This window comes from Cervus canadensis, chromosome 3, assembly GCF_019320065.1.
Source record: "Cervus canadensis isolate Bull #8, Minnesota chromosome 3, ASM1932006v1, whole genome shotgun sequence".
Lineage (NCBI taxonomy): Eukaryota > Metazoa > Chordata > Mammalia > Artiodactyla > Cervidae > Cervus > Cervus canadensis.
Window position 1 is genome coordinate 57,346,193 of NC_057388.1, and position 72,089 is coordinate 57,418,281.

Genomic DNA, 72,089 nt, shown 5'->3' on the forward strand with positions numbered 1-72,089 from the left:
TTTGACTCCTTTTTAGGATAAATTTTTTCTTAATTTGAGAAACATCACAGTGTAATAATAAAGTATGTGGACTCTGGGTTCAAATCCTGGCTTGCCACTTGCTAACAAGCATGTTGCCTTACCTAAGTTCTAGTTTCCTCACTCAATGCCTATTTCATACAGTCACATGAAGATTATACAAGATAACGTATGTGAAACACCAAGAATATCTCCTGGTACATAGTAAATGTTCAAATGATGATAGCCAATCAAAGAAGCTCTTTATATATTTTGTATATTACTTCTTGGATTATCAAATATGTTGTGAATATTTTCTCCTAGTCTGAAGCTTATGTTCTTACTTTGCTTAGACTTTGTTTAAATCTGTCAGGAAGGAAATTTTTTATGCAATCAAATCTGTCAATCTTTTCCTCTGTGGATTTTGCTGTAACTTGATTTTTCAGCTGAACCATTTTATCAAACTGACCATTCCAAATTTCAGCTGTTTTAACTCATTTTTTGATTTTGTGGTCAAATCATAAGATCCTCCTTTGGTCTCCGCAGACATCACCCTTGTATTTCATGGAAGATAATCATCAGTCACTCATTTTTCACTCTTCCATAAAGATCATGTTCTTTTTGTCCTGGCTTCTCTTTCTACATCATACCCCCATACTGACTCTAATGTCTCAACACCAGCCCCCGCCAACACAGGCAGATGACACTGAAATTTTCAGGGCAGTATTTTCTACTGTTTGACATATTTCTAACATATGTTCCATAATCACCTTAAATTTCTTCTAAAACTGAGCTTTATATACCCCCTTTACATATACTAATATATAATGCCTGCTAAGGAATACTGTTGGGCCTTTTTCTTTAACAGCACAGATGGAATATTTTTTAACGTTTTATCTGGTATTGGGGTATAGCTGATTAACAGTGTTGTGATCGTTTCAGGTGAACAGAGAAGGGACACAGCCATACACATACAAGTATCCACTCCCTCCCAAACTTCCCTTCTATACAGGCTGCCACATAACATTGAATGGAGTTCCCCATGCTATACAGTAGGTTCTTGTTGTTTATCCATTTTAAATATAGCAGTGTGTTCATGTCCATTCCAAACTTCCTGACTATCCCTTCCCCTCAACCTTTTCCCCAGCAACCATAAATTTGTTCTCTAGGTCTGTGAGTCTGTTTCTGTTTTGTAAGTAAGTTCATTTGTATCATTTCTTTGCAGATTCCACATACAAGGGATGTTTTGCCATATTTCTCTTTCTCTGCCTGACTTACTTCATTCAATATGACAATCTCTAGGTTGGGATGGAATGTTTTTAATGAACAAAAGAAGAGAAATATGATGATGAATCAATAATATGCACAGACTCTTTCTAGGAGGACACCGCAAAACTGGCAAAAGTGGTTGTGACAAGAGGAAAAGACATACTTTTCTGTCTTTTGAATTTTTGTATAATGATGTGTATACTTATTCAAAAATAACACAAACCTACAAATAAATAAAAGGGAACTTGTCATCAATCCCACCAAATCTATATCCTGTTTTGGCTGGTGATGTTACTTATCTACCCAGTCTCTGCTAAACACTTGGGAATCATCCTCCTTCTCCTCAGATGTGTGCCCAAGTACCATATTCTATCAAACTGACTCAGAAATGGATCCTTCATCCACCTCCTCACTCAACAGGGACTCTAAGAACACACAATGCGCTAAGCACTGGGCAGAGGTAAAAAGATGGGACTCTATGGGAGAAGGCGAGGGTGGGATGATCTGAGAGAATAGCATTGAAACATGTATATTATCAAATGTGAAAGAGATCACCAGCCCAGGTTGGATGCATGAGACAAGTGCTCAGGGCTGGTGCACTAGGATGACCCAGAGGGATGGGATGGGGAAGGAGGTGACAGGGGGTTCAGGATGGGGAACACATGTAAATCCATGGCTGATTCCTGTCAATGCATGGCAAAAACTACTACAATATTGTAAAGTAATTAGCCTCCAACTAATAAAAATAAATGGAAAAAAAAATTAAAAAAAAAAAAAGATGGTGAAATATCCTCATGAAGTCAGTACTATACTGAGGGAGCCCACAGCCTAGTCTGCAGAGCAGTTGTACAGCGTAACTTAATAGTATTTCTTAAACAGCTAATTTCTTAAGTAATTTGCAAGTATTTATTTAGGTAGGAGATCATAAAATATATTTTTATAATATACACAAGAAAAAACACATTTGAATGAATACAAAATAAAATGACTGGAGGTGACAGAATTTAGTGTTTATAAATGAGGCCATCAATAACTAACAATTTAAAGAAGAAATTGAAAGTGTACTAAAAGTTGAGCCTGTGGTTTACATTTACAATCTTTTATAATTGAATAAAAAAGGCATTAGACTTTTAAAGGTAATATATGACTTAACAGTTTTTCAAGTGATTTTCATAATGGGTGTCTAGACACTGTCATACATGGATGTGAAAAAAAAAAGACAAGAATTTAGGCAAGCAAAGTATTAGTCCATAGCAGCTTGGCGAGGTTTACTTTTCTTACATAAAGAGTCTTCAAATTTATATTTATTCTTATTATAGGAGCAGAAAGAAGTAATTTGCCAGGTATACTTGAGAAGCCTGTAAGCTATATAGCAAAAATAGTTATTTTTAAAAGCCTGTATTCCATGGAAATGTGCATCACACAGCATCTATAGTAACTGAGTAAACATAAACCATGTGATTAAGTCTTCTAAATAAAACATTTAACCCCCAAATCTCACACAATATCCCCCATGTCCACATGTCTTATTTGACGGCAGCCATAAGCTTCAAACTAATATGCATTTGCTATTTTAAAAAGGTTTTTACCTCCATTACTAAAAATGTTTCTGCAAAGTCCCTTATAATTTTTTTCAGTGCTCTAGAAATAAGATATATCATGATCAGTAAATGACCGCAATCTTCAGAAAAAAGTACTGACACTAGAGAAAGAATGGTCAAGTTGGAGGTTTCTGTCTCCAATCGTGGAAGATCTTTCTACTTTGAGACCCACAGCTCTAAGGAGACATTTAAAACAAATGTTTTATCATGAATAATTGAATAATTAGATATCTAGGAAAATGAGGCTTTTAAATTAAAATTTAGCAAAATCGACTATAATAAATTTTTTTCTTCTAATCATATATGAATAACAGAAGTGAAATCCGGTGAAGTTTTACATACAAAAGATATAAATACTGCATAATATGTAGTGAATGAATATTGGCACATACCCTTTTGTATTTAAAGCATAAAATGCAACCAGCAAATCTGATGCTCTTAAGATACATTTATGACAAGGTCAGAAAACCTCTATACACATGGAAATGTCCCACAGTTTAAGGCTTTCCAATAGGTTTATAGCAAGCATCAGGTTGCCAGAGGCGAATATCAACGAGAACTTGATTGAGTTTTTGCATCCAGAGATCCCGTTCTTCCTTGGTATCTGCAGATAGCCAGTTCCTACAGGAACAAACAAAAAGATCAGGATCCTTTCCCCTGTTCCATACCTCCAAGTACTCTTACTGTGGGGTGAAGTGGGGGGAGCCTAAACAGTAAAAGGAGTAACTCTGCCCTCTTTTAATGAATGCCAAATTAGGAATCCATAGTAAAGTGCTTCTCCAATTACAATAAAAGAAAATCATCTAGTGGATTGGTTAGCTGAGCCATAACTCACACCAATCACATTTGGAAAATGATGGAACTTCGCATCAAAGACAGTAACTAATCTTGCACAGGTGATCTGATTGGACAATTTGCTGGTGCCAAGACAGTCACTGAGGGTGGGTGGGTCACCTCTTAGAAGAGCAAGCACACCACAGACCTGAATATGGGGACCAACCCCCTAGATCCCTGACTCAGGCTCCCCAGGAGCTCCACAGACTCATGGACCTTCACCTGGCCTTATAGATAATACTATTTTATACTGTCTCCTTTTTTCTCTTTGCCACACTGTGTTAGTAGAGCACAGTATTTATTATAAGTGATCTAAAGATCCTAAGATTTTGTTTATCCTAATCTCTCTGTTCACACCAGGAATCTCTTCTTTACATCCATATTCAGTTAAAAGTTGAATAGTTGATGACGCAGGTGAAGGTGGGGGAGAGGGAAATTCCCTAACTCACAAGTCAGACCATTCTTCTAGACTACAGCCAGGTGTTAGAAGGATGTTGCATTATACTTCTACATCTTTATAATTTCTCCACATTGGTACTAGTAATGGTAGCAGCATGAATAAGCAGTGAGTTGATCATCTATTAATAAATGGAGGGAACGCATTTACAATATAGACAGAGACAATTTGCTGAGCGCATTCCAAGTGTATGACAACACGCTAAGTAGACCTACTCATTAACCTTTACTGTCACTCTGTGGAGTTTATTCTTCTCTTATGACACAGGAGATTTCAGAGAGCCAGCGAAGTTAAGTACCATGCCATAGTCACATTCAGTAAGTCACTGAGTCGGGATTTAAACCTACATCAGTCAGTCACTGAGTCAGGATGTAAACCTAGGTCTGTTGACCTCTCAGTGTTCAACTATACAATACTGCTTTCCCATGTGATGAAGCATTTCTAGTTCAAATGTTTAATCTATATTTCAAAGTAGGCACTACTGATCAGATGATAAATACTTTGCATTGAAGGAGGGAAATATAGCAAGGTTGGTTTGTAGAAATAAAAGTGTGATACATTAAATTTAGATAAAAGGCACAGGTCAGAAAGGCCCTGGGGAGAAACAGATAAATAAGGCAAAGGAGAACGTATAACTGTAAAATGTATATACTCTGCAAAAGGTATGATCAAAAAGTGAAATAAGTTTTAAGAAGCCACCAAGCAAAGCCAAAGACTCAGTCAAGACTGAATTGAGAAAGGGCCTCTCTCAAATGCTTGGTCCACTCAAATTATGATAATGTTATAATGAGAAAAATTACATGCAAATGAAGTACAGCGTAATTAGAGCAATATGTGATATAACTATTTCCACCACAGGAGAAGGTCAAAGGAGAAATCTGGGAAGGTTTATGTAACAAGTAAAAGAAAATTCTATGAAAAATGTGAGTAATGTTTAAAAGGGCCATGGTGGTCAGGAAGTACTTGGGGGCTGAATTTTGTTTGGTTCCCTCACTGACTGTGGCCACAGACAGGGTGGCTACCAAAGAAAGTGACTATAAATCCAATTTGCCTCTCCGGTCCTGAATGAGGTCACTGCTGCACAGAAGACCCCCAAAGGAAAGGAGTGGATGAGCTGAATGAACTAAATTAATCTAAAAGCAATCTAGACATCAAGAATTCCCATAGAATGGGTCCCCTTTCTCTCTGTTTTAAGACAAAATGGTGGCATTGGGGCAACTTTGTTCTATTTTAATAGAGTATCTCTTGGCTAAGCTATCTGACATTTCCACATCAGAAACTCACAGAGCCAGTTCTACCCATCTCCCTGTCTGCAATAATCAGCTGCAATCTGATTAAGAGATTTTGTCAAATTCTAACTTTTGTCCCTAATCACAATTTTGTATATTGAAATTGGTCTGCAAGCTTCTCTTGGGCATTCAAGGAAAAGAATCTTAGGCTCTTAGCAGTAAGTTTCTGCATCTTATACTTAAGTTTAGGGTTAACAAAAACTGACACTCCCAGTATTTTATTCTGTCCATCACCAACCAGAAATTTTCAGAGTAGAGTGAAGTACTTTGGGAAGGTACTTTGGTACTTTGGGAATGGACAGGAAGGGATGTGTCAAATCTCTTTAAATAATACTTATCAATTACACATGAAATCTTCAAACTTAACACAAAGAATATTAGCTAACTGCCCCAAAAATGGCTGAACTGTGAGTATGGTGGAAAACATGATAAACTAAGATATAACTTGAATGATATGTTTTTCTTAACTATATTAATTTTGTTATTACATTCCTCTCTTACTGATATGTATGTGTTTTGTCTTCTCATTCTTAAATCGTACCCTCTTCAAAGACAAAGACCATCTCTGATATTTCTCACAGTGGTAAGGACATAGTGAGCAATCAATTACTTAGTTGATAGAAACATTTATAGCCCAATACATACTTGGTTACACAGAGTGTGTCCCTGCATTGGCTGACCAGAGTCTCTCGGTCATCTTCTCTTTGTGGTCGAACAGTAATTAATTCTAAAGTGTTGCGTCTTGCACAAAATTCTCTGTTGACTGGTTCTATCTGCCGACTGGTACAATTGGCCAAATTTAATCTTCCTATGGGATTCTTTAAAACAAATTTTTTAAAAATATGATTAGTAGAAAATAAATAAAACCATTTAAATCAGTAAGCATTGAGCAATATTCAACTTGATACCAACTTAAAATAAGAAAGTCATTAATTTAAAAGTTAAAACTTAATTACACTGTATTTAGAGAAACATTTAATATTTATGATTATTTCTTGCTGGATATAAAAATAAAAACCAAAAATGTCAGCTGGAGATCTTAGCCAGCTTAAAAAACAAACCATTTGTTATGGAAAACTTAAAATAGATACAAAATAAAAAGAACAGCGTAATGAGCTTCCATGTACCCATTAATCAGTTCTAACAAATAAAAACACACATTCAACCCCTTTTGTCTCTAACTCTCTTACTTCTCTTTCTATATATAGAAACCTAGACATAGTATTTCATCTATAAATATTTTTTACATATCTCTAAAAAAGCAGGCCAAACTACTGCCTTGGAGTTTTAGCAGCCATGTCATTCCTACAGTATGAGAATTGAAAAAAAAAAAATTTTGTGAGACTAAATGGTGCTGAAAAATGGGAAAAGGGACAAGTATGGGCCCAAACAATGTATTTATTTATTTAAATTTATTTTTGGCTGTACTGGGTTTTGGTTGCTGTGCACCGGCTTTCTCTACTTGCAGCAAGCAGGGACTACTCTCTCATTGTGGTGCATGAACTTCTCATTGCAGTGGTTTCTCTTGCTGCAGAGCACAAGCTCTAGGTGCAGGGGCTTCAGTAGTTGCTACATGTGGGCTCAGTAACTAAGGCACATGGGCTCAGTTCCCCGCAGCATACGCAGTCATCCCGGACCAGGGATTGTGCCCATGTCCCCTACATTGGCAGGAGGATTCTTAACCAGGGAAGTCCTGGGCCCAAACCATTTAGAAACTGCCAATAAAAGTGTCAAATGTATTAGTAATTTTAAAAAGAAATTAGAATGAAATATACCATTTTAAAACATTAGATTAACCAAGTCTGAAAAGAATAGTAATAACCAATGTTGATTGGTTGGGGGTAAAAAATTCTCACACACTGCTAGTGAAAGCATAAAATGGTCTATTACTGGTAGACAATTTAATAACAGCAATCAAAAAACATTCTAAATGAGCATATCCAGACCATACAACTTCACCTAAAAGAAATTTATCCCAGGTAAATATATAGGTACACAAAGATGTTTATATATGTATTGCCGTTGTTTAGTCCGTAAGTCATGTGGGGTCTGACTCTTTTGCGACCCCACGGACTATAGCCTGCCAGGCTCCTCTGTCCCTGGGATTTCCTAGGCAAGAATACTGGAGTTGCCATTTCTTTCTTCAAGGGATCTTCCTGTCTCCTGCACTGGCAGACAAATTCTTTACCACTGAGCCACTGGGGAGTTCTTATATAGGTGTAGTTGCTGTTTTTTCATAATGCCAAAAAGACTGAAACAAATTTAATGACAGTAATAGGGTACTATTTAAACAAACAATAACATTATGTTTTCAGCAAGTATGGGAAACTAAGTAGTCTGAGAGTCCTCCCATAACCCCCCAAATGCTAGATAACTAAACTTGTAAGACAGCAAAAGAAACCTTCATAGGCCAAAATCAATGAGGAAGAGAGTGCAGAATGGTAGGCTAGCCTGAAACCTGGCTTTCTTGGGTTCCTAGCATATTTACCAATGCTAGGAACTGGCAACCTTGATTCACAGATTATATGATATAATATGAAATGTGATATTTGCTTTAAAATACCTTAGCAAACCAACGAGAACAAAAAAGTGCGTGTTGTGGAGAGATAAATGAAACAAGAAAATTAATAAGGAATTTCTCTCTACTAATTTCTCTTTTTTTGGGTACATTTTCAATTATAAAAAGTTAAATATATAGGTACATCTATTTCTATGTGTGTGTGTGTGTGTGTGTGTGTGTGTGTGTGTGTAAAAAGAATGACCAAGAATAAATACACTATTGAATAAAAACACAAGTTAGAGTTAACTTACCAAGCATAAAGATTTATTTTAAAGCTATGGTAATTGAGAATGAGAGATAGACCAAAGAAAACAGAATAGAAAGCCTAAATTAGACCCACATATAAAATGATATCTTGATACATGCCAGAAACTGCATGTGGATGAGTGGGGAAAGAATGGATCATCCCATGATGCTGGCACAATGGGGTTTCCAGACTGGGGGGTGGGTGGGATCAATTCCAGGTAAATTAAATGTGAAACCTAAATCTTTATAACTTTTAGAAGTCATAAGGAAGTATATTCTTTATGACTATAGAGATGGTTTTCTTAACTAAGACTCAAAAAAGCAAACAATAAAATAATAAACTGGCAGATTTATCTTAGCATTAAAAATTCTGTTTATGAAAAGATACTATAAGGATAAATTAAAGCATATGCCAAGCAAAAGACTAGAAAAACAAGCGGCCAAAACACATAAGAAAAGATGCTTGCTCAATGCTCAGTCTAGGAAAATTAAAATAAAAACACAGTAAAATAACATTTCATACCTATCATACTCAGAGTTTAAAAGGCTGAAATAACAAATGCTGCTGGGATGTGGAACACTGAGAACTCCTGATGGGAACAGAACGTTATACAACCAATTTCAAGATTCACCAGAAAAAATCTAGCTAAACTGAAGACTTGCAAAACCCTACCAACCAGAGATTCTGCCACTAGACACAGAGTCGAGAAAGAGCTCTGATCCAGCTTGGTGCTCTGCGATGACCCAGACGGGTGGGGTGGGGGCGTAGGGGTGGAAGGGAGGTCCAGGAGGGAGGGTGAAAAGTATACACGTAGCTGATCCACTTTATTGTACAGCAGGGACTAACACAACACTGCAAAGCAACTGTACTCCAATTTAAATAAAAAAGAAAGAGCTCTGATCCATATAATTAAGTCAGCTGTTTATAACAACGACAGTTTGAAATAACTAAGTGCTCATAAATAACAGAAGTATATAAATTGATTGTGACGCATTCTTCTAATGGAGTATCTCAGTACAGAGAAAGACGGCTAGAGCTCTGCAAACTAGAGCTACATACATGCTACACACACCAGCCTACACTAATCTCACAAATCATGTGATTCAAACATGCAAGTTGCAAAACAGTATATACAGTATGATACCATTTGTAAAATGTTTCAAAATATGCAATTGCAATAATAAACTTTATATGTATCACATATAAAAAATTTAAAGAAATACATGGGAACAAAATAATTTTAGGATGTGGTTATCTCTATGAGGGACAGAAAATTATATAAAGAGCTTCAACTGGACTGATAATACAGAGGCTGGTGAAAATTATGTTTTTTTGAATGTTCCAAATATTTCACAATAAATTTTAAAATAAAATTTTACATGGCTACAATGTAATACATACAGTTATCTAATGCAATATCATAGATGTATTTTTACCTATGTGGAAAGATATCAGGACATTATCAAGTAAAAATCAGTTTAAAAAGACATGATATTTTCTGTTTAAAAGATTCATAAATGGATATATAATTATTATGTATTATACATTTTAAAAATTTAGAAGGATATACAACCAAAATGTGAACAGTAGTTATCTTTTATAGATGAGTTTACTTTATAATTCTGTTTATTTCTTTTTTCCAGTCTTTGTATAACAAATTATCACACTTGGGCAATAACATCAAATTTTAAAAAAATAAGATGCAATGTATTATGTAAAATTCTATTATCAAATTTTAGAAACAAACTAAAACCACAATATTCCTATGGTGGTTTTCTCTTTCTGTTTTATCCCAGATTTAGGTAAATCAACTGTTAATAAAATACAAAAGTAAATTTAACATATTTCTGACTAAAAATCAATTTAAAAAATTACAAAACATTCCAGAAAAAAAAAAGAAAAATATAGGCCTTAAGGTATTTAAACAGTGGTCAAATCACAGGGAATGGATAAGATATAAAATTCTTACACAAATACACACACACACACACACACACACACACACACACACTACATTTTAATGGCTTAGTAAATAAACCTGAGTGCGGAATTTGGGTGGCTTATGGCCACAGGGAACACTTGCATAAAATATTACCTGAAAGTCAGTCAGAGCTTTCACCACTGACCATCAATATTAATATTACCTTTCGTTTTTCATCATCTGGATAAGTCCAATAAGAGATACAGTTTCCAGAAAGAACACACCATCTTCGATGCCAGGCACCAAAACCACTAACATCTTCAAATATGGTCTGAAAAAGTCAATGAAATACTGACTTTAGAAACCTGAGGATCAATTAAATGTTTTCTATACATTAAACTTCAGTATGTTGACATATTTCATACTTCAAAATCAACTTGCATGATTTTCTTTTTCTTTAAAGTACTTAAGTTTATTTTTTTATTCTACTCTGTATCAAGACCAGAAATCTTGTTATTTCAATCTCAAGAGCAAAGTTAGTACAAATGACTCACCGGCTCCCTTTTGTGTTTATGTTCACCTTTCACATTATAAAGGTAATAGAAAAGGAAAAATTTGATAGATAAAAATAATACCAAGTTATCATTACTCCCTACTATAATCAGAGAAAAATAACAAGAGGACGGATTTTTCATTTTTATAGCTAGGGTAACTGAAGGCCAAGGAAATTAAATGACAATATACAATCACAAAGAAGAACTGGAACCTTCCAGCTAATGCAGAATGTACTTTTCTTGCTGCTCATCAGTATTGGTAGAGCTAGACTAGCACCATTTTAGACTCACTTAGCAAGTTTCACTGGTTGGTAGTCTCCTCTGATCCAGCTGCCCCTGACACATCAGGAAAGAAAACTGCACCAAGTCACTTTAATTTCAATTACTACTTCTATTTTTAAATAGAGGTTAGAAGTAATTATAAGGCACTATTTAGACAGGGGACAGAAGTTATTTGTGGGAGTCCTGAGTAATTTTTTTTTTTTTACCACATTTCTATAAGTGTAGATGCAATAAGAATGGGCTCTAGGATTCAAGACAGAGTTAACCTGAAAAGATGTAACTCTAAACTACTTAAGAGCCCAGCTCAAAAGTTAAACAGGTCAGACCTTATAGGCAAATGAACCAGTTGGCATAAGAGTCTATCAGGTGCTAAAGGTATCTACAGCAAGATGTGGAAATGTTATATTTACATTAAAGGAAAAGGTCAGTAAGTGTACACTGTGTTCAAGTCTGATATTTACAGAAGCACTCTTCCAAGAATATCTAGTGCCATCTGCTGGATGTACACATGTAAAACCCATGAAGCCTGATTTACAGTCATCTTGGCCGCTTGGATTTCCTGTACAGTCTAGCTCTTCTTTCCGCACCCTGTCAGCAACTGCCAATTGGTTTGTGATACCCGTCATACAGTTCAAACTCTTGCTTCACAAAGAAAACCAAAGCTATTAGATTTTCTCTACTTCTTGTACCACACCCACAATCTTCTGTATATTCTACACACATACTTTTCTCCTCTGATAATGGAAAAAGTGTAATTCTGTACAAGATCATGAACTGTGGCTTGGATCTTATTTGCTCTCACTCTCATAACTTTGTTCCACGTGTTATTCCTTAACCCTAGTGCAAGTTCCCCATCGCCTCTATCTTCGCCCTCTTTGGCCCTATTAGAAGCTACCCATTTGAATTTAAAGACACTCAAGTCTCTTCAGTCCTAATAAAATGTGAACAAAATCCTTCTTTCACCCTACATACCTCTGCAAGTACCACATTCTTTTTACCCCACTGCAGCCAAACTTTGTTTCAAGGAGTTTCTGCTCTCTCATTCTTCATCTTCCATGCCCTTTATAATACATCTGCAATCTAGCTCCTGCTCTTGGCCAGACTAGGATGACCACCTCATAAATAAGCCCAACAGCCTCCAATAACTCCTTACCTAACTGGATCACTCCTTCTTTCAGACTCTCTTCCCCTGGCAACCATGATACTAAATTATCCCTTGCCCTCCCTGCAGTCTTCTCCTCTTAGGTTTCTGGCTTAAATGTTAGTATTCTCCTGGTTATTCAAGTCTGCCTGCACTTTGAATACTACCTCTCTGCTGCAGATTTCCAAACCTTCATCTCATCTAAATTGTCTATCTTGAGTTTCAAACTCAAACCTCTGAAATATGTCTCTAGGCATCCAAACTTCAAGTCATTTAAAACTTAAACCATTAAAACTTTCTCTCTTGGGTGGGGATTGACTGACAAGGGACATGAGGAAACTTTCTGGGACAGTATTCTGTATCTTAAAAGAAATCTGGGTTACATAGATGTCAGTCAGTCAGTTCAGTCGCTCAGTCGTGTCCAACTCTTTGGGACCCCATGAATCGCAGCATGCCAGGCCTCCCTGTCCATCACCAACTCCCAGAGTTTACTCAAACCCATGTCCATCGAGTTGGTGATGCCATCCAACCATCTCATCCTCTGTCATCCCCTTCTCCTCCTGCCCCCAGTCCCTCCCAGCATCAGGGTCTTTTCCAATGAGTCAACTCTTCACATGAGGTGGCCAAAGTACTAGAGTTTCAGCTTCAGCAGCAGTCCGTCCAATGAACACCCAGGATTGATCTCCTTGAGGATGGACTGGTTGGATCTCCTTGCAGTCCAAGGGTCTTTCAAGAGTTCTACAACACCATAGTTCAAAAGTATCAATTTTTCGGTGCTCAGCTTTCTTCACAGTCCAACTCTCACATCCATACCTGACCACTGGAAAAACCATAGCCTTGACCAGACGGACCTTTGTTGGCAAAGTAATGTCTCTGCTTTTTAATATGCTGTCTAGGTTGGTCATAACTTTCCTTCCAAGGAGTAAGCGTCTTTCAATTTCATGGCTGCAGTCACCATCTGCAGTGATTTTGGAGCCCAAAAAATTAAAGTCTGACACTGTTTCCACGGTCTCCCCATTTATTTCCCATGAAGTGATGGGACCAGATGCCATGATCTTAGTTTTCTGAATGTTAAGCTTTAAGCCAACTTTTTCATCTCCTCTTTCACTTTCATCAAGAGGCTTTTTAGTTCCTCTTCCCTTTCTTCCATAAGGGTGGTGTCATCTGCATATCTGAGATTATTGATATTTCTCCTGGCAATCTTGATTCCAGCTTGTGCTTCTTTCAGCCCAGTGTTTCTCATGATGTACTCTGCATGTAAGTGAAATAAGCAGGGTGACAATATGTAGCCTTGATGTACTCCTTTTCCTATTTGGAACCCGTCTGTTGTTCCATGTCCAGTTCTAACTGTTGCTTCCTGACCTGCATACAGGTTTTTCAAGAGGCAGGTCAGGTGGTCTGTTATTCCCATCTCTTTCAGAATTTTCCACAGTTTATTGTGATCCACACAGTTGAAGCCTTTGGCATAGTCAATAAAGCAGAAATAGATGTTTTTCTGGAACTCTCTTGCTTTTTCGATGATCTAGCGGATGTTGGCAATTTGATCTCTGTAAGCCTGTGTAAAAACTCAGGGGATGGATACTGAGGATTCAGGGGAACATGCTAATGTCCACGATATATTTTGAAATTCTTCCCCCACAAATATATTTTCAGGACTCGTTAGGATAGCTCGGTAGTAGGTACATGATAAAGCAAGGACAGTAAAAAATGTTAATGGCAAAACCTAGATGCTGGGTATACGGGTATTCAAATTTTATCAACATTGCTGTATGTTTGCAATTTTCCACAATTAAATTTGGGGGAAAAACACTTTCCATCCCAAACACAAACACTTGCTCCTCTCCCAGGGTCCCTGATCTCAGTATAGTCACCCAACAAATTGTGCAAGGCAGGGATCTGGGTGACATTATTAATTTTGCTTCTCCACCCCTACAGCCAAACCCTTCCTTCTTCATCCTTCAGCCCTCCACGATGAAGCCAGACTGTCAGCCACCATCCCCTCTCTCAAGGAATAATTCAGTCTCCTCACGAGTCTTCTTCCGGATCCTCACTCCCCGTCCACTTCCATACAGCAGTCAGAACGACCTTCCTAAACTCCCAATTTGATGTTAGTCCTCTGCTTAAAATCCTCTAAGAGCACCCCACTGGTTTCATGATAAAGTCATTAAAAGGCTTTCAAACACTTGGTCTCATGTCTCTAAATACACTTTTCCCCGCCTCAATCACTTGCCTCACTGCCCTTCCTCCGCACACACATTCTGACTCTAAATGTGTCACTATCTAAATACCTGCCGCTATCTAGATGTGTCATGTTTTCCTCTGGTGGGGGTGAGAGAGGGAAGAGGCCTCCAGCCCATGGTACGTGCTTTTCCTTCATCTGGAGCACATCTCCCTCCTCTCTGCCCCTGGCTGACTTGTTCAGCTGCCAGTTTACAAGTTACTTCCAGTAGCTTCCGGTAAGCCCTCCCACACATACCTAAGATGTGGTGCCCCACCAATTTGCACCCACGCTCTCTATTCTTTCTCCCATTGCAGTACTACATTGTATTTCTTCCTATTAAACTATAAGTTTCTGTGTGGAGGGATTACTTTTTGCGGCACATTACATTCCAACACCAACACAGTGATAGGCATATAGTGGTAGGTCATGCAACAAATCTTTACTGAACCAGTTAATTGCTTAGTCACACAGACTTTCATTCCTATGGGAAACCAAGTCTATACTTCAAAAGATGGAAAAAATATATATATAGATCCAGTGATGTTACTTACTAGAAAACCTCTTTCTTCCACACTTGAATTCACCTGACACTTTATTTTTAAATAAATATGACCTTCCAAAGGAGATAAAAAGGGCACCTGTGAGGAAAGAAAGCAAATTATTTGTAAAAGTTTTTCTTGATAAAACATGTTTAAATCATGAATAGCATGAATAGGGAATATTATGCCTTGAAAACACGATATTTTCTAAAGCAGGAATATAAAGTAGGTGGCCAAAAAGCCACTGGTTCCTTAGCAACAAATGCTTCTGAAGAATAAATTCATTCAACATAGAGCCTGATTAAAAACAGAACCCTAAGTCCCAAGTTAATGTGATAAAGAAAACACAGATTTAAGAAGACAATACATGCGTTTATCCATTCTCTATCAACAGAACATACTTGATAGAAGATGGGATAAACCAACTGGCAGATTTAAACAGTATAATATTATTCAGCAATAAAGAACAGTGAACTACAGAATGGAAAAGTTAATCCTCAAATTCACATGGAACTGCAAGAGGCCCCAAATAACCAAAACAATCTTCAAAACTGTACTTCCCAATTTCAAATCCAAAGCTACAGTAACCAGAACAGTGTGATACTGGCATAAGGATAGACATACAGACCATAGGAATAGAACTGAGAGTCCAGAAATAAAGCCACACATTGATAAACCCAGACTGATTTTCAACAAGGGTACCAAAACCATTCAATGAGGAAAGAGCAGTATTTTCAACAAATGGTGCTGGGGAAACTGGGCAGCCACATGCAAAAGAGTGAGGTTGGATCCCTACCTCATGTCACATACAAAAATTAACTCAAAATGGATCAATACCTAAATATAAGGGCAAAAGCCATACAATTCTTAGAAGAAAAATAGATGACTAAATCTTCAGTGATTGTGGATTTGGCAGTGGTTCTCAAATATAATACCAAAAGCCATGACCAACAAAAGAAAAAATAGACAAACTTCATCAAAATGAAAATCTTTTCAGTATGAGGGTTCCTCAAAATATTAAAAACAGAACTAGCATAAAATAAATCAACCCCACTTCTCAGAATTTATCCAGAAGAATCAAAATACACATTGCCAACAAACACATGCAAAAATGTTCAACATCAACAGTCATTAGGTAAGAAGGGAGGCTCAAGAGGAAGGGGATATATGTATACTTACAACCGATTCAGGTTGTTGTACAACAGAAACCAACACAATATCGTAAAGCAATTATCCTCCAATTAAAATTTTTTTAATTTAAAAAAAATAGTCAATAGGTAATAATTGTTAGCTTGTGATGATGCCAACATTACTGGTGATGATGAGGATAAGGATGAATATTTTAATGGAAATCTCATGTTGCCATCGTGTCCAGAACCATTTAGCGAGGAATGAGTAAAAAGGAATCTGATTCTTTCACTGGAAGCACAATTGCTTTGAACCAAAATAAACATAAGCTAAATTACAAAACCAACAAGTTATTGAATACAGAATTTTTTATTGCTTATTTTAAAGTTGAATCATTCTGTACCCATAAAGTTTTTTCTTATTCTTTAGAGACAAATATGTTTCCAACATTTATAATCCTAAAACTCATGCTACAGCTTTAACCATGCTATGGTTGAATTGTGTCCCCTCTCCGTCCATCCCTTATCAAAATCACATGTTGAAGTTCTGACTCCCCATACCACAAAATGTGACTATATTTGGAGATAGGGCCTTTAAAGAGGTCACTAAGGTTAAATTATAGTTCATTAGGAGGGACTCTAATCCAATATGATTGTGTCCTTATAAAAAGAGAAGATTTAGACACACAGAGAAAAGACCATGTGAAAGACACCTAAGACAGCTATCTACAAGCTAAGGAGAGAGGGTTTAGGAAAAACCCACCACCCTCCTCAAAGCTTTGATTTTGGACTTCTAGTCGGCAGAACTGTAAAAAATAAACTGCTGCTTAAGCAAAAAAAAAAAAAAAAAAAGAGTTGACCCCAAGTAACAAAATATCATCTCAGCTCCACTACTGATTACACTAAGAGGAAAAAAAGGGTAATATCATCACCTACTTCAGACTCTACTGCCTTTTAATAACATAACATCTAGCCTACAGTTCAAAAGTTTTACAAGACATGAAAAAGCAGGAAAAGGTGGCCTTTAATCAAAAGAAAACAAATCCTGTCAATAGCAGGTCCACAGATGATCTAGATGTTAGAATTGTAAGACAAGGAAATTTATACTTTGTTATGGAATTTAGAGGAAAAGAAGGACAAAAATGGGTGAGAAAAGGGAGAATTTTGACAGAAATGGAAACTCTAAAGAATATCCAAAAAAAAAAAAAAATCCCAATGGGAATTTTAGAATAAGAAAAAAGTTGAAATTGAATAGGCTTTCATTGGATAGGCTTTACAGGAAACTGGGCACATTAGAAAAAAAGACATGAACTCAAAGACTGGTAAATAGAAATGACCCAAAATGAAACACAAAGGAAAAAAAATTAAATTTTTTTAAAAAAAGTGGGCTATAGATCTGTAGGAACATTATCAAGAGTCCAACATACAATTTAACTGGAGTCCTAGAAAGAATAAAAAACAGGGCAGAAGAAATATTTGATGAGATAATGGCTAAGAATTTGCCAAAACTTATAAGACATGAACTAGATAGAGCTCCATAAAGTTCATCAAGTCATCAAGTTAGTATGAAAAAGAAATGACCCAGTATGACAAAGAAAACCATACCTAGGCAGATAAGGGTCAAACTGTCTCAAATTTTAAAAATTTTAAATATTAACAGTGGAAAAGGGGAATTCCCTAGCAGTTCAGTGGTTAAGACTTGATGCTTTCACTGCTGGGAGCCCAGGTTTGATTCCTGGTCAGGAAACTAAGATTCCACAAGCTACACTGGCACAGACAAAAAAATAAAAACAGGATTTTCTTAGTTGTCCAGTGATTAAGAATTTGCCTGCCAATGGGGGGACAGGGATTCAGTCCCCTTGGGGGAGATTCCACATGCCTCAGGGCAACTAAGCATGTAAGCCGCAACTACAGAGCCCATGTGCCATAACTACTAAAGCCCACACAGCTACAGCCCATGCTCCGTAACAAGAGAAGCCACTGCAACGAGAAGCCTACGCACTGTAATGAAGAGTGTCCCCTGCTTGTCGCAACTAGAGAAAGCCTGTGAGCAGCAATGGAGACCCACCAGAGCCAAATAAATAAAAATAAAGATAATAAGAATTTTAAAAAACAGAAAAGATATAAGACTGATGGCTGACTGCTGATCAGAAACAAAGTCAGAAAACAATAAAATGGCAACTTTAAAAGAATGGGTAAAAGGAAAAAACCTGTCAGCCTAGCAGTCCTTCAGAAATGAAGACAATGTAAAGAAAGACATTTTTAGATAAACAAAAGTTAGAGAATTCATTTCCAGCAGACTTGTGCTATAACGAAATTAAAAAACAAAAAAATCTTCTTCCTAAGAAGGCAATAATCCCACATGGACATCTGACTCTATGAAAGGAATGAATAACATAATAACTGGTAAATACAAATCACAATACTTTTAAATTTCCTTTAAAAATTGATTGAAAAAATAAGTGCATTGGGGTTTATATCAAGGGTAGAAGTAAAATATAACGGGATGGACAAATGCAAGGTTCTAACAGTTGCAAGGTACATAAAGTGTAACTGTATTTCAAGGTAGACTGCAGTGTGACAGTAATAGGCTAAAGATGCATATTGTAATTCTCATTAATAACTGAAAAACAATACAGGGAGTTACAGCTAAAAAGCCAACAGAAAAGAAAAATGATAACCAAAATACTCAGAAGCAGTCAAGAGAGGAAAAACAAATGAACAAAGAACAGCTGTGACACAGCAAAAAAGCACCAGTAGACAATACATAAATGGGCATGATTATGTTTCAATACTTTAGTTACAAAAACAGGCTGCTGAACTTTAGTTAATAATCTGTCAATATCAGTTCATTAATTGTGACAAAAGTAACTTTTGTCAAAAAAAAAAAAAAGGCCAAAAGCCACATTTAGCCTGTAGTGTAAGTATGCCTGCTTTGTAGTAGACTAAACCCAACCCTATCAGTATTGCATTAAATATAAATGTATCAGACACTCTAATAAAAAGACAAAAAAATGTTTAACAATAACAAAACATGACCATAAAATATGCTTATGAGACATAAATGTGACATATATGAACACAGACAAGTTAAGAATAAAAAATGGAAAAAGAGGAGATTCCCCAGTGGTCCAGGGGTTAGGCTCCACACTTCCACTGCAGGGGGCATGGGTTTGATCCCTGGTTGGGGAACTAAGACCCCACGTGCCACATGTTATGGCCAGGAAAAATAAAAAAGAATGGAAAAAGATATACCATACAAACACTAATCATAAGAAAGCTGATGTAATTCTATTAATAACAAACAAAATAGACCTTAAAGATGACTATCAGAGAGATAAAGTGTTAACAATTCATCAAGAAGATATGATAATCTTAAGTATCTATGTACCCAATAGCATAGCTTTAAAAAACATGAAGTATAAATTGACAAAACAAAAACAAAGTGACTAAATTGAGACTCTGTTGCTCTTAATGCTTGGAAGTTTGAGGGATTGATATTTTCTTCCAAATAAAATCACACTTTCTATCTTGTATGAAAATATTCACATAAATATTTTAAATAAACCATTCTCACCAGTATATTAATATTTAGCGAGGAGAGCTCAGGCCAAAAGTATCTTTTAAATAATAAAAGAGCTTAAGTATATGTGATAATTTAAAATAATTTTGAATTTAAATTAAAGATTACAAATACAAGAAAAATTCAATTGGAGAAATTGTGTCATTAGAATAAAATGGTAACATTCACATATTTAAAGTGATATTGACTCCTGGGTCAAGATAGAAAGGCGGATGATTAACTCTGTCATTCCTGCTGCCCAGTGAAAAAGAATGACACTGTGGTTGGAATAATCGTAGTTCAGTCTAAATTTGAAAGTTTTGACAGGAAGGTTAGTTTATAAAAATTTACTCCTCCAACCTAATAAAGATAAGCCAAAGGGAGAATTCTTGACCAAAAAGTATAGATTTCAACAGACTAATTTCATAAAATAAACTTTCAACTTTCTGAACTTCAACGACATCTGTAATGTAATTCTACAATGCTAATCAGGGTCAAGACGTCATATGCCTCATTAACTGCATTTGTTATAAATTCCCTTACCATTTTCTTTTCCATATTTTCAGTGTTAAGCTCTTAGCCTCTCAATGCTAATTAACAGAATTCTACCATTTAGCCAAGAGAGTGCTCCTGTAAAAAGAATCTCAGAAAGATGAGAAAAAAATGTGAAAAGTAGACAATATTCTTGGTGAGAAGCTTGTCCTGAGGTGAACTGAGAATATTCACAGAAGTCAATGTTACTACACCCTGTCAAGTGTGGAGACATGTCAAAATGTGTGATCATATTCTGTTTTCTGTTTAATAAAAAGGGTCTTTTAAAATTATCAACACCTCAAGGATTATTATTAAGAGGTGTAAAATGTACTCTACAATCAGAGTTACTTTGTAATTTTTTATACACCGAGATACTCCTGAGTAAGAATAATTATACCTGTTAATAATCACACCAGGCCAACAGGTATAAACCAGAATACCTAATCACTCTTCCTACAACTTCAAAATTCTACAATGCTAGTCAGTTGTTCTACTTCACAGTTTTTTGTCCTGATACTATTTAAACTGACATCTCTATTTCCTGGAAGGAACATATATCTATGAGATTTCTTTAAGTCAGAAGATGAATTGTGGGATATCTTTCTCCCTTTATGCATAAAAGTACAGTAAAACCTATGACTACTCTGGATTCTCCATTAAAGAAAGGATCTGAAAGTGTGCCTCACTGAGATTCATAATTTAAATTCCAGAATGCCAGTCTCTACACCAGATATCTATAACCTCAAATAAGAAAAATGAAGTTGCTCAGTCGTGTCTGACTCTTTGCGACCCCATGGACTGTAGACCACGAGGCTCCTCCGACTGTGGGATTTTCTAGGCAAGAATACTGGAGTGAGTTGCCATTTCCTTCTCCAGGGGATCTTCCCCACCCATAGATCGAACCCTGGTCTCCCACGTTACAGGCAGACACTTTACCAACTGAGCCACCAGGGAATTCATTATTAGTACTATCCTATATCTGTAGAGTCAACAGTCTGGCTAACTTCAGAAGAAACTGCATTCTGAAGGGGATCTCAAAGACAACACTGTGACTTGTCATTACTGGTCAAAACAACATTAAAATAAGCAAACGCTCCCTTGCACTGACGTCTCTGGACACGCATGGAAGGCTTGTTTGCTCTCTCAAAGTTAATCAAATAGGGTTACTATGTGTATACAGAAGGTCATCCATTTTCCCCAGCAATTTAAAAAACATCTAAACTTAACTATCTCATTCTCCTACATCAACTATAAGATATTAGAACAAATATTTCCTCCCCCTGCCACTCAAAAAAGCACATTTGTGACAAATTTTACACCTAAATTGTACTGTATTTAACTCAGGAAGAGACTTTACAGTATTGAACACAAACCAATTAAATTGAGTGATTTTACACTCAGGTCACGTGGTAGAATACTTTAGATATAATTTCAAAACAAATCATTAAGAGAATAAACACATCATAATTTATTTCTGTGTGACACTAAAATGGCAGTGAAAAAAATTTTTAGAGAGCAGTCTATATTTAACATATGTCACTGAAATCTTTTTCATTTTAGAGATTAATGAAACTGTACATACATAGAAATTGGCTTTGTGACAACATTGAGTAAAGACTACAGTTCACAGAACTCCAGTTACATTTACCTAATTTGCAAATCTTGTTTGAAGAACTTTAAATAAAATAAAAAACACTATCCAGTATTTTGCAAATTAGCATTTCCATATACACCCACAAAATGCTTGCAATTGATCTTCACAGGGATATTAAAAATTCTAAAAGAAAAACACCTTATAAAGTATATGATTATATTTATATAATTTTAGCATTAAATGAATTTGAATTTTAAATAAATAAACAGCATCACCTACATAGCAACATACCTATCAGCCAATTAAGACCATAAAAGTTTTCTACTTTTACTTAAAACATCACCAATAGGCCTTTCAGTAGGTAGGAAGTCAACAATATTGAGTAAATTTTAGTTTTAGAATAGTTATTAAATTTGGCATTTTGGTACCTGGAAAATCAATGTTGAAGTGACCACAGAATCTTAAAGAATTGTAACATGAAAAAAAATACAGGAGAAAAGCCCAAATACCAAACATGCATGAAAAAACACTAGAAAACTTTTAAAGAAAGGCTTAAAGAATTATGAGAGTAAAGAAAAAGATGCCCAAGGGTGTAAGTAAAGAATAATTTACATAATGTCCTTAATTATTCAAAATAACCAAGAAGACATGAGAGTGGTTAGTAAAACAAAAACATAAGGGCCAAAAATTAAGGACCAATTTTTAAGCTCATTAGTTTCAAGCAAAGAAAATGTAGCAACCTTTTCCTGGAACATATAGCCCAGTAGCTCTCGCTCTTTTACATCATAATTTATCTAAAACAAACAAAATAAAAGACAAAGAGAAAAAAAGACCCAGAATCACTCAATTTGTTAATCTAGCTGAATTACTAAATTAAAAGTTACATGAATTTTTTCTTAAACATCTCTATATTCTGACCACAGAAATTTCTTATAGTATTTTTAAATAGTCTGTATTATACAGCAGGAGCCAAACCTAGGACTAAAGTTTGCCTGTACTTCTCTTACTAATTAAAATGGTCTTGTTTGCTATTAAAAGTTTAGTCCTTATAGTGTGGTAAAAAGCACTCAATAGTGATATTACAAAGATTTAAAATATGAAGTCTTAGATTTGGAGAGTAAAGTATGGGAAAGAAATCCCTTAGATTCATGAGTACTTTTCTAAGAAATTAACCTATCTTTCCCTGTTTTGTAAAACTAAATGTAAAAAATGTTAGTCATGTCAAAATATTGGTTTTTAAATGAGCAAGATACTGTTTTAAAACTGTAAGCTTAACATCTATATGCAAGAAGCAATATTTTCTTAGTCAGAATTGACATTTAGAATAAACCAACATAAACTGCTTTGAAGACTTAACTATTAAGATAAAGGGAGAAATACTTCCAACATCAAAAAACATATCATGCATATAAGGACCTATATCCAATTAACATACACAATTCTAAGAGCATATAACATTCAGCCAAAGATTTCAAATACTTGAAATGGGACATTTCCATTGACCTAACTTTTCTGTAAATAAATAAATAAATTTGGATTACCCTGTCCAGAGCAAATTTTGTGTTTCCTACTGAAGATAACGACAGAGTGTGAGATCCAACAAGGGCAAAGTTGCTGGTCCGCACAGCATTAAGACTGGCCATAACTAAAGAAAAACGGAACGAAGTTTAGTTCAGAGTGACTTTGGTACTGTATAAAATAATAATTCCTCACCCCACCCTAATAGAATGAAATTAAATTGCCATAGAAAAAAAGAACAAAACTGCTTCATTTTCCTTTATTTCTAATATGGTGGCAGGGCAGGGGGACTAAAACATCAACATGTTTCCTAATGAAAGTAAACTGCTAAGTATTTATATTTAACTTAAATGAGGTACAAGCACTCCTTAACATTTGAGACAGATGTTTTTAAAGATACAGAACCCAAAAATGTGTATGTAAAAAGCAACTTTCCTATAAAAGACATGAAAGGACTTTACTGCTATAGCCTAGGATGATATAACGAGCAGCAGGACTTTATCTGTGTGGTTCTTCTCAGCTATTCTCTTGTGCCAAGAAGCAGAGGTCTAAAGTCCAAAGATGAGGGAAACCAGCTCAACCCTAACCCTCTTTGGAAAATTTTGGCGTAATGCTACTCTGGAAAAGTCTTTCCTGGCTTACTCGCACCCCAGCTCCCAGTGAACTAGAAAGATGTTTTTCTGACATGATACAATTGTCATGATCAGTACAGTTAAGAGAGTTAAACTGTACAGTGTGAACAGCACAAAATAAATCTACAGAACAAGAGCAGCTATGGTGAAGAGTAATGCTACTTGTTGCAGCTGTAAAGTGACTAGGTATCCTATGTGTAGTGCCTACTAGAGTCTGAATAATATGTAGTTTGGTGGCCTGTGGTAGTTTCTGACAGCAGGCTATTCTGGCTAGTAATCTTATAGGTTACTATAAACCATAAAAAAATATTATTCAAAGGAGACTAAAGTAGATACTCATAAATCAAGAGGGTTACACAAATAAGTATTCAATTGCTTAGTTCTTTTTCCTTATTCTAGTGTTTCAAATAGTTCAAGATTCACTCACCTGAAGAATGAAGGGTGCTTTTCTAAAAAAAAAAAAAAAGGCATGAAGAAGAACATGTTATTTTCTTTATATGATACAAAGATTTAAATAGTAAGTACAAAAGTTTAACACTGTAAGGACTATATTTCAGAAAACATTATTTTTTCCTTTTAGGATATTTTAAAGATTTCCAAAGCACTAAGGGTGTAGAAATGGTTAGTTTTAGTTATTCAGTTGTGTCCGACTCTTTATGACCCCATGGACTATAGCTCACCAGACTCGTCTACCTACGGAATCTCAAGGCAAGAATACTGGGGGGGTGGGGGGGGGTAGCCCTTCCCTTCTCCAGAGGATCTTCCTGATCCAGGAATAGAACCCAGGTCTCCCAAATTGAGGGCAGGATATGTGGAAGGTGAAGATTTTTCAAGGAACTTCAACTTTTTGAAAATTCTACTTACAGAGGTTACTGATGTGAGAAGTCGCTTAGGAGTAATAGCCTAGAAAAAAGATAACTTAGTATATTTCCTATTTAACATTACGATTCAGAACTTTAACTAAACTTGAGATTCTCCCACACAGAAAATAATTCTTAAATATCAATACATTTTGCCTGAGTTCTTTATTAAGGTTTTTCCCCATACTGTTATTCCTTTTTCATTAAAGTTAAATAAAATTCTTTTAAATGATGATTTAGAAAAAGAACAAAAGAGCAAAGGCTAGGAAGGACAGAAACTAAGGAGTTTCTATTCCACATGCCTACAGCAATCACATCATTCTTAAGTATCGCTTAGAGGAGTTTGTAAGACAAAATTTCAGAGGAAAAGCTTGAGAAAGTTTAAAGAGATTCTCTGGTGGCTCAGTCAGTAGAGAATTTGCCTGCAATGTGGGAGACCTGGGTTCGATCCCAGGGTTGGGAAGATCCCCTGAAGGAGCACATAGCAACCCACTCCAGTATTCTTGCCTGGAGAATTCCATGGACAGAGGAACCTGGCTGGCTGCAGTCCATGAGGTCACAAAGAGTCAGACACAACTGAGCGACTAGGCACAGCACATTATAAAGTTAGTTGTCAAGTAGATACAGAGAAAATAGAATTTCTAGCCTGAGTGTATCAGTAGTTTATAATTAGGGTTATGGTCACTCACTGTAAGTTTACTCTCAGTATTCATATCTAATAAATGCAGTAACTAGAAATCTGAGGCATAAAAATGACCCAAGAGCCTGATAATTCTTTAAAACTATACATAATTTTAAACTGACATTATGTCTTATACTCCTGATTATATTTTTACTGGGTTTCTTTCATTCTCACCTTTGACTTGTATGCTTTTTTCTTCTTATCAGGGCCTGAGGGATCTTTCCTTTGTACCTACATACAAATTAAAGAAGAATTTAACTTAAAATCTGATTCTTTTAAGAAAAACACACCATTAGTAATTTTAGAAAGCTGTAACTGCTTACCAAGCTGTAAACTTCAATATTTATTTCAAAGTCATTGGACACATCTTGCCTGGAAAAATAAAAATATCAAATTATGCCATTAAAAATGATGCCATAGGTTCTCCCTCCCAGGTTGGCGTCTGGGACGTTCTGTGTCGCTTCAGGCACAGCGCCGCTCACACCATGGCTTGGATCCGGACTGCACAACAACCTTTCGAGAGACGTGGGTCTTTGGAGCCTCTTTAGTCCCGGAGCTCGGGCCGCAGGCAGCTCCGCGGCGGCGGACGGAAAGAACCTCTGGAATGGATGGACTCTTCCTGAGCAGTTTTGCTAATTTGCAGCAGCTGGACAATGTTCCTCACTGATACCTGTATGTCGGCCTAATCGTCACATCCTCTCTCTGGTGGCGGGGACTCGGCTCAAAATCTGTGTAGGAAAAACACCTGGATCCCAGTCTCTCAATGGCTTCAAGACAACCAGAAGTGCCTGGTAAACTTAGTTCTTTTTGCTCTTGAGCCTAGTGGGCCTCTAGGCAAGATGTCCCTGCCCATCGGGATGTACCGCCGGGCATTCAGCTATGATGATGCCCTCGAGGACCCTACGCCCATGACTCCTCCTCCATCGGACATGGGCAGCATCCCCTGGAAGCCAGTGATTCCAGAGCGCAAGTATCAGCACCTTGCCAAGGTGGAGGAGGGAGAGCCCTGCGTCTCCGCGCGAGCCCCGGCCCCGCCATCGGCCAGCGACAGTGAGAAGGCCCCTGTGGTGAAGGCCAAAGCTACCCAGGTCATCATGAGCTCTTTGATCACAAAACAGACCCAGGAGAGCATTCAGCGTTTTGAGCAACAGGCAGGGCTGCGAGATGCTGGCTACACCCCTCACAAGGGCCTCACCACTGAGGAGACCAAGTACCTTCGAGTGGCAGAAGCACTCCACAAACTAAAGCTCCAGAGTGGAGAGACAGCAAGAGAGGAGAGGCAGCCAGCCTCCACGCAGTCCACCCCGAGCAGCAGTCCCCAGGCCTCTCCTAAGCAGAAGACCAGAGGCTGGTTCACTTCTGGTCCTTCCACAGCCTTACCTGGCCCCAGTCTTAGCACCATGGATTCTGGAAGCGGGGATAAAGACAGAAGCTCGACCGATAAATGGAGCCTCTTTGGACCAAGACCGCTCCAGAAGTCTGAGTCAGGAGGCTTTGCCATCCAGGCCTACCGAGGAGCTCAGAAGCCTTCTCCAATGGAAGTGATGCGCGCACAAGCTGCCCGAAGCGGGGAGGAGCCAGCAGCGTCCAAGCCGCCCAAGATGGACATCCCAGTGATGGAAGGGACGAGACAGCTGCCACGGGCCCACAGCCTCAAGCCCCGCGACCTGAATGTTCTCACACCCACTGGCTTCTAGAGCTTTCTGTCCCGGGGACGCTGCAACGAGGGTGTCGAGCCCAGCTCCCTTTACCGTGGCTCTGACATAGGAAAAGTTTTGTCTTTGTGAAAATCAAACTGAGGCTAGGTGGAGACATAATTGGTTTTTGCGAAACATTAGTGCAAAGCTTGTCCTTGTGTGGAAAAGCCATTTTTGTATTGCTCTAGCTTTAGACTAAACTTGAGCAGTGATGTATGAGGATCCCTAGAACTTGGGCCACCGCTTACTAGGTGACTGTCTTCGATGTTCCAGAACCAAGGCTTCAGGATTCCTTCAGCACTGTCCAGGTGCGCATGGACAGAACACGGCGTAGGGACGTCCGCGGACTAGTGCAGGCGGCTTCGGCCCTCGCGGCCGTGCTGGCGCTGGGTGCTCCGGTCTGCTGTTAGGGAACCCTAGACCTGCTGGAGACGTGGGTGCAGCTAGGAGCCAGCCCGGCAGGGACCCCCCGTTTGTGCTGGCAGCAGCCTCCTCGAGTTCTGGGGGACCTCACGGGCCCCTGAGTCCCGCAGCCAGCCCTTCCTCTGGGACCTCTGGGGCCCGTGCTGTGGGAGGGGTGCTTCTCTTCTGCGTGTCACAGAACAAACACTAGTCTTAACATATCCTTTGTTGCACTTTACAGTGAGATTAATTTAACTTCCATTTGGTTGAAAACTTCCTAAGGAGAAAATTCAGTCTACTGGCTTGCTATAGATAAATGGATGTTAAACTTTAAAAAAAGAGGTGGCAACTGGGGTTTGGATATAGTCTTGAGGTTCATATGAAACTAGTGTCACTCTATTTTGATTTTCTTGTTCAGGCTAGGGCTTGAAAATTTTTTTCCTGGGAGGTAGAAGAATTAAAAAATTTCTGTATGCAATCATTTTCCCCTCAAATGAGCCTCATACCTTTGTAAACATGTACCTCACTGAGGAAAGGAACTGGGGAAGCCACTTTTTCATTTCTCTTCACCGTGTACATGTACAACCACTGTCTTGAATGCTGTCTCCCATTCCTGCTGTCTTTTGCTTTGGATGTTATTGTGTCTACTCAAGGAGCCGAGCTGACCTTCCCCCAGAGGCACCCTGGAGTCTCAAATGATCAGAATTAATTTATTTGTGTCTTCTGTTACGCTTGTATCTCTTACTTGTTTTGACAATAAAAATCCTTACTACTTTCTCAAAAAAAAAAAAAAAAAAAAAAAAAAAAAAAAAAAAAATGATGCCATAAATACTGTTACAGGACTGAGAGTAAAGGAATTCTCTATATTTTAAAACTAAAGACAACAGTTACAAATTATTAATATAAAAATTGGTAAAAACAATTTTTTCCCTATAAGTCAAACATTTTCTTCAGTTTTTACAACTCAAGATCTTAAATAATAAAAATAACTTTTTTTCTAAACTAGATTTTGACTCTACTATCCAAATAAATATGTAACACTAAATACAAATGTCTTACACAGAGACTGAGTGTTAAGTACATTCATAAATTTAAAGCATATATTAAAAAATTGTGGTCCAGATTTTGTGTGTGTGTGTGTATAGTAAATATATATGTTAAAACACTTCAAAATATCAATAGATATTTTGATCAATACCTATAGACACATGGAAGAAACATGCTATTCAATGGAAGACTGAAAACATAAGAGTTAAATCAACAAATTGAAAAATGAGATATTTGTCCATATAAAAATAACATACATATTACATTTCAAAGATTATGAATTCTACCTGTATGCTTAGACTATATTCTATTAAAAGAAAAACATGTTTCAACCACCAAAAGCCTAATTTACTTACAGAGTAAATGTAGTAGTGAATGTTAGAGCGTCACCGTTAAGAGAATTTGAAGTACTTGCTAATGGTGTGGCTACCATATTTTCAGCTCCTGCTTTTAGTATAATTAGGAAATAGTAATTTGCTGCATCTGCAAGAAATAATTACATTACCTAATAAGCACAAGCAGAATCAGATTTAGCTAATCAGCACTCTGGAAGATCAAATGAATAAAGTAATACTGTAACTGATTTATATAAAATTTATTTAAAATTTTCTAAAGTCAACTTTCCAGACACAAAAAGACAAGTCATAAGTGGACAGACATATACCTGGAATAGCATCATCAAGATATCTTCCTATTATGTGAACTGAAAAAACTTCACTATACATTCCTCAATTTCTGCTGACTTTAAATTTTACCTATTGACCTGAAATTCTTCAGCTAATAGTATATATCCCAAAAGGGTATATTCTGGCTTGTTATTTCAAAACTGAAATTAAAATACTCTATTTCTGTGAAAGTTACCACCTTGTCCTCTTTTTCAGATACTGGTGCCATAACCTCCTTTATCCACCTTGTTTAAATATCATTTTAAGTAGAATACATAGCTCAGAAAAGTTTACTTAATTTAGAGGGTTAAACGAAATAAAATTTCAATAAAAGTAACTATATTGTCATGCTCTTAACTCCCACAACCAGTAATTCAGGATTCAAAAAACGGATTTCCATAATGGAGTGAATTTTAAATAGAATAGAGTAAGTAAAATAAGTTATTTTAGATGCCCAATACTTTCCACGAAAAAATTAATGAAAGTGAAATGGTCTGTTGTGTCGGAATAACTCGCCTTGGTAATTTATGTTCAGTATTATGTTTAACAAGCCCTACTTTCAGTTAGAGCCATTTGTGTTATTGTGTAGATCAGTAAGACCATTTATGAAATTTTTCCTTGGTTATTTTTAGATACATATTTACATAAAAGGAACTCAAGGCCTGAGATATATAAGCCTTGCTTCTTTCCAGATGCTCTACTTGTTCCCATTTGCACAATTCCAACCTAGGTGACGTTCATAATTTAACATGTGATCTAGAAGTGACAAAATAAAGATCACCATACCTGGTTTCTGAGCTGTACTGCAGACAAAATCTGCTTTTAGAGGCAAGCGGATTTCTGACAAAGTAACTGATCCTCTGGAAGGGACAAATTCACTTTGGGATATGGGACCAGCCTTATTCTTCCTCTGAGGCCCTTCATTCTTCAATTTATTCAACTCATCAATCAAAAGTGTTCTCTTCTCAGCTGTGTAGAAATATGCAAGTTAATATTTCAAATATTAAAACTGCAATTGTTTCTAAATGAAACCAATGCAAGAAAATGCACTCATGTGGCAACCGTACACAATACCAAAGACAAAATCAATAACTCTTCCTTCATATAAACAGGTGATAGGTAGTTAGGTAAAACCTTGATCACCCATCTGTTCACAAAATGCTCAATACTCCAACTTTTGGTCAGTTTTCTTGTACAGTTAATATCTCCATCCTGTCATCCTTCAACACACATACACAACACAACAAAATTCATATACTTGTTTTTAGCTACACATACAGAGATAGTGTGTATGTGTATAAATATATTCACATATTCATTATCAGCACACTCTACAACATTTCTTCAGATGCACTCCAGATTCTTTCACCCTTTCATGTAAACTATGCCTTATTTTACATGCAAAGTTTTCACAAACCTCATAAAAAAAAAATTAAAAACAGATCGGCTGAAACAGACTATCAAAGAAAGCCCTTTCCTAGAATTAGAAATTTCCGAATATACAAGACAAAATGAGCTTTTCCTGGTGTGAAACTGTGTTGGAACTGTTTTGGGTGTACCACACATACTTGCTATTAGAAGAAGTCTTTCTGCCTCAGCTTCTTCCAGTGACCCTTTTCCATGTTCTTCATCAACACAACAGTTAAGAGCCTGGCTAGCCTGATATATCACCGTCTGCTGCAAATTTATTTCATTATTGAGTTCCTAGTGAAACCAATGAAAGGAGAAAAAAAATTCACATTGAATCACAATTTTTACTTTATTTAAGCTTTATTTATAATTTATCCAATTTAGTAATTTCTAAAATCCCCAGAGAGCAAAGTCAAAATGTTAGTTTCACTGTTCAAGTTTCTAGACTATGCACCAAAAACATTTAACATATCTTTTTCATTATGGTTTATCATAGGATATTGACTATAGTTTCCTGTGCTATATGGTATATCATATTGAATATAGTTCTCTATGCTATACCACTCAGGGCTTCCCAGGTGATGCCAGTGGTAAAGAACCAGCCTGCCAATGCAGAAGATATAAGAGATGCGGGTTCAATCCCTGGGTCAGGAAGTTCCTCTGGAGGAGGAAATGGCAACCCACTCCAGTATTCTTGCCTAGAGAACCCCAGGGACAGAGCAGTCTGGTGGACTGTGGTCCATGGGATCACAAAGAGTTGGACGCAAATGAAGCTACTGAGCAAGCACGCAAGCTATACAGTAGGATTTTGCTGTTTATCCATTCTATGCATAATAGTTTGCATATGCTAATCAAATTCCCAATCCATTCCTCCCCTATGCCCCTCTCCCTTGGCAACCACAAGTCTGTTCTCTATATCTTTGAGTCAGTTTCTTCTTCATAGGTAAGTTCATTTGCGTATGACAAACATTCTTAAAAGTAAATATTTCAGTAATATCAAACAAGCTTCCAACTTTTCTAGTAAAGAGGACTTTTCTCAAACTGAATTCAGGACTGAGTTCCTGAGGCCCTGCAAGTCAGACACTATCCTAGTCACTCTGGATACAGAGATGAATAAGACTGGGTTCTTGTCCTCAAGAAGCTCACAGTCTCAAGGTGTTAACATTCCAAATCCCCTTTCCAGTGAAGTACATACCTGCATCTTCTGTTTGATGTTAACCTGACAAGGAAAACCATTCTTTTTTTCTTCCAATTTTGAAGTAACATCTTCCTTCCGGACAATCACTTGCTTTATCGAAGGTCGGTCCGTTTCTTTGACTCTTTGAGATCTATATGCATCGATGCTTCAGGAAATAAGTTATACTCTATTAAAAATCCAGCAACACACTAAGCACTATGCTTTATTGAACATATCAGCAGAGTCTGATATTGCAAAGTATCAGCAGAACACTTCACTAGAATGGAAAAGGCCACTGGGTGAAAGAAGGTGACCAAAGCTATTTCAAAGTTTTATGAAGATTAACATTAATTACATTATAATTATAAATAACAAAACTTCTTATTTTAACCTAAACAATGACCCTTAGTAACTAAATGCCTTCCAAGATATTCTCACCTATAAGGAAGATCATGATCTTCAGAACCAATGCTATCACCAGACTCGGCTCGAGGGACACGTGTTCTTTGGAATTTTCCTGGCTTTGGACTTTCATCACTGATGCTAGTGTCTTTCACTTCCCATCTAGGTGAAGAAACTAAATTCTGCAGGAAGGCACATCAGATATTAGAGTTTATGGATGACATTGATTCTAAATGAGAAATCTGAGGAATTAAATGCCTTCCCTACTACTAGAAAATAAATATCCAAAAAGTTGACCGATTCATCATAAAAACAAGACAAACTACATCCCTAAAAAGTATATGAATAAAAATTCAAAGACAGCTGAAGCCTACACTTGTAATTCTTTTTTAAAAAATATTTCTAATTGAATCAGTTTCCAAAAAAGCTCAGTTATTCAGTTCAGAGTGATAGTTAATAAATGTTAGTTATCTGTCTTGTGCTAAATACTGATGTTCTAATATGATTTAATATGCACTTCAACTCCACGATGGAGGTACTGTTTTTAACCTAATTTAACATTTAATTGTGGCAAAAAGGTTAAATAACCTGACCAGTAAACACCAGTACATGGCAGAGCCAGGATGTGAGCCCAAGTATTTGGCTTTTTAAGCCATGTTACAGTTTGGATTTCATCTGATGCCAACAGGAAACCAATGAAGAGTTTTAAGCTCTCTTCTAAGAGAATTAACATCAAGTTTGCAAAATATCCCTGGCTATAGCATACCAAATCCCCAAGAACCAACTAAAACAAAAAGAGATCCTAATTCTAGTTAGTTTCTTTATGTCCTAGGCCTAATTACATTTAGTCCTGTCTTACCTCTGGACTTACCACACCAACTGTTTGTGCTAATGGAGCAAGCAAAGACATGGAGGAAATATTCAGTGCATCTTCCTGTTCTTCGCAGCTTTCTGCATCTGCTTGATCCATCTCCTCTCGGTTCTTTACCACATCTAGTTCACCTTCCTCTAGGACATCACTGAAGATGTCATTAATTACTTTTGAACTATTGATATCATCATCATCATCCACGCTCATCTCAATTTCACGTACCACTTCTGAAAAATATTTCAATAGGTGAATACTGTGATTCAGACCTTTAAGAATTAAAGGAATGACAGAGAAGACTTAATATTCACATGCTCACTCAATAAATAGAAAAAAAAAAAAAAGCCCTAAGAAAATGTACCTCCTACAGAAACAAAACAAAAAGAATACTGCTATAATGTTCCAGTAACATTTTCTAAGTAATGAAGGTAGGAACGATCAAAAGCTGATACAGTGCTTTAGGTTTAAGAATATTAAGGACTCAAACTGCAAGATAATAGCCAAAAGCTTCAGATTTACAAAAAATACCCTTTCAAATAATTCTCTTTCTCTTGCTGAGAACTGTCTTTTCACACTGTAGTCAATAACAGGACAATAATAACATCACAAATAAGGGCAGGGTTCACAAATAAACTTCAAGGGCACTGACTTCTTCCAACTGTACATGCAGAGTGTGGAAGGGTAGCACATTTCCTTTCCCTGTGAAAGGAAGTGGCAGCCTTAATCACATTTTCACAGGGCACGGGACCTAAAAATAACTGTTAACAGTACCGTATTTTGCAAAAGCAAGAATATTTCCTATTTTTTAAAAAAAAAGGGTATTATAAAATCACAAGACATTTTGAAATAGAGAACTCTACATATTTGAATATGAGAATACTAATCTTCCTAGCACATCCAGAGTTAATAAGAAACAAAGAATGAAAACCAACCAATCTGCTGTTCAACCTTTGGGTCTGATGTCACTTTTAAGGATTTGTCCTCTTCTAAAAACAGTGTTATTTTCAAAGGGCTAGACTTTGTCATTTCACGTTCAGTAAAATCTAAAAAAAAATAGGAAAAACAATTCAAATATATATAAAAATTTAGAATTGTTCAGTAAAAGTCTCTTAATGCAATTCCTATCAAAATCCCAAAAGCGATTTTTGGAGAAACAGAAAGTCTGTCCTAAAATTCGTATGGAACTTCAAGAACCTCTGAATATCTAAAACAATTTGAAAGAGAATAAAGTTAAAAGACTGACATTTCCTCATTTCAAAATATATTATAAAGCTATAATAATCAATACAGTATGGTACCAATATAAAGACAGACATATAGACAAACGGAAAAGAATAGAGAGCCCAAAAATAAAACTCCAAATATATGGTCAAAGCTGCCATGTTAATTCAATGGAGAAAGGACAAATGTTAGAAAAAATGGATAGCTGCACGCAAGGAATTAAGTTAGACTTTTATCTGATGCCACATACAAAAGTCAACTCAAAACAGATTAAAGACCTAATAAAACTCAAAACTACAAAACTCCCAGAAGAAAACAGAGAGAAAGCTTTATGACACTGGATTTGGTGATTTCCTGTGTATAACACAAAAAGCACAGACAACAGAAGCAAAAATAGACAAATGGGACTATACCAAATTGAAAAACTTATGTGGCAAGCAGGGCACAGTTGGGGTAGGGATAAAGAGGTACAAACAACTATGTATAAAATAAGTAAGTTACAAGGATATATTGTCCAACATATGGAACAATATTTTATAATAACTCAAATGGAGTATAAACTATAAAAAAGTTTGATCATTGTACATCTGAAGTTAAGATAATATTGTAAATCAACTATGCATCAATTAAAAGAATGTTTATATATCAAAGAACACAGTCAACAGAGTGAAAAACCAACCTACTGAATGCAAGAAAATATCTGCAAATCATATATCTAAGAAGTTAGTATTAAGAATATAAAAAGAACTACAACTCAATAACAAAAAATCAACCTGATTAAAAAAATGGGCAGAGGATATGAACAGACATTTCTCCAAAGATGATATACGAATGGCTAACAAGCATGTGAAAAGATGCTCAACATCACCAATCATAGGAGAAATGTAAATCAAAATCACAATGAGCTAACAACTCATACCTATTAGGATGGCTACTATCAAGAACACACACAAAAAATCAAGTATTGACGAGAGTGAGGAGAAATTGGAACCCTCATGCACTGCTGATGACACTGTGTGACCAGTATGTAATAATGTAACCAATATGGAAACCAGTGTAATAGTTCCTCAAAAATATTAAAAATAGAACTACTATATGATCAAGCAATTCCACTTCAGGGTATATAGCCAAAAGAACTGAAAGCAGGGTCTCAAAGAGATATTTGCACACCCATATTCATAACACCACTACCTACAATAGCTAAGAAATAGAAACAACCCACATGTCCATCAATGGATAAGAGATAAACAAAATATGGTATATATACACAAGAAAATATTATTCAGCCTTAAAAAGGAAAGTAATCAAGTCACACACTTGGCATGTGACATGTCAACATGGATGAACCCTGGGATATTATGTTAAATTAAGTATGCCAGTCACAAAAATACAGATACCGTATGACTGCACTTATATGAGCTATCTAAGGTAGTCAAATTGACAGAAACAGAAATTAGAATGCTGGTGACCAAAGGCTGAAGAGGGGGAAAGGGGAGTTGTTGTTTAATGGATATAGTTTTAGTTTTGTCTGATGAAAGTTCCTCAACACTGTGAATATACTTAATGCTACTGAACTGCACACTTAAAAACTGTTAAGATGGTGAATTTCAGTAATATGTTTTTCACCACAATTTAAAAAAAAATTGTCTGTTATATTAAATGTCACTACCTACAAAGTACCTTATTTATTTTAAACAGCTACATAATACTCAATTACATGGATTTAGCACACTTTATTTACAGTCTTCTACTGAAGAGCATTTAAGTTATTTAAATCTTACCACTATTGCAAATGATGCAATGATTAATAAATTTGTACATACATCCATTGAATACTAGTTCTAAGAATTCAACATAGAGAAACACTTGCAAAGAAGTTGAATCAAGGCGTATACACACTTTACAATTCAATGGATATTACTGAGTTTTTCTCCAAAAAATAGTTATAGTAAATTTATACTCTCATTAAGAGTATGAGTTCTCACTTTGGAAAGAGAACTAAGAAAGAAGCATATAGCATGGCTAGAAACGAAAAAATTAATTTGTCTTTTTACACTAGAACAGCATTTCTGCTGTTTCCAAAATTATGGTAGACTGAAATCGACATTTTAACTGAAATAGAAATAGAAAATGTTTACCTGAAGGTTCTCTACTAGAAGGGTTTGCTGGTGTCTGATTTTCTGTCACCTTTTCTCTTACTGTAAGTGATGGGGTACTTGGATCAATTTGTTTTTTGAGGGGAGTGCTCTGACAGTGAATTTCCTGCAAAAAGCAAACGAAGATGTAAATGTTATTTCTCAAAACTATAAATCTTGTCTTTTTATATGTTATCAAATGAAACAAATAAGAGTCATTGTTAGAAATAAACTTCCCCAGAACAAAACAGAAAATGAATGTTGAAAGGGTCCAGCCATGTTTAGAACACTAGTTCACGTTCCTGATAATTCACAGTATATAAAATCTTTTTTTAGAAACCACTAGGCAAGAGAGAATGAAAATTCACATCAGAGTTCAGCTTTAGATAAACCAATTCAAGTGAAAGCCAAATAAGAGGAAAAAATAATTAAGTCTCCTCAAAAAGAACAAAACAAACACAAGCTAAAACTATACGCCACTTCCACATCCCTTTCCAGCCACCATATCCTTGCTCCCTCCCCGTTAGAGCCAAACTTCTGGGACTGCCTACACTAATGGACTCTACTCTTCACCCACTGCCTGCCTCCTACCCTCACCACTTCACCAAAAGGTTCTGCCAAGTCACAACAAGCTCCTTACTGTGATCTCGGTTCAGTCCACATGTACAACAAACATGTGACAATACTGACCACTCCTTCCTTCTGAAAGTCTCCTTCTTCCCTTGGCTTTAGATACATCACACTCAACTGCTTTTTCCTCCCATCACTTAGGCTGCTTTTTCTATGGGTACCAGAGATGAATTCTGAAGTGGGAAGACCCTTGAACTCTCCCAATACTGTGTTCAGAATTTTCTTCACATGCATATGTACAACTGCCTAGGGAAGGATTCAACAGGTTTATCAGGAATCATTTAACACAAAAACTTTAAAGAACTGTTGCTCTATATTTTAGAGAAAGAGAAGGAAAACCATGAGACTGTAACATACTGGCAACCAAGTGAAGAAGGTGCTTCAGACAAAAGGGAGTGATTCATAACGTCAACTGCTGCTAACAGGTCAAGTTAAACACTAGAAAAGTGATTACTGAAGATCAATGGTGAATTTGATAAAGGTAGTGACAAGAGCATGAGTGGAGAGATCAAGAGAGAAGGCAGAGAAAAACTGGAAGATACAAGTAGAGACACTCCTTTGGAAGAGTCTGGATGAAAAGGAGGCAAAGAAAGGGAGGGGAATAGATTAAAAAAGTTGCTTTTGTTATGATCATGGCATCTGGTCCCATCACTTCATGGCAAATAAATGCAGAAAAAATGGAAGTAGTGGCAGATTTTATTTCCGTGGGCTCTAAAACCCCTGTGGATGGTGACTGCAGCCATGAAATTAAAAGACGTTTGCTCCTTGGAAGAAAAACTATGACAAGTCTAGAGAGCATATTAAAAAGCAGAGACATTACTTTGCCGACAAAGGCCTGTCCAGTCAAAGCTATGGTTTTCCCAGCTTGCTCTTTGAAGAAAAACTATGACAAACCTAGACAGCATATTACAAAGCAGAGACATCTCTTTGCCGACAAAGGTCCATATAGTCAAAGCTATGGTTTTCCCAGTAGTCATGTACAGATGTGAGAGCTGGATGATAAAGAAGGTTGCGCGCCGAAGAACCAACGTTTTTGAACTGTGGTGCTGTACAAGACTCTCGAGAGTCCCTTGGAGAGCAAGGAGCTCAAACCAGTCAATACTAAAGGAAATCAACTCTAAATATCCTTTAGAAGGACTGATGCTGAAGCTCCAATACTATGGCCACCTGATGCAAAGTGCTGATTCATTGGAAAAGACCCTGATGCTGGGAAAGACTGAGCACAGGAGAAGGGGACGTCAGAGGATGAGATGACTGGATGACATCACCGACTCAATGGACGACCGAACTGCAAATGCTAGTGGGAAGGATGAGCCCATTCATTTCTTCCTCCTAAAGGAAATCAGTCCCGCATATTCATTGGAAGGACTGATGCTGAAGCTGAAACTTTGGCCACCTGATGCGAAGAACTGACTCATTTGAAAAGACCCCGATGCTGGGAAAGATTGAAGGCAGGAAGAGAAGGGGACAACAGAGGATGAGATGGTTGGATGGCATCACTGACTCAATAGACATGAGTCTGAGTAAGCTCCAGGAGTTGTTGACGGACAGGGAAGCCTTGGGTGCTGCAGTCCAAGGGGCTGCAGAGAGTCGGCATGACTGAGCAACTGCACTGAACTAAACTTCTTCCAAAGACAAATTTTCTGAGTTCCTACTATGCGCCAAGCCCTAAGAATATAGATAGAATGTGGCTCTCATACAGTGCTGGAAAGCAGAGTTAAAACACTTATAGGAAAATAAATATTCTAGTGAACAGGATGACATGGACCCAAACAAAGAGGGAGGGGAACTGGGAAAAAGACCAAGTAAAAATTTCCAAAGGTAATTAAAGTCTGACCTATTCTTAATGAAGCAGTTCATCACAGAGATACTTCACCCAGAGAGACTAGCAAAGTGAAGACAAAGAGATCTGAAAACACGGGAACATTCAAGAAACTGCAAACAGTCTGCATGACAGGACTGAAGCACACATGCAGAGGAGCAGTGAAGAGAAGTCAGATTTCTGAATGACTCTAGATACCACGTCAGGCACTTTAGACATTTTTCTGATGATGACTATGGGAAGCTCTCCAGGATTTTAAGCAAAGGAATACATGCTTATCTGCCTCTTAGAAATATTTTTCTGGCAGCAGTGGGTTAGCAGTGGACTAGAGAGTAGCCAGATTAAAAGCAAGGTGCTCATGCAAGGGTATAGTAATGAGTAAGGCAATGGCAGAGGAAAATATAGAGGACAAGGCAGCCTGGCAACATATTTAGAAAACATACCACTAGATGTGTATGTATTTATGCATAATATGTGCTAGAGGCCAGTGGGAAGAAAGACACTAACAAAAGGAAGGAGCCAAGGAAGAACTACCAGATTGTTTTAGATGAGGAAGTAAACAATAAAGCCGTAAGTGAAGACAGAGACTACATGGGGAAGATACTCCAGCGAAGAGAGCTCTTCCAGTCAACCAAAGCTCGACTAGAGCTCAGGAGAGGGGTGAGGGCAGCACAGCCAAGCATTATAAGCATTTCTGTGATTGGCTGAAGCTAGATATGAGGATGGGAAAGAGATGTTCCAGGACAAGTGAGACAAAAAAAAAAAAGATCAAGATCAGAAGCATGATTGGGAAGCATGATTTGTTAAGCAAGGGAACTGGCAAAAAATAAAATCAAATAGATCCTTCTCAAAGAATATGGTTAAATGTATTATTCTATTTCTACTGGTACCCATGTTAAATGTAATTCTATTATTTTCAGCTTAAAAATGTAACCTAACACAGGGAAATTAAGATGTACAAACTTTCAGTTACAAAATAAATGAGTCACAGGGATGAAATGTATAGCACTGGGAATACAGTCAATAATAATGTAATATCTTTGTTTGGTGACAAAGAGTAACTAGACTTATCATAATGACCATTTTGTAATCTATAGAAATAACAAATCACTATATTGTGTGGGAACTAGCATAGTGCTGTAGGTCAATTATACTTCAGAAACCAAACAAATTCATAGAAAAAAAATCAGCTTTGTGGTTACCAGAGGAGGTGGGAGGGAGATGTGGAATTAGGTGAAGGTGGTCAAAAGGTACAAACTTCCAGTTATAAGACAAATGAGTACTAGAGATATAATGTACAACATGATTAACATAATTAACACTACTGTTAAATTAAATATGAAAGAGTAAATCCTAAGAGTTCACATCACAAGGAAAATATGTTTTTTTCTCTTTCTTTAATTTTATATCTATGAGATGACGGAGATTCACTAAATTTATTGTGATCATCATTTCATAATGTAAGTCATTATGCTGAATACCTTAAACTTATACAGTGCTGTATGTCAATCATATTTTAATAAAATTATAAGTAATATATATACATATATACGTCTCCTAACATAGTATTTTTGTACACAATAGGCATGTAGATGAAATAGAAGAGAGTTTAACACAGTAGGAATTTTGTTGAGGGCTTATCAATGAAATTATACTATGAGAAGTAGTATGGGTAAGAGGCTTCCCAAGTGGCACTGATGGTAAAGAACCTGCCTGCCAATGCAGGAGACATAGAGACGCGGGTTCAATCCCTGGGTCAGGAAGAGCCCCTGGAGGAGGGCATGGCAACCCACTCCAGTATTCTTGCCTGGAGAATCCCACGGACAGAGGAGCCTGGTGGGCTACAGTCCACGGGCTCACAAAGAGTCGGATACGACTGAAGCGACTTAGCACATAGAACAATATGAGCAAAAAGATATCTGGGAGGCATTTGGTGACTAAAAGGTCACCAAATAAATGTATAAATGTATACATAGTATAAATGTATGATAATTTGAGGAGAGATATATAATCATTAATGATAAAAGTAGATTCTGAGAAACATTTGAAAATCAACATCTAAATAGAATGTTAAAAGGAATCTGAAATCAGTTGAATGACAAGAATACTTTTTAAATTTGATTTTAAGTAGGTCATCATAAACATGGTTAGCTGCTGCTGCTGCTGCTAAGTCGCTTCAGTCATGTCCAACTCTGTGCAACCCCACAGATGGCAGCCCACCAGGCTCCCTGGTCCCTGAGATTCTCCAGGCAAGAACACTGGAGTGGGCTGCCATTTCCTCCTCCAATGCATGAAAGTGAAAAGTGAAACTGAAGTCGCTCAGCCGTGTCCGACTCTTCGCGACCCCATGGACTGCAGCCTACCAGGCTCCTCCGCCCATGGGACTTTCCAGGCAAGAGTACTGGAGTGGGTTGCCATTGCCTTCTCCGAAACATGGTTAGAAGTTCCATTAAACGGCAAAATATCACAAGAGAAAAGCCGAGTTGGTATGAACATTTAAAGAGTTTATGAACGGAAAGTGGCATAGTTAATCAGAATAAGAAAGTGTATAGAGAATTGTTCTACAATACAGAACTACAAGTTAAATCCCAGTTCTTGTTTATGTTACCTGTTTGGTTTCTAGTTGTTTGTTTTTTGAGTTTTCGCCTTTTTCTGCACTCCATAAATTGCCCTTGTCAAATCGGCTACGAAGACATGCTAGTTCTTTTTGACGTTCCTAAAACCATCAAAATCTCTATTTTACACAAGAGCCAAGTATGTTTAATAATATCCAAATACTACTAACTTTGCTTCTCTTCATTTTTAAGATTAAAAAATTCATAATACACATGGAATATAAGACAACAACACTTTTAATTTGAAATAAGTGATACAGAGAATCAAGATGCTACTTATCTCAGTCAAAAAGACTAGCATCAGAATTTGACGTCTAGGTCCTATGCTGAGGCTATGTAATGAATGTTAAACGCAGTAAGATATACCTGCTTGAGTTGCTGTGCTAGATGAGTAGTAGATGAAGACGCGTTTTGCCTGAATAATCTTTCTTGTATGGCCTTTGTATTCGGAGTGATAATGGGAGTCCTATGTGGTGTGCTACGAGCTGGACTTTCTTTGCTATGTTCTTGACAACGCTCTCCAAAGCGTTCCAGAAAAGGCTTAATTCCTGATCCTCCTAAAGAAAATACACACATTTTAGAGGCTACTCAGAATAAATAACAATTATGATTTCTATGAGAAATGTTCTAAAATCCAGTTCAGCTCCAAAATGCTTTGATTCTACTAAGAATATTCATTCAGAAAGAAAACAGTACAAAAATAGTTCAAAAAACTTAAAAATACTTTTTTAACCATACTATTTAGTTTTATACCCTAAAATTTGTTTTATAGGATTTAATACTTTAAAAAACACAAAAAAAATTCTTAAAGGTACAGTGAGAGGACAGAGGGGATTAGAAAATGCTTAAACTACTTAATCAGAACCTAAATAATTGGAAATTGATTGTATGTGCACTAATGATATGCCCTAAACACCAAGTATCCTGGCCATGATAACCCAACTACTAATATCTCTACAGCCCAATTTATTTATTTATTTTGCTTTTAGGAAGTATAACATGAAAATTCAGTGATTAAATCCTTTTTCTTTTTAAAAAATGATAATTAAGGATAATTTAGTTTATTAAAGTATGTCTTGATTTTACCAAGTCTTAGTATTTATTTTAAATAGTATGAAATACATTTAAAATACAAATGTACTATATATCACTTCCATTATAACAATGCTAGGGTTGTACTACATAAAAGGACCTGTTAAACATTTTCCCATAAGCAGCCAGAGAGTAAATATTTTGGGCTCTGCAGGCCACATGGCCATTGTCACAACCACTCAATCCTGCACTGAAGCATGAAAGCAGCCACAGACAGTAAATGGGTGTGGCTGTGTTCCAATAAAACTTTATTTGCAAAAGCAAGTGAAGGGCAGAATTTGACCCATGATAGCAGTGAAAGCAACAAGTCCTAACCAATGCATCAGCAGAGACTTCCCAAGAATACTTCTTATTTATGTCATTCTTATCTATGCCGTAAGTCTTTAGAATATTGGGAGTCATAGTCCAATTTCACATGGGGATTTTGCTATTGTTTCTCATTTTGGCTCATCTGGAAACTGACTGCTGGATTCTACTTATCCTGTAACTAATGGATTCCCCACTCTCATCTTGGTATACTTCTCTTTTATGATGAACTATTGTTTCTGGAGATATTGTATTTTTAAGAAGTTAAAATTTAGAATTAATACAAAGAGCAGTTCTAATGAAAAAGAATATAGTTCTAAGTAAACTATATTACCATATGTTTGAGCCATAATTTTTAGTCCTGTGTTTCTCAACCAGATGCGGGTATACCAGAAGTATAAGTCACCAGAAGACAAATATGAACTTCCTGGAGCTTCCATTTACTATAGAAAAACTGAATTTTCTTATGTATATATTCACGTACATTACACACACATATAAATTTAATGAGAGTGGAGTCATCTGTATGCATATTCTCTTCCCTTTGCTACTAGGCATGTGTCATAGTGCAGCTTGAGATGCACTGCTCTGCACACTTGGTTATAAGAACGTTTCTGCATTATATCCTTAAAATGTGATTTTTAGGTATAGAAGAAAGTATCTAGCATGGTCATTCTAGGGAAAAAAAAACATGCTTAAACTGTTAAAATGTAACAAGTTAAACTATTTTACCAGTAACTGGGCTAATCTACAATAATGAATATTCATTCACTCAATTAAAGTTGACTTTGAAGAAATCTCACTTGATGCATTCAGGCATTTGCCCTGGCAAACCAACACTGTAACATTCACAATTGGATGTTTAAAATGCTTAGAACTGACACCCTGAAAATACTCAGCAGTACTTTAAATTTTTTTAAAATATGTAACCTGGTGTTGCAGATTTGTCCTTAGGTTGAGACTGCAGACGAATTTCTCTGTTTAATTCTTCCTTGGGTGGAACTGTACGGGATACAGCTGACTTCTCAACTGGTTTTGATACTTCTGTTTTCAGAGGACTAACAGAGGTTTTTTGAAGTAGTTCAGGATTTTGTACCTTACAATTTTTAGCACTGGTGATGGATGTTGTAGAAGATTTCACTGGGGAAGAAGTAGTTTTCTGAAATATGATAATACTTAGGGTAAATAACAACACTCACAATAGTTGAAGATATTTCTACAACAAAACAATTCAAATCCTATATGCTTGATAGTCTTTTTGTAAACTCATGAAAAAAAATTTCTTGCTTTCTAATAGATCAAATTAATTTGAAAGGTTTGAAAAAAATTAACTTAGAAAATGTGATTATTCAAATTATGTAGTTTAGTGTACATAATACTCTGATGGGTAATTTAGTACAAGGGAGAGGGTCACTATTTCGAAAAACAATTTCTTTTCTATTATCACACTAGCACCCTTATGAACGTTAACTATATTAGGTCAAATACATATATATTTGTATTTTAATTAAATCATGTATCATGTACTTAAAGGTGAATTATAAATACTACTTACTATGTGCCAAGTACCATACTAAGTGCTTTATGAACAGCATCTCATATAATCCTTCCATAACCTTTTCTTTCCCATTTTACAAATGGAAAAATACTTTTGCAAAATTAAGTAACTTCTCCAAAGTCACACTTCTAATTATATGGCAGGGCTGGGATTGAATGCAGGTCTAATTCCAAAACCTAGCTCTACACTTAAAGATAACACTAAGAAACACTTTTTTTTTTTCGTTTTTGGTTTCTTCATATTATTTTTAAAAACCATTGAGATAACACATGGGCAGGGTAATCTTCCAAAGGACAGCAAAAGGATATCAAAAGGATATCAGTGAAAGCATCATACCCACCCTTGACAACTGCCTTCTGGAGGTAACTACAGCTACTAGCTTTCAGAAATAATTGATGTCTTTCTTGTATCTATACACATACACAAAGCATTTTAATAGAGAAAGTAATTTTCAGGCTCTCGTGATGAGTAAGAAGAGGCTCCATCATTCAAAAGTACATACTTTGGAAGCACATTAAATTTGTGTAATTTAGTTGTTAACTGATAACTTGGGTCAGAATATCAAATTTATTATTTTTACTTTCTATGAAATACTCTAAAAATACATAAACATCCTATATAAATGTTATAAAACACATACCTACAGACATATATATACATAATATAAATTATTACTCATAACAACAAACAAAAATGTTTCCAAATACCAAAATTATATTTACTTACCCCAGGGCTAGAAATTGCAACGTTAATCAAAGATGCACCCACAGCACTGGAGGATGAGGCTTTATTCAAAGAGGCATCACCATCCCTTTGGGAACAGCATGTAGCTTCCTGCTTAACACTGCTGCTATTGATCCTAGCAGATGCTCCACTTGCAGAGGAAAATTTGGATAAACAAGTGGTACCAGGCTGTTCTTGCACACTGTTTTGCTTTGCAGATGAGGTTTTTACATCATCTTCCCAGGAGCAAATAGTTGCAGCAAGGTTGGCCAGTCGGCCCCTTCTCCCAACTGGAGTTGCTGAGGCATCTGAAAGGGATGGTTTGGGAGGGGAGGGAGCCTTTTCCTTTGATGGCATTGCTGAGATGGGTGAGCTTTCAGGTATATCATCTGAAAATTTTTTGAAAGTTAAAGTCCATGAGCTATATGTATATGTAATAAAGGGATCACTCCAAACAACAAAAAAAAGCTTTTCTAATACACATGAAACTACCAAACTGCTTAAATTTGACAATATATTTTCCAATCAGATACTTAACTCAAATTTAAAAAGAAATACTTTGTTATTTAGTTTTTCAATTATTTGATAGATTATGAAATCTATAAAACACCATACATTTAGGTTATATTTTTAGGATTAATTAATGATGTCATAACACTGCACAAATTAAGATTACATAGTCAACATACTTGTTTTTAGGATGTGCTAGGCTAGTGCTTATACAATAGAACTTTCTGCAATGATGGAGATGTTCTATATCCATGCCGTCTAATACAGTACAACTAGCCACTGTGGCTAGTGAGCACTTGAACTGTGATAAGAGCAATAAGAAACTTTATTTCATTTTAATTAATTTAAATTTAAAAGCGACATATGACTCATGTTTATGGTATTGAATACCATATCCAATACCATATTGGATATCATACCATATCCAATAACAATAGCACAATATCATATCCAATACCAATACCATACCATATCCACTACCAATAGCACAGGGTTAGACTAATATTTTTCTGCACAGTTACTTCATTTGGAAAAAAATCTCAAATAAGCAATACTTAGAGAAGGCAATGGCAACCCACTCCAGAATTCTTGCCTGGAAAATCCCATGGATGGAGGAGCCTAAGGGGCTGCAGTCCATGGGATCGCTAAGAGTTGGACATGACTGAGCGACTTCACTTTTACTTTTCACTTTCCTGCATTGGAGGAGGAAATGGCAACCCACTCCAGTGTTCTTGCCTGGAGAATCCCAGGGACAGGGGAGCCTGATGGGCTGCCATCTATGGGGTTGCACAGAGTCAGACACGACTGAAGTAACGTAGCAGCAGCCGCAGCAAGCAATACTTAACCACGAAAGGTATGTATGCATAAAGAGCATATACGGCAAAGTTCATGGCACTTCCCATTCCACAAATTCCATCAACAGAACAGATATCCCTCCTACTGTCCAAGGCTTATACATCTGCCTGAATTCTCAATTCTACTCCTCTTAAACCTTCCCAGGGATCTTGCTCCAAATAACCACTTCTTCCTCTCTACAAACTTTGTTTTCTACACATTAATATGCTCAATTCTCTCTCATCTTGAAGCTAAAAACCAATCATCCTCTCATCAACATACACCAGCTTTTAGCTACTGTCCCTTTTTCCCTGCACTAAATTCACTCACCACTCAACGCACTTCGATCTGACTTCTGCATACATAGCTGCACTCAGGTTGCGTTTGGTATTTTCACCAATGCCTACACACTTGGCAGTCCTTGTATTTCCATATGTGACATCACCCTCTACTAGTTCTGTCTTTGCAGCCTATCCTTCATGGTCTCCTTCTAACTACCAACCACCTCCATCTGACTATCCCACATGCACCTCAAATAATATGTCTGATGTTGAAACTGCTTCAAACACATTCCTCCTTATCATGCCTCTTCCTCCCTTTTCCCTTCCATCCACCACCTGGTCATTAGGTCCCACAGATTCTTTCTCCTAAATCTCTCAAATGCAGCCTCTTTACTTTCATGGGCCTTCATCATTATGCCTGAATCATAATATTAATGTTTTAACTGATCTTCTTGTTTCAAATCTCTACCCTCTTCTATCTCTCCTCAATTCAGACGCCAGAGTGATCTTTCTAAAGCATTTGCCTATCTAAATTCTCAGTACCTCCCCATCATCTTCTGATTAAATTCCAAATGCTATGGACCCTGCTGCTTTCTTTGAATTTATCTCTTGCTTTTATACCATATGAATTGTACACCAGAATGCCTACTCTTTATACACATACTGTGTTTATGATACCTCCGTGCTTTTTATTAATATATATGTTCTGTTGCTTCTGCCTAGAATATCGCTACTGCCTGAAGCCAGCTGCCCTTCAAAGTCCAGGTTAATTGCCTCTGTCTCCTCCAGAAAAGCTTCCCTGACCACCATCTTCCCTACAATACTTTTTTGCATACCTTTATCATTTTCCTTAGACTACGCACTGTCTTCTAAACAGATGACAGTTTTACTGTCATGCTTTAGAAATGGACTTAATAAACCCCTCACTCTTCTATTCTCCATCAGAAAGAAAGGCTTCAGATAAATTATACTTTATTATTCCTCAAACCTTTAACTGGCACATAGCCACAGTCTTGAATAGCACTCACTAAATCATTCCTCACAAACACCTTATAAGTTTCAATGGTTAAAATTAGACGAGCTATGATGCCTTAAGGAGATTTATTTTCAAGACTGAGGTAGGCATTTGTTAATATTTGCTTTCAAAATATTCAAGATCACAGAGGCAACAGTTTCTCCTAAAAATGCTTAGGGCCTTGATTGTTCTTCTGATCAAGTATTAGATCACAACTCTTTTTCTTTTTTCTGAAAGGAAAATCTGCACTCTGCTGCCCGTAAATATTTCCTACAAAATAGAATGGGACATCTTTCTGTTCGGTCACATTAACTGGTTTCCTCAGACATACTAAAAGCAGCATGGTTAGCCCCATCCACTACTAAAATCAATAGGTGTAACTGACAGCATAGAGTATCAGCACCCCCATTACACACCCACAAACATCGGACAGGACATAAAAGTTGAACCCTAAAGTCAAACTCCTAGGGTTTGCATTTTAGCACTGACTGTGGGCAGGTGTCTTAGCCTCTTTGAACTCAGTCTCCTCTCCTATAATATTTGAAAGCCAAAGCTTCCTTGGATAAGGCTTAGTCACCATGGACTGTCCACTTACACTGGGCTGGCTCACTTCGGCACTGCTTCTACTGAACTGAGCCAGAAGCCAGCTGTCTGCATACCCTGAGAAAACTTACACCTTCGCTAGCTCCTACAAAAATATCTTTAGGGCCCACAGAGGAACATTCTCTCAGGTCTTAGCACCAACCATGACTCTGTTTCTTTCATTTTATAAACACTATCATGTAACTAACAGTGTTTCATCTCTCTGCATCAGCTGCCAGTGAGTTCAAAACCATCTCTAGGAAGTGAGGAGGACCTTAAGGCCTATATCTAGTAAACTAACTTTACCCTTCACTTTGTTTTTCCTTCTCTTCACATTGATTTTTCTCATTTTTCCCATTTTTAACATAGGTATTTTTGTAAGTCACCCCAAGGCGTTTTTCGTAACAAGGTAGGAGATAAGCTCTCCATCAGATTACAGGCCCATGAAATGCATAAGTCAGGTTTGCGTTTCCTCCTCCCTGGGTGGGGAAGATCCCTAGGAGGAGGGAATGGCAACCCACTTCAGTATTCTTGCCAGAAAGATCCCATGAACAGAGGAGCCTGGTGGGCTACAGTCCATGGGGTTGCAAAGAGTCAGACACTACTGAGCATGCACACTCATTTTTGTAAGTCATCCCAAGGCGTTTTCGTAATAAGGTAAGAGATAAGCTCTCCATCAGATTACGGGCCCATGAAATACAAGGTCAGGTCACTTTATCTGTCTCCAGCACCTTAGCATGATCACATGCTTTGCAGGTGTTCGATAAATATTTTTTGAAATTTTCTTTTTCCCCTGTGAACAGCATTGCATACCTTAGTCACTCAGGTTTATTCAGTGAATCCATGAAACAGGATTTCTTGAATATAGAACTGAAGGTCAGCAAGGTTGATAATGCCAAGAGTACAGTTTATCCTTTAGTGTTTTCATTGCAAATATAAGATAGTTCCTTTATAAGATCAAGGTTTTGTGAACCAGTCTAAGAACCTCATCATCGTTTACTTCAGCGAGAACACACCCGATAAATATATAATGATATATAAACCATTAGCAAGCAATGGATACTCAGGACATAGATCAAAAGCACTTACCGTTCCTGTGTTAACTGATACATGAAATTTTTAACCTATCAAGTTGAATTGCACTGAAACAGATTAAGGACCACACGGTCCACAAGAGTGCATACCTGTCACATCATCACTATCCCAACAGCGTCGCTGCTCAGCCAGCTTTTGCATTCGTGTTCTGACTGAGGAGGCTGCAGCTGCTCCCAGTCTTGAGTTCGGCCCGCTCCTCACACCCAGCTGTGGTGCTGAGGCTGGGGCAGCCAAGGAGTCACTGACAGCAGCAGGTGTCTGAGGCATCTGTGGCTGAGCCTGAGGGGACACAGGCCTCGGAGAACAAGGTTTTGCAGATGCTGACTCAACTGGCTTTTCATTTTCCAAGTCAGAAACTTCTACTTCAGTGTTGTCAGAACAGCGTTTTTTGGATGGTGATGGTTTTGTGCAAGATTTCTCTAGGTTAAATAGGACAAAAATTAAAAGTTCTGTAATTTTGCACGGCATGAAAAAACTTTAATGGTAGGTACAAATGAATAAAACACTATTCTCTCTGTTCCTTTAAATGATTTAATTCACAAGAAGAAATATGTAAAATTCTACTTTCTTTCAGTAACTTGGAAATCTGATATGAGAGATTTCTGTTTAAGCTTGCATATAATTTAACAGTTTAAAAAAACCTTAATGAAAAAAATCTTCAAATAACATCTTCAAGATTTATGTATAATGTTCTCTGTGGTCTTCAGACACTAGGAAATAAAACGTATGCACACAGAATAAGCAAAGCAAATGTTCTAAGGGATTTTAAAGATCATACAGTCCAGTTACCACATTTTTAAATAAGAAAAATCAAGTCCAGAGAAATCGAGTTACCTGCTTAACATGAGCTTAACACCTGAGCTAAGGGTAAAAACAAGCTTTCTGCTTTTAAAAACAATTTTTCATGAACAGTAAACAAGAGTAGAAGGGTACCTGGCTTGAGGTTTAGGAGGCAGAGAACCAAAAGACTGACTGAATTATCTGACCAGTACCAAGCAAATTCATCAACGCAAGTGTTTAACATTTTACACTTAAAACCTCCATGGAAAAAAAAAAAAAAAACCTCCATGAACACCTATGAAACGAATTAAAAAGTCCTAAAAGAAAAAGGAACTATCCAAACAAAAGGAATATAATTTTTACCCAAGAATGAGTTCTACTATACCTCCTATAAAACTAATCCTTTAAAAGTAAGAATGTAAATTCCCTTTGAGGTCAGTTTCACTGGCTGTCTAACCAAGTGTTCTTGTTCTGGCAGTAACTGAAGTATCATTAGTGGGAAGTCATGATTGCCCTCATAAATATCAATCTAAGTAAATAATACATCATGAATCTTTCCAATCTTCTACAACTCACTTAAGGGTATATTTTAAATGAACTTATCTAATCATTTTTTGGAAGTGTTCCTATTTAACATGCTTCACTACCTGAAAATATAGAATGCTTTAAGTTTACATTTCTTATACGAAACAGTAAATATTTCCATTTAAGCATCAAAATACAGTTCTAACCACTAGTTTTCAAGTACATAGTACTCAATATCTGATTGCATAAAGCTGTGCCACAGTGAAGAGATCCTAGACTAGAGCTAGATCTCTGTTTTCCCATGTAATATACATGATATTCCTTCCCTTCAAAATGTATTAACATACAAAGAGAAATTCTCATTCTATGGTTAGCTTACAAAATAGTAAGGAACCAGCACTATGCCCTCATCTCTTTTGTAATATTGGTTTTGCCCTCTGTAATACTCTTTTCCTATGTGCATTTTAAATGTCTACTAAAGAATATTATCATCTCCAGATTATTCCAAAAGATTAAACCAGCTGACTGATATAAGTTTGAGGATGTCAGGATTTAGGAAAGAATAAGAAACTTTCCAGGTGCATTTGAGTTTGTTGCAGGAGTTGTTGTTTGTTTTAGTTGCTATATTGTGTCCGACTCTTTGTGACCCCATAAGACGATAGCCTGCCAAGCTCCTCTGTCCATGGGATTCTCCAGGCAAGAATACTAGAGTGGGTTGCCATTTCCTTTTCCAAGGGATATTCCCGACCCAGGGATCGAACCCACGTCTACTGCATTGGCAAAAGGATTCTTTACCACTGAGCCACCAAGGAAGCCCCTCTTGGGGTGGGTGGGGGTGTTGGTGGTTAATTTTGTTTCTATTTAATTTCAGTAGTTCTGTAGATTAACAACCTATATTTTGTGCCCAGCCTGAGAGACACGGTTCAGCAGACAGAGGATGAAAAGACTCATGATATTTCAAGCATCTGCAGGCAGGCCTGCCTTTTGTTGCCCTGTTCACGTAAGAGGGGAAGAGAAACTCAACACTATGGCCAGTGTCAATGCTCCACTGCTCCCGTAGAATACTTCCCTTAGAGGATTAACAATATTTTGGAATGAGGAAAATAAAGCTCAACCAGTTAATCTGAAATATTTGTTAGAAATTCTGCTCTGGCTTGATAGGTTCCAGGCCTAATATAACAGGCCTGGAATACAATAAAAGGTTGATATTTCCCCTGGAGGCTATTACATTTGTCTCCCAAAGACCTTGGTCTTCCGCAGGAACAATAAAGTGTTTGGCACTTATTTGCATTTTGAAAACTGCAAATTTTACTTTTCCCCACAAAGCCTATTACCTTTGCCACCAGATAGGGGCTGCTGGTTACTTGCTTCTGAAAGTGGCTCCCTGATCCGCTTGGCGTGAGTCAGAGACCTTGCTGCTGGGATGGGTCGCTCAGCCATTTTCCTCTGAAGATTCTCTCGTCTGGCACGGGTTCGCTCAAGCAGTTTCTACATATACAATACACCAGAGCATTAAAGCATAAGTTTAGTCAAAGGTTCACAAAATTTCAGATAACTTCTCAAGTCACTGTCATCAGACATGTATAATAACAGTTAAATACATTTCAAAAGTCAAATTCTCAGTAATTAAGTCAAGATTTACCAAATGAGCACTGTCATGTCAAAATTTGATTAGATATAATATGACCATTAAAGGGGGAATGAAATGTGTTAAGTTCATTGCATGAGATTTTAAATGGCCACAGATTTTTTTCTGCTTCCCTCAAAAGGTATTTGATCAGGCTGGCTTTATGATTCACTTTGACTGTTAAAACATGGCAGAAGTGATACTGTGTATGTGACTTCCAATCCCAGGGCTCAAGAGGTCTTGCAGTTTCTGTTCTCACTCTCTTGGAACACTGTCTTCCTGTGAAGAGGCCCAGGTTAAGCCTGCTAGACACATGGCCCAGCTGACAGCCAGCATCAACCACCAGACCTGGGAGGAAGACCATTTTAGACCATCCAGTCCCAGAAATTTCTATATGACTGCAGACTTCTGTATGATCCCAGGGGACACCAGAAGTCCAGCTCAGCTGAGCCCAAATGCTAAGCCACTGAGTCATGGGAAATAACATGGTGGTTGTTTTAACCACGATGGTAGGCAGAATAACGGTTTCCTCAAGTTGTTCATTACCCTAATCCTGTGAACCTATATGTTACCTTACATGGCAAAAGGGACTTTACTTATGTGATTAAATTAATGACATTGAAATGCAGCGATTATCTGGATTTTCTAGGTGGGCCCAATGTAATCGCAGGACCTTCTTGGTAGCTCAGCTGGTAAAGAATCTGCCCGCAAAGCTGGAGACCCCAGGTTGATTCCTAGGTCGGGAAGTTCTCACCTGGAGAAGGGACGGGCTACCCATTCCAGTATTCTTGGGTTTCCCTGGTGGCTCAGATGGTAAAGAATCCGCCTGCAATGCAGGAGACCTGGGTTCGATCCCTGGGTTGGGAAGATCCCCTGGAGGAGGCAAACCTTTCCAGTATTCTTGCCTGGAGAATTCCCATGGACAGAGGAGCCTGGCAGGCTACAGTCCCTGGGGTTGCAAACAGTCAGACACGACTGACTGACTAAGCACAATGTAATTGCAACGGTCCTTACAAGGGAAGAGAAGCCTGGAAGGTCAGAGTCAGAGAAGATGTGACAAGGGAAGCAGAGGTCAGAGTGATGGAATTGGGGGCACTGAGGATGGAGTAAGGGGGCTGCAAGCCAAAAAAAGCAGGGGGCCTCTATCAGCTAAACAAGGCGAGGAAACAGGTGTCCCCAAATCCTCAAAAAGAAATACAATCCTGATAACACCTTGATCTGAACCCAGCAAAACCCAACAGACTTCTGACCTACCAAAGATAACATGTATGATGTTAAGCTAGCAAATCTGTAGTAATTTTTTATAGCAGCAAAACTAATACAGCCACCAAGACTTGGGATGATGGTAAACAGCAAGAGATAACTGACTTAATAGTCCTTTGAAAACATAAGATCCTTCCTAAGAGAAAAATCAACCTAAATATTTTCATGTTTTAATTAAATATCCATATACAATAAAACAGTTTTAAGTTGAAATCTTAGTATTCCATAGAATCATGAATATGACTCTTTCCAAACCCCAAAACATTCTCCTATTGGAATCAATATAGTATAACAAACACAAAACCCTGTAAAAGAATTTATTTTCTTTGAACACAACCAGAGAAGGCATGCAGATTACTGGCTGGAGTATACACTGCCCTGCAAACACAGATAAAGTAATTATTGCAGACTAAGGAATTTAACTCCACCTGACCTTTTTAACTGCTTAATTAAGACAGAATAATCATTTTTTAAGTCTCTCTGAATATGAAAAACAAGCATGAGCTTATCTTAGGGATGATTTCACATTGAAAGAAGTTAACACTAAATCTAAATGCTATGTCACTGAAAGAGTAATTTATGAGCCAAATGCCTTCCAAAACACAAAACCTTTATCCTTTAAGGTCTTCAACAAACTCAAAAGTGACAGTATTATACAAATTCATATATGTCTGATAATTTTCCCCACAATAAAACACATCATTCCCAAGATACAAAACTAGCCTAAATATGTTCATTCATGGACACACCCACATTCCATTCTGGTCAGTTAGAATACTTATGAGTCAGTATATTTTCAGTTACTATGCGCAATGGGTCAAAAGAATGAGGTTTTGCAATTCAAACATACACAAAGTGTTCTACTGTTACAGTAGATTCAAAAATTTCAAGATTAAAACAAATTAGATAAGCAAAAAAGTTCCCTAATCTGTAATATAAAACTTATAAATACCAAAGATTATTAATATAAAAGAAGTGATATATCTAAAATGCATAAAGTCAACAGCTAAATAAATGTAAGTTACCCTTCCTTATAATAGTGTATCAGGAATTTAAGTGCTTTTTTTATTTATAAGGTACATTCCTTCAAATATCACACTTCCTTCTTCAAATAATAAAGGCATTAAAAGAAAATAAAACAATGCAATTACTAACAATCAGGAAATAAGATACTCCACATGAAGGGATCTAAAATAACTGAAGTGTAGAGTCCTTAAGCAATTTCTGCCCCACATCCCTCAAACCATTTCTGACAGAATTTTTTTCTGGGAGATATTACTGATTTCCTACCTTCTTAAACAAAGCAGACTCAATAACAACTTATTATTTTCAAAATGTTCTAGAAGCATTCCTTCCCTGGTCATCATAGAGAGTTCACTTAATTCTGGAAAATTAAAGAAACTCTATCCAAAACAGTGATAGCATGTTTGTCAATTAACATCACAAGAAAAAAATGTTTTATATATTTTAATTGTAGCTTTTTCTCTTTTAAAGTTCCTACATGGAAAGTTCTGACTTGACACAACTAGCTGTGGATTTCCTATGCTAACCTGGGGTGACCATCACCATCAGCAGATCTTCAGACTAAAATGCTAATATTGACATTATGAGCAATAAGTTTATGGCTTTAAATCTACCTAACAACAAGTACAAAAAGAACTTCCCAGATAGTTCAATGGATAAAGAATCTGCCTGCAATGCAGGAGACACAGGTTGGATCCCTGGGTCTGCAAGATCCCCTGGAGAAAGAAATGGTAGCCCACTCCAGTATTTCTTGCCTGAAAAACCCCATGGACTGAGGGGCCGGGTGGGCTACAGCCCATGGGGTCACAAAGAGTCGAATATGGCTGAGTGACTAAGCACAGCAAGAAACAAGTACAACAACCACTAGTGCTTAGACAGGACTTCAAGTACTTTCAGTGTCAGCAGACACTAACTCATTTCATTTTCAAATATGATTTGTTGAAACTCTGTTTTTACTACTGTTTTAGAGATGAAAAAATTCAGGTAGGGCTTCAATAACAAGCCATAGGTCACACAGCTGACGAGTAGCAAGGCAAGATTAAGAAACAGGCTCCAGAGTCTAGACTCTTAACTGCTTTGCTAAAAACTATAGTTTGACTAAATCCAATTGTTCTTTGAAAAACTTATCATCAGTAGAACTAACCAAATTCATATGATCAACCTTAACTTTTTAATGCTATTAGCTGATCATCATAATAAACATGTGCCTTAACTGCTAGCTTATCCATAAATCAAGATAGATTCTTTCTTTTTCTCTGGTTGGTCCATGAAGAACATCAGGAACACATAGTCCTGTGGATTCTGTCTAGATGCTGATTCAGACTGCAAAATCATGAGACACTTAGGAAAAGCTGGACACTGACAATGTTTGACGATTTTAAGGAACGGTTGTTTATTTTTTAGGTGTGATAATAGAATTATGATTTTTTTAAGTCTTTAGTGTTCAGTGATGAATACCTATGTATTTATGTAGAAAATTATATGCCTTCTAGAATTTGCTTCCAAATAATTCAGTGAGGAGGATTAGAGGCAGATACAGTAAAACAATATGGCCACATGTTGCTGGGCAATGGATGCATTATACTTGAGATTTCCTACAAGAAAAGAATATTGCTCAAATGTTCTAACAGTTACTGCTTTATTTAATTATTTGTCTGTAAAACAGTTTACAATGAATGGTTCTCTTTCATATCAATTCAGCAGACCGTTATTGGATTGTGCTTGAACATCAAGCAAAAGATATTCAGAAATATCTCTGAATAATCTCCTACCTTCAGGAAGCTTACATTCTAACAGAAAACATGTTCAACAGGTACATATAAATGCAAGTGAGATGTGTATTGTGAAAGGTGACCTCCTCTCTGAAGAAGGGGAATCAAACTGTGAGCTGGAGGTCAAAACAAAGTTTGCCAGGTAGAACAGGCAGGAAGACAGAAAGTGAGCCAGACAGCACCAGTGACAACAGGGAGGGGAACCACTGCACAACAGCCTTGTCTGAGGAAACAAGAGTTGAGGATGGCTGTAGCTACAGTCCATGGGGTCGCAAAGTCAGACACGACTGAGCGCAGCACAGCCTTTCTCAACAAGAGTTACCAGAAGAATTAATCCTTAAGGCCCTGGCATTAATGTAATGAATTAACATCTCTCCTATGCCTACAGAATGGCATGGTTAAGAATCACTTTTGAGAAAAAAAATCACTTCTGGGAAAACTGAGAAAAATAGTTTCTCTCAAATAATTTTCTATATTCTATGGTTCTGATAAGGAACTCCAGCTGAGAAAGTCATTTTAACTGACTTTCAATTTCCTTTTCTTTTCAGATGAGGAACAGTTAGCTTCACTGTACAAAAATGTTATGAATGCTATAATTAAGCACCTAATCTTTGGAACCATTTCAAATAGTTCACTCACTCCCAATTAAGGAAAAGATGTCAAAGCTGTTGATTCCAACTGCAACCGGTCTAACTTCTCAAAATATAAAACACACACACTAAACCACACATATTTCTGAGCTGCACTCTAAAATGAAAAGTTACTTTTAAATAATTTTTTTCAACTGAGATTTGTACTAGCTTCAGAATAACATTTTTAAGTAAAATGAAGTGCAATTTTCAGCCAACTTTCAAAATGCTTTGCTCTTGTCAGTTACTTAGAAATATAAAATATTGAGAACAGAAAGGGCTATTATTTTAAGGAATCCTATTTTAAGTTGTAACATAACATATCCTTTTTAATTTCAATGTAAGTGAAAAATACGTGGGGAACCACCAGCTCTATTCCCTAAAGCTAATACAAAAATGTGCTCAGGATTTTTCCGTTATAATATTTAAGGTTAACAAATTGATGTGTATCCCTGAGATGACTGAGAATTTGGAAACAAATATTGTTGTGTTTGAATACAAGTAAACTCTAATTGCTGCAACTTTTAATATCTTAAACAGACTTGCAACTACATCTCAAAAAAAAAGGGGGGGGGTATTAATATTCTCCACTCAAGCTTTTCAATCTAGTGTAGAGACATTTTTAGGCCCACTTTGCAACAACTCAAAAAATAACAGTTTGACACTTGCACAACACCGTAAAAAAAAGAGGAACTGTCCTTGAAAAAGAGTAGTGGACAATTGGCCACACTAAATTCCTGAGTGTGTCAACGTACATTCGCAACGAAAGTCAAAGCTAGACAAATAAACGACACAGTAATGATGTAATTAATCCATATTTAATTTCCAAAGAACAAAAGATGAGTTAAGTCCTGCTATAATGTTATGCCCCATAAACACACCCAAAACAGGTTTTTTGTTTTTTTTTTTTTTAATCGTGGGCTGTAAATTTTGACTTGAACATACTCGGCTAGCAATTTTCCTTTCAATTAGTGTCAACCTCAGGTATGAATCTTCTTTGCTAGTTAGGTAACCAATAGAAACTGAAGAGAACTATTGACTTCATAGGAACGAATGCAATGGTGTCAGGCATCGGCTTATTTTAAGATTTTGCTGTCACTTCGTTCACTTCATTCTTAAATGTATGGAGTGGAGAAGGGAATGGCAACCCACTCCAGTATTCTTGCCTGGAAAATTCCATGGACAGACCACGGGGTCGCAGAGTTTGGACAGGACTGAGAGACTAACAAATTAAACGCACGGCTCCTCTGCGAATCACACGAACCCCGCAAACCGCATTCCATTCCATTTCCAGGCGGCGGCTGCACACAGTACTGAGTCACTCGGCCACCCGACTCCACCCTGCAATATCCCGGCTTTTACTTCCAAGGGGATCTGTTTCGTCAGGCCCCTACCGCACCCTTGGAAGACCCAGGGATCCACTCCAGAGGGGCGTATAATAACCGGGGCTGACAGGAGGTCTTTTCACTACTACTACTGAGGACAGACTAAAAACTTCCCCCGCAGAGCTTCATCTGCAGGATAAGAACAAGAAAACCGCGGATGAATTACAGCCACAGAGAAGAGGGAACCCGCCGCACCCTGCAGCTCCAAGCTGGACCCTCGCACGCCCACTCTGCGCACGCGCGCGCACGCGCTCTCCGGCCTCGGGGCCGGGAGGTTGACAGAGGGTAGGAGGGGAGGGTGGGCGGCGGGCGCCGTCATGGCTGGCTCTGCCCGCAAGTTTTCTCACCTCGGTAAACGGGTCCATCGCCCCGGACTTCGCGTGTCGATTACGAGACGGCCAAAACGGTGGTTCAAATTCAGAAAAAGAAGAGTGAGTGCCGGCTCAGTGTGTCCCTTGAAGAAAACAAGAGGGTAGCGGGGAACTCTCCCAAGCTCCTCTCCTCTTCCCCACTGCCTCCGAAGTCCGACTCGGCCTGTCGCGGCGGTTCAAATTTGAATTTCAGCGCCCGGACCCGCGCGCATGCGCACGGGCGGGGCGGGGGGCGGGGCACGCCTCTCCTTGCCCCGGCGCTAGATCACTTGGCCTCGCCGGGGCTGGGAGGTTCCCAAGGGTGGCTCTGCCGGCTCAGTGACTGCCTGGCCCAGGCGGCGGGGATGCAGCCGTAGGTGCGGCGCTCCAGCGCATCAACTGCCTCCTGGCTCAAAGCCCCACCCCCAACGCTCGCACACCCCACCCTGTTTAAGCAGATCCCTTCACACTCCTGTGCCTGGGCGTTCCTGCTTTCCTTCATTCCTAAATCTAGGATTAAGGGCCCTTCTGTTTGGAATCCCACTGGACCTTTGACCTTACGTAGCTTTCTGTTCATCTGGTCGCCAGCTCCTGCTTCACTCCAAGGTGGACTCAGTCTTGGCCTTCTTGAGGCGCAGGTCTGGTGAGCCCCCAGACACTTGTGGCTAATGACCAGTGACCCGCCTTGGGCACTGGCCTTTATCACTGAGAAAATAAGGTTAACTTTAACAGACCTGTTAATGCTTATACACAAAACTCCTGTCGGTCCTTCTTATTTTAAGCCCATCAAACTGCATGCAAAGTTAGAGCTGAGAAGCTACCCACTTTTATCCTTTCTTTTACAGGTAAGAGAAGGGAGACCCTAACACTTTAAGTAACTGGCCCTGGAGAAATGAAAATCCCATTCTCGGCTCATAGTCTACTCTCCACCACTGGTTCATAGCTAGGTCTCATGACTATTCTTTATTGAGAATTGAAAAATAACGTTTTTTAATAATAATAATAATACTGTTAATACTGATAATACTGTATCAGATTCATACCTTATTTAGCAAGTCTATATTAGGGCTTGTTATAAAGAGGACAAACAGGTTGTGACCTGTTCATCCGCAACACTGTGTAGATTTCTGAATGGCTGCCCAACAGTTGAACAGGCCAAAACCATTACTCCCAAGTAAGAATTTCAGTATATTTAATAAGGTTTCTATCTTAGCAAGTCAGTGAACATTATAAAAAGTATTTCACTAGTAATATCTGTAATTTGAATTGTGGTACTGTATGTAGTAATGGAAAGAATTCTGAGCATGGGATGAGAAGAAATTCCTTGGGGCCTTGACTCCACCAGGACTTTGTGACCCTAGGCTTTCGGCAAATCATTTAACTCATTATCTTTTAAACCTTTTTGGGAATCATAGACTCCTTTGAAAATACAATTAAAGCTTAAAAATGCCCTTGCAACCATAAGCATTTTAAGCTATGATTCCATGAAGTTCATGGTCACAGGTTGTGAAGTCGCTCAGTCCTGTCCGACTCTTTGCAACCCCATGGAGTGTAACCTATCAGGCTCCTCCATCCATGGGATTTTCCAGGCAAGAGTACTGGAGTGGGTTGCCATTTCCTTCTCCCGGGGATCTTCCCAACCAAGGGATTGAACCTGGGTCTGCTGCGTTGCAGGCAGACGCTTTACCCTCTGAGCCCCCAGGGAAGCCCGGTCACAGGTTAAGAACCTCCAATTTAGCCTCTTTGGATTTTGGTTTTCTTATCTGTAAAACCAAAATAATAAGCTGCCCTGCCTTTCTCAGAGTTGTTAGGCCGATCAGGTGAAAAACTGAAAGCAATCAAAAAGTATTCTATAATAAGTAATAAGGCCCTACCCAAGTGTTTTGAATTATTAATATCTAACTCAAAAGTGTTGGCTTCCCTGATATCTCAGTTGGTAAAGAATCCACCTGCAATGCAGGAGACCCTGGTTCGATTCCTAGGTCAGGAAGATCCCCTGGAGAAGGGATAGGCTACCCACTCAAGTATTTTGGCTTGGAGAATTCCATGGACTGTGTAGTCCATGGGGTCGCACAGAGTTGGACACAACTGAGTGAGTTTCACTTTAACTTTCTTTTCAACTCAAAAATGTTAATTGCTCATTTGTGTCTGACTCTTTGTGACCATATGGACTGTAGCCCTTCAGGCTCCTCTGTCCGTGGGATTCTCCAGGTAATACTGAAGTAGATAGCCACTCCCTTCTCCAGGGGATCTTCCTGACCCAGGGATCGAACCCAGGTCTCCTGCATTGCAGGTGGATTTTTTTCCATCTGAGCCACTAGGGAAGCCCATGCTAGCTATGAACCAAAGAGAAAAGATGCTTGAATTTTTTTTTCAAGTGCTGGACAAGAAAGTAGTGGGTATATTAGGGTTGGAGGATCAGGAGGAAGTTTACACAGCATTGGAAAATGAGTCATTAGAAATTTATGAAACCCTTTGCCTTCCAGCTTTGACCTCTATGAGCCTTAGATTCTTTATGCCTGTGTGCCTGCATGCTCAGTCATGTCCAACTCGGCAGACTCATGAGCCCATGGGGCTCCTTTGTCCATGGAATTTTCCAGGCAACTGGAGTGTGTTGCCATTTTCTTCTCTAGGGGGTCTTGCTGACCCAAGGTGGAACTCGCGTCTCCTGCATTGCAGGCAGATTCTTTACCACTGAGCTACCACGTAAGCCCCTTAGATTCTTTATAGCTGGATTCTGATAAAGACTAAAAGAGATAGATAGAACATGTAGCACAATATAACTACTCAGAATATTTATGTTTATTCACAATCTGTCTTTACCCTGATGATGATGATAATAGCAACCACCCTATAAAGTTGAAGTTTGTTAAACCCATATTCTGTGCCAGAAGCTGTGCTAGAGATTGAAGTCTCAGTTCAGTTCAGTCACTCACTTATGTCCAACTCTTTGCAACCCCATGGACTGCAGCACATCAGGCTTCCCTGTCGATCACCAACTCCAGAGCTTATTCAAACTCATGTCCATCAAATCAGTGATGCCATCCAACCATCTCATCCTCTGTCCTCCCCTTCTCCTCCCACCTTCAATCTTTCCCAGCATCAGGGTCTTTTCCAATGAGTCAGTTCTTCGCATCAGGTGGTCAAAGTATTGGAGTTTCAGCTTCAGCATCAGTCCTTCCAATGAATATTCAGGACTGATTTCCTTTAGGATTGACTGGTCAGATCTCCTAACAGGTCTCCCTGTTTCCCTTCTTACCCCCTGATAGTTAGTTAGAACTACCTTTCTTCTTTAAAAACTGTGCTATAAAATATTTCCAATGTAACAAAAAATTAGTGAATAGAACAGATAACCATGTACACCTAGCTTAAAAACCTTTGTAATTAAAGTCTCCTATATATTCCTTCTTCCTACCATTTACCTTCCACTCCCCAGGGGTTAAACTATCCTGATTTTCATGTTTATCATTCCTGTGAAATGTATGTACTTTTATTACATCTACATATATATCTATATCAATATATAGTGTTTTACATAAATTTTGTTTTTACTGTAAGTAAAAATTTCTGCTATTGGTTTCTTTTCCGAATATTCTCTTTATGAGATTCATCCTCACTAATAGGTATAGCTGCATTTTGTTCATTATCACTGCTATAATTCTGTTTTATTAATATACTTGTAATTTATATATCCATTATCCTGTTAGTGGACGTTTAGCTCATTTCCAGTTTTTCATTCCAAAGACCCCATGATGCCATGAATATTTTTATGTCTCCTTATGTCTCCATGCAGAACTTTCTCTAGGGCAATATACTTAAGAATTAGAGGATCATTTCAAAAAATATATTTCAGTATTACTGCCAGATATTAAAAATAAATTGCCCTTCAAAGTGATTGTAACAACTTATATTCTAATCACCTTTCTATGAGTGTGTCTGCTACTATAGTCTGTCCTTAGTACTTGGATGCGTTTTAGCTTCTATCATTCTTGTTTGTATACATTTCTCCTATGACTATTGGAAATGAACATTATTTCGTGTGTTTATTGGCCTTTTGGTTTTCCTTTTCTGTGAATTTCAAATTCATATCCTTTGCTCATTTTTCTATGTGGTTGCTTTTTCTTATTGATTCAAAGTGTCTTGTTGTTTACTATTTTTATAGGAAAATAACTCTTCCTGGTTTTTTGGCTGGAAAATATCTTTTCCTAGTTTATGGTTTGTCTTTTCATTTTAGGATGTCTTGGATGTACAGAAATGTTTACTACTAATGTAATTAAATACATGTATATTTTCCAGTAGGGTTTGTGCTTTTCGTGTCTCAATAAATCCTTCCCTACCCTGAGGCTGTAAATATGTTCTCCCATTTTTCTTCTAAAAAGCATGTTTTTTTTTCATGGTTCCGTCTTTAAATTATCTGGGTTGATCATGTTTTTTATCTGGAAAACCAGATGTCTTAGCAGCATTTATTTAGTTGTCCTTTCTTTCCCCACTGACCTGTAATGCAACTTTTGTATGATACCTGTACATGTAGGCCTGTTTAGAAGCTCTTTATTCTATTCAACTGGTCTATTCGTCTAGTCCTCTTCCAATATCAAACTGTTTTCATTATGTAATCTTTGTGATACTGCATCTTTGTGATATCAAACCGTTTTATTAGTGCACATGGATATATCTTCATTAATTTAAGCCTACTTTAACATCTTCCAAAAATATATATAATGTACTTCCATAAAGATCGTTATACTCTTTAATGTATTCACATGTATCTTTGTTGTTATTGCTTTTAAAATTATACATTTTAATTATACTTTAAACTACCTATTATTAGTATATAGGAACATGATTATTACAAACCTACTGAACTATCATATTTTAGTAATTCATCCAAAGGGTAGGAGCTTTTTAAATTGTAAATTATATAGTGTCAATTTCTTGTGTAGAGCCAGTTTTTGTCTTCTGTTGCGAGTAGGATAATATGCAAATTCTTTATCATACCTACAGGGCCCTACATGATCTGGACCTAACCTTCCTCTCCTCGTATCCTTATCTCTCCTTATCTCTCCTTATCCTTATCTCTCCTTATCTCTCCTCGTATGCTGCTGCTGCTGCTGCTGCTAAGTCGCTTCAGTCGTGTCCGACTCTGTGCGACCTCATAGACAGCAGCCCACCGGGCTCCTCTGTTCCTGGGATTCTCCAGGAAAGAACACTGGAGTGGGTTGCCATTTCCTTCTCCACCTAGTATCCTAATATTCTCCAAATATCACAATGTGCATGTGTGCTAAATCACTTCAGTCATTTTTGACTCTTTGTTACCCTATGGACTGTAGCCCACCAGGCTCCTCTGTCTGTGGGGATTCTCCCGGCAAGAATACTGAAGTGGGTTGCTATGCCCTCCTCCAGGGCATCTTCATGACTCAGGGATCGAACCCACACCCCTTATGTCTTCTGCACTGGCAGGCAGGTTCTTTACCACTAGCATCCCCTGGGGAGGCCCAAATATCACAATTGTTGTAGAGTTGCTAAGTCTTGTCGAACTCTTTGCAACCCATGGACTGAAGCATGCCAGGCTTCCCTGTCCATCACTATCTCCCAGAGTTGCTCAGACTCATGTCCATTAAGTCAGTGATGCCATGCAGCCATCTCATCCTCTGTCACCCCCTTCTCCTCCTGCCCTCAATCTTTTCCAGCATCAGGGTCTTTTCCAGTGAGTCAGCTCTTCGCATCAGGTGGCCAAAGTATTGGAGCTTCAGCTTCAGCATCAGTCCTTCAATGACTATTCTGGTTTGATTTCCTTTAGGATTGATCTCCTTGCTCTCCAGGGGACTCTCAAAAGAGTCTTCTCCAACACCACAGTTCAAAAATCATCACTCAGCCTTCTTTATGGTCCATCTCTCACATCCATACATGACTACTAGAAAAACCATAGCTTTGACTATATGGACCTTTGTCGGCCAAGTGATGGCTCTGCTTTTCAATATGCTGTGTAGGTTTGTCATAGCTTTCCTTCCAAGGAGAAAGCATCTTTTAATTTCATGGCTGCAGTCACCACCTTCAGTGATTTTGGAGCCCAAGAAAATAAAGTCTGTCACTGTTTCCATTATTTACCCATCTATTTGCCATAAGTGATGGGACCAGATGCCATGGCCTTAGTTTTCTGAATGTTGAGTTTTAAGCCAGCTTTTTCACTCTCCTCTTTCACCTTCAGCAAGAGACTCTTTAGTTCCTCCTTGCTTTCTGCCATTACGGTGGTATCACCTGCATATTGAAGTTATTGATATTTCTCCTGCCATCTTGATTCCAACTTGTGATTCATTCAGCCCGGCATGTACATCATGTGAAAATATCACAATACTTTACCTTTTTTCCACTAGTCTCCAGCCTCATAAGCCTTTCTTCTAGTCATAAAAATATGCCAGATTTTTTCCTGCATCAAGAACTTTCCACCCCCTGGACATTCCTAGATCTACTCATGGCTTCTCCTCGTTAATTGGGTCTAAGCTTAAATGTGCTACTTCCTCAAAGAAGACTTCCCTGTTCAGGTGGCCACACCACTTCTCTTTGCCCCCAAGCCCGTTCTATCCTATTTTTCTGATATGTTTTCTTCATTGCATTTACCACTTATATGGGGTTATTTTAATTATGTGTTTAAGTTTAATCATCTCCTTTTTCTGCTAGAGTGTAAGCAATGGAATGGCAGGGACTTGTCTTTATAGCTATTACCCAGCACCCTGAGGCAACATGAGTTCAATAGATATCTGTTAAATGAATGAATGTAAGATAACTAGTATTCCATTTTTAGAGATGGGGGAAACTGAGATCCAAAGAGGCTATTTGGTTTAAGACTATCACCTAAAAATTTGAAGCAGATCTGCCTGACTTCAAATCCTGCTTATGATCTTGACATTTCAGTTAATTTGTTTATTTTCATCACAAAAGACAAAATAATAATGTAAATGTGCTCTTGAGCTATATATATAGTGCTGAATAAATTGCAACCTTAAAATTGCTTTCTTAAAAAAAATTTTTAATTGCTAAATCAGGAAAGAAAATACATATTATGTTCACATGATTATTAGTTAGACTATACAGTTTGCCCTAATCATATTAATATTCTGAAAGTCATCAAAAGTGTTTCTCTAATTATTTAAATAAAAGCCACAATCTTCCAAGTTATTTAAAGATCACAGCTTATTATATTAATTTAAATATAGAATCAAGGCTCCAAAGCAAAGATGACTAGAAATTAAATGTTGCCCTAGTAAATTAATATTTGCCCCTTCAAAGAGCCTTTTTTTCCAACAAAGGAAATAGTGATCATTTTTTCACAGATAAAATTAATGGAGGGCAGCAAAACAGAAAAAGTGTAAAGCATTTACCTCAGTAAGGACACTCCTTATGTTATGTATGTACAGTTAATTTTTCAAAGTACTTTAGACACATTTTCATTTCATTCACAAAATAATACAATGAAATAAATATTCTTATTTTTACAGGCATCAAAAAGTCCAAGATCTAACCATAAAGCAGTGGCAAGAAGGATTAAGGTCAAGATCTCTACTTCAGGTTATCTGGCTGAAGGGCCACTTCTTTTACACCTTTATTATAATGAAGAAATAAGAATCATCAAGTGATGTCATATACATGGTTACTAAGTGGGATAGTTTATTTCTTACAGTATCTGCAATTAATGGACATTAGTATCATATCTTAAGGGTTTAAACAGTTTTAAGGGTTCTTAGCATCAGATGTTTTTCTCTTCTAATTTAATCAATGCAACTGTTTCATATTAAAAATTGAGGGAAAACAGATTGTGTGTTTCCTAACATACTGTATTGTTTCCAGAAGTCAATCCAACTACAGTCGTGTTCCCTTTATCCAATCAACTTTTCTCAAAATTTATAGCTTTCATCTCCTTTTTACTTTCTCAAGTGGTTTATAAGGGCATTAAGGGAATCATTCCATTCTTTAAAAGGGCCACAGTAAATCCTTTCATAAAGATGAATTCTTTTATGTACTTACTGCACTATAATTTATATATTGCTACCTTTACTTTTCCATACCTCGATCTCTCAAAGCTATAATCACAGAACCTATTTTTTAATAACAAAAAATTTTCCACATTTCACCTTGTGGGATCTTAGTTTCCCAGCCAGGAGCTGAGCCTGGACCCTGGTCAGTGAAAGCTTGGAGTCCTAAACATTGGACCACCAATGAAGTCCCTATTTTAAAAATTTTTAGCAATCCCATATAAAAGAAAAGTGGGCCTCCCAGGTGTCATTAGTAGTAAAGAACTCACCTGCTAATGCAAGAGACATAAGAGATGCAGCTTCCATCTCTGGGTTGGGAAGAGCCCCTGGAGGAGGGCTTGGCAATTCACTCCAGTATTATTGCCTGGATAATCCTATGAACAGAGGAGCCTGGCAGGCTACAGTACATGGAGTTCCAAAGAATGGAACATGACTGAAGTAACTTAGCACACATGCATATAAAAGTAGCTCTTAAATATTAAAGAATAACAGAAGTCCATGTTTCTTAAACATCAAACTCTCTTTATGGAACCTCAAAAATAAAACATTCTTAAATTTGAAACAAGAAGGTTCATTGTACTCCACTGATGTCTATCATGAACTTCTTTAGTTTCCAAACACTTAAACAATGTCTCCTCACATAATCTTTCCAGACGTTGCTTGGTTCTTCTCCTCTGTCATTCAGTTCAGTTCAGTTCCGTCGCTCAGTCATGTCGAACTCTTTGCGACCCCATGAACCGCAGCATGCCAGGCCTCCCTGTCCATCACCACTCCCAGAGTCCACCCAAACCCGTGTCCATTGAGTCGGTGATGCCATCCAACCACCTCATTTTCTGTTGTCCCCTTCTCTTCCTGCCCTCAATCCTTCCCAGCATCAGGGTCTTTTCCAATGAGTCAGCTCTTCGCATCAGGTGGCCAAAGTATTGGAGTTTCAGCTTCAACATCAGTCCTTCCAATGAACACCCAGGACTGATCTCCTTTAGGACTGACTGATTGGATCTCCTTGCAGTCCAGGGGACTCTCAAGAGTCTTCTCCAACACCACAGTTCAAAAGCATCAATTCTTCTGCACTCAGATTTCTTTATAGTCCAACTCTCACATCCATACATGACTACTGGAAAAACCATAGCCTTGACTAGACAGACCTTTGTTGACAAAGTAATGTCTCTGCTTTTTAATATGCTGTCTAGGTTGGTCATAACCTTCCTTCCAAGGAGTAAGCATCTTGTAATTTCATGGCTGCAATCACCATCACCATCCTCAGTCATTAGCCCTTCCAAATGTTAGGGTTCCTGACATTCACTTTCATTCTCATCTCCCCTGCTTCTCACATCTTTCTCAGCACCATTTATGACTGGCAGGTACTGAGCCCTCAAGAAATGTTTGCTGATGATTTCTCTGTGAACACAGCGTCCTACAATCTGACCTCATCATTCCACAAACCTTCCACCTCTGCTGACCTCCTCTCTTCTACTTGTGCACCAGAAAGTGCTCCATCTTCAAGATTTCAAATCCCCAAACTGGCCTCCTGATTGAAATATCAAATCCTTATCTCTTTTCCACTGTTCCTCTTGCCTAATAAACCTACAAGCCCCCTCTAATCCTAAACTTCAGTTCATGCTCCTCTTCCAACTCTTGGTCAAATTGAAAATGTAGTTCATTGGTAGCCATGCCTATGTATTTATTAGCCCTGACTTCCTATCTTGCCCTTTTCTATGAGGCTAGACACTAAGTAGTTCATCTATCCTTGAAAGGTGCCAAGCAAGCTGCATTTAATTTGCCAATATGTAACCTTCTTCCGGTGGCTCAGATGATAAAGAATCTGCCTGCAGTGCAGGAGACGTGGGTTTGATTCCTCCCTCAGGAGAAGACACATGGCAACCCACTCCAGTATTCTTGTCTGCAAAGTCCCATGGACAGAGGAGCCTGGCAGGCTACAGGCCATGGGGTCACAAAGAATCAGACACAACTTAGCAGCTAAAGAACAAAAACTTACACATAGGCACACACACATATATACATATGTAGCTATAGTTACATACTGCTGCTACTGCTAAGTCACTTCAGTCGTGTCCGACTCTGTGCGACCCCATCCCTGGGATTCTCCAGGCAAGAACACTGCATTTCCTTCTCCAATGCATAAAAGTGAAAAGTGAAACTGAAGTTGCTCAGTCATGTCTGACTCTTCGCGACCCCATGGACTGCAGTCTACCAGGCTCCTCCGTCCATGGGATTTTCCAGGCAAGAGTACTGGAGTGGGTGCCATTGCTGTGTGTGTGCAGAGTCCCTGATTTATGATGGTTCTACTTACCATAATTGGACTTTATAATATTGCAAAAGCAACATGCTTTTAGTAGAAACAGTACTTGGAATTTTGATCTTTTTCCTGGACTACCAGTAAGCAGTACAATGCTTTCTCATAATGCTGGACAGTTGCACCAAGATGCCATTCCATCAGCCATGTGATCCGAAGGATAAAATACCCATACAACTGTTCTGGTTTTCATTTCCAGTACAGTACTCAATAAATTACATGAGATATTCATCATTTTGTTCTATAATAGGCCTCATGTTAGATAATTTTGCCCAACTGTAGCCTAATATGATTGTTCAGAGCATGTTTAAGGTAGGCTAGGCTAGGCAATAATGTATGGTAGGTTAGGTACATCGAATGCATTTTTGACTTAGGTTGTATTTATCGGGACATAACCCCATCATAAGCTGAGGAAGATCTATGTGTGTGATGTGTGTGATGTGTGTGTGAATAACTCTGTTGGCTCCTTTTCCTCTGCTCCACAATTAAGTGACAGAGAACTTTAAATTCTACCCTGGTTGCTCTTGTGTACCTACACACACTCCCTAAGTGATCTCATCAGATCCACTGACTTAAAATACCTTCCATATACTGATGGTTCCCAAATTTATTTCTTTGGCATGATCTCTTCCTTGAGCTGTGAACAAGAATATTCAACTAACTATATGAAATCTTGACTTAGACTTTTAACTAGTATATTAAACTTAAACCCAAAATGAAATTTCCCCACTAAACCTATTCTTTCTCCCACCTTCTCTATTTCCATAAATGGTACCACTATCTACCCAGTTGCTCAAGCCAAAATCCTAGGAGTCATTGTCAATTCCTTCTTCCTTTCCTCCTACTCTATCCACATACCGAACCTTCCTATCAACTCTGCCTCCAAGTATACCCTAGGTCTTTTACTTCTCTTCCTCTCTAGAGCTTCCATTGCAATCTAAGCCATCATCACCATCACTGGACCCACTGCAAGAGTCTCCTGTCTGGTTTCCCTGCTTCCACTTTCATCCTCTTTTCCATTGTTCTCAGAACAGTTAATGCAATCTTTAAAAACAAAAACAAAACACAGCTGTGTTTTAAATCCACCAGTGGCTTCTGACTGCAGTTAGAAAAAAGTCCAAACTCCTTTCCTTAGCCCCTGCCTACCTCTGAGATCTTTTCTCCTACCACTTTTCCCAGTTCACTGGATTCCGACCATGCTGACCTTCACATAGCCCCAGGATCAGGATAAGATCATACCCATCTCTGGGCTTTTGCCTTTGCAGTTCTCTCTACTATGAATTCTTGAAGCCTCCCTCTACGCGAAATGTCTTGTGGCTGACTTTTTCTTATCCTTCAGGTCAGTCAGTTCAGTTGCTCAGTCGTGTCTGACTCTTTGTCCATATCCTTCAAGTCTCAGCTCAATAGTCACTTCCTCTGAGGCTTTTTCTGACCCCTCCACACTTCAAGTCACCATCTCTAGTATGCTAGAGATGTACAGTACTATACTGCACAGCACCTATTTATATTTGATATTACATCATTTGTTTGTTGTTCAGTCGATAATCAGGTCCAACTCTTTCTTGACCCCATGGACTGTGGCCCACCAGGCTCCTTTGTCCATGGGATTTCCTAGGCAAGAATACTGGAGTGGGTTGCCATTTCCTTCTCCAGGGGATCTTCCCGACCCAGGGATCGAACTCATGTCTTCTGCATTGGCAGTGGAAATCTTTACCAGTGAGCCACCAGGGAAGCCCACATCATTTGTTTACTTGATTGTTATTTCTCCTGCTGTAAGTTCCAAGAGAACTAGGACTCTATTTGATTTATTCACCACAGCATCCCTGAGGTGATGTGCCCAAGGACTGCCTGATAGAAGTATATCATGTTTATATATGTATGTATGCAGTACCAGTCTGCATATCTTCCAGTATGCAAAATCTTAATAATTAATATATATCTGTGGGAGGAGTATATTAATGCACATCTTGATTTCTTCAAAATGTAACTAAGATGAACAATATTTCTGTTGTCTGATTAAAAAGTATCCTTCTTCCCTTATTTACAATAAGACATCCTATCAAAAAATATCATAGTGTTTCCCAGAATTTTTGTTCTGTTCTATTTTCATTGACGTGAAAAGGCAAAGGCCATTTCACAAAGCATTCTTTTATTTGGCTTCCACTTCATGCTTTTCATTCTCCTGAAAAAGACATACTGAACACGTTCCATTCTCTCAATACAGACATCCCAAATGCATTGAAATAGCACTGAAAGAAAATTTTTTTAAACCTAGAGAAACCAACTTTGCCTGGATTTTTTTTTAACTTTTATGTGTCAGGGAACATTGATTACAGCTGTCCTGAGGCTTCTGTTAATGCTTGTTAGAATCTGGGATGTTGCAACTAGAGTTCCTCTATTCTTTTATAACAGCAAACTGCAGATTAATTTTCCTCAATTCATATATTTCCAAAGACACAGAATGTTATAAATTGCTTCCAAGAGAATAAGGAGGAAAGTCAAAAGTATTTTCTAGAAGCTTCTGCTCGTTCTTTTAAACTCTCATCTGAAATTTAAAAGTAAGCATATTTTTTAATGTCCTATTTTTTTAGTTACTAAGATAACTTCTTCTTAAGAAATTAAACTTTTCTCAGTTTCAAGAGAAACATATACTTGATCTACTCTCAATAAAATGAACTTTTTCTGTAGAAAGTGAAATGTTATAGTTATTTGTCTCTCCATTGGCATTAGCAATACTAGCGACCTTCTCCAGTCTTCACCGTCTTATTTCTTCTTTCCTGGCTTTTATGACCTAGGCTAATGATCAAATATATTCTAAACCTTTAAAAAGGAAGATGTTGATTTTTTTTTCTGAAAAAAAAATCTGATCCTCTCTTATTACAGAGA

The 72,089-nt window shown here is 37.7% G+C and overlaps 2 protein-coding genes across 7 annotated transcripts; one reads left to right on the plus strand and one right to left on the minus strand.

Annotated features, from left to right (window-relative positions):
• Window positions 1-2,160: 2,160 nt before the first annotated feature.
• On the minus strand, window positions 2,161-59,076 carry ANLN (anillin actin binding protein). Of its 6 annotated transcripts, none has more exons than XM_043463203.1 (25): window positions 58,860-59,076; window positions 52,148-52,301; window positions 49,598-49,927; window positions 45,195-45,580; window positions 43,841-44,069; window positions 41,879-42,069; window positions 41,506-41,613; window positions 36,449-36,572; window positions 34,022-34,132; window positions 33,093-33,319; window positions 32,258-32,403; window positions 31,838-31,985; window positions 30,801-30,936; window positions 30,019-30,201; window positions 28,924-29,050; window positions 25,745-25,793; window positions 25,596-25,652; window positions 24,744-24,782; window positions 24,307-24,328; window positions 23,271-23,374; window positions 22,470-22,523; window positions 14,925-15,011; window positions 10,399-10,506; window positions 6,093-6,265; window positions 2,161-3,488 (listed from the first exon to the last, which is right to left on the minus strand). In XM_043463203.1, exons 1-25 carry the CDS (start codon window positions 58,875-58,877, stop codon window positions 3,365-3,367), a joined length of 3,435 nt encoding a protein of 1,144 aa, XP_043319138.1. In that variant the 5' UTR covers window positions 58,878-59,076; the 3' UTR covers window positions 2,161-3,364. The 6 variants fall into 6 exon arrangements, with proteins under 6 accessions (XP_043319138.1, XP_043319137.1, XP_043319142.1 ...); XM_043463202.1 differs by having other exon boundaries at window positions 33,081-33,319; XM_043463207.1 differs by lacking the exon at window positions 41,506-41,613 and having other exon boundaries at window positions 33,081-33,319.
• On the plus strand, window positions 25,846-28,302 carry LOC122438385 (putative monooxygenase p33MONOX). The gene is made up of 2 exons (XM_043463208.1): window positions 25,846-26,126; window positions 26,232-28,302. The coding sequence occupies exon 2, from the start codon at window positions 26,261-26,263 to the stop codon at window positions 27,116-27,118; it is 858 nt and encodes a 285-aa protein (XP_043319143.1). The 5' UTR covers window positions 25,846-26,126; window positions 26,232-26,260; the 3' UTR covers window positions 27,119-28,302.
• Window positions 59,077-72,089: the final 13,013 nt, after the last annotated feature.

Excerpts from the sequence above, each read along its gene's own strand:
- LOC122438385 (XM_043463208.1), top strand. The coding sequence starts at position 26,261 with ATGTCCCTGCCCATCGGGATGTACCGCCGGGCATTCAGCTATGATGAT.
- ANLN (XM_043463202.1), bottom strand. Across the intron at positions 32,404-33,080 it reads TTGGTGTGGTAAGTCCAGAG|AATTTAGTTTCTTCACCTAG; the intron begins GTAAGACAGGAC and ends GCCTTCCTGCAG. Across the intron at positions 3,489-6,092 it reads GACACACTCTGTGTAACCAA|GAACTGGCTATCTGCAGATA; the intron begins GTATGTATTGGG and ends TTGTTCCTGTAG.